Source organism: Eptesicus fuscus, chromosome 10 (assembly GCF_027574615.1).
Source record: "Eptesicus fuscus isolate TK198812 chromosome 10, DD_ASM_mEF_20220401, whole genome shotgun sequence".
Classification (NCBI taxonomy): domain Eukaryota; kingdom Metazoa; phylum Chordata; class Mammalia; order Chiroptera; family Vespertilionidae; genus Eptesicus; species Eptesicus fuscus.
In genome coordinates, this window is record NC_072482.1 from 21,588,468 (window position 1) to 21,660,556 (window position 72,089).

The 72,089-nt window shown below is 42.4% G+C and overlaps 1 protein-coding gene across 2 annotated transcripts; it reads right to left on the reverse strand.

Annotated features, from left to right (window-relative positions):
* Window positions 1–2,251: 2,251 nt before the first annotated feature.
* Window positions 2,252–42,637, reverse strand: GCLC (glutamate-cysteine ligase catalytic subunit). 2 transcript variants are annotated; one of them, XM_008142055.3, is made up of 16 exons: window positions 42,058–42,637; window positions 23,968–24,080; window positions 22,892–23,074; window positions 19,074–19,187; window positions 17,006–17,064; window positions 16,774–16,907; window positions 12,395–12,469; window positions 11,832–11,948; window positions 10,606–10,744; window positions 10,035–10,147; window positions 9,431–9,523; window positions 9,033–9,137; window positions 5,450–5,531; window positions 5,261–5,373; window positions 5,059–5,179; window positions 2,252–3,789 (listed from the first exon to the last, which is right to left on the reverse strand). In XM_008142055.3, exons 1-16 carry the CDS (start codon window positions 42,205–42,207, stop codon window positions 3,578–3,580), a joined length of 1,923 nt encoding a protein of 640 aa, XP_008140277.1. In that variant the 5' UTR covers window positions 42,208–42,637; the 3' UTR covers window positions 2,252–3,577. The 2 variants fall into 2 exon arrangements, with proteins under 2 accessions (XP_008140277.1, XP_027998671.1); XM_028142870.2 differs by having other exon boundaries at window positions 5,261–5,376.
* Between the last annotated feature and the right edge of the window lie 29,452 nt (window positions 42,638–72,089).

The window sequence follows — 72,089 nt, forward strand, 5'->3', positions numbered from 1 at the left end:
ATCGTATTGTAAATATCTGTGTTTTCCGATGGTCTTAGGTTCTACAGCAGCAGTCCTCAACCTGTGGGTCATATCTTGGATATGGTTAGCAGTGGTACATCTACATCACCAAATATTCTCAGCAATAAAAAGGATCAAACTGTTGACACAGCAACAATCTGGATGAATCTCCAATGAGTTATGTCGAGTGAAAAAGGCCCAATAACGATTAGTGGTCAGAGTGTAGGGACGGGGTGGGGAGAGTGCAGGAGAGCAATGGGTATGTTTGTAAAAGAACATGACCCACAGGTTGAGAACTGCTAGCAGGGTCGCCTAAGACCATCGGAAAACACAGATATTTACAATACGATTCATTAACAGTAGCAAAATTAGTTACGAAGTAGCAACAAAAATAATTTTATGGTTGGGGGTCACCACAACATGAGGAACTGTATTAAAGGGTCGCGGCATTAGAAAGGTTGAGAACCACTACTCTAGAGTTTGTATAGTTTCAGGTGCTGATTTTCAAGTCTTTAATTCATATTGGTTTTCATGTCTGGTGTAAGATAGTGGGGTCTAGTTTTCCCAACACCATTTATTGAAGAGGCTGTATATATTCTTGGCTCCTTGGTCGTAAATTAATTGACCATACATGCATGGATTTATTTCTGGGCTCTCTATTCTGTTCCTTTGATCTGTCTATTTTTATGCCAATACCATACTCTGATTATTACAGCTTTGCGATTGGTTTGAAGTATAAAGTGGCTGGCACTTAATGCATCTTCCATACTTAGCTTTGTAGTGTTTCATGTCATAGGACAGTAAGAGTGGAAGGGGCTCCGGGGACTAGCCAGCCTAGTTCAGCTCCACACACTGAGAACTGAACAGGCTGCAGAGTGCATCTGCCAAGGCTGCCCACCAAGGTCTCCTCACTCCTAGTCCAAACCTCATCAGTCCCCTTCTCACTCACACTTTTCTACATATCACTTGGCAGGCATGTTCAGGGAACATGCAAAAGCATAAAGGAGAGGAGAGCAGCTGGCAGAGTTCAGTGGCTTATCTTCAGGGAAAGTCGGGGGTTGACCTAGAACTTGAAAGGCCTGGCCCTGTGGTCCCGCCACAGCAAGGGCTACCAGCGGCTTGAAGGAACGTCCACTTTTTCTCTTGGCACGGTTCCAGGTCCCCAGAAATTTCCCTTCAGCTCCTCAGAGATGTGGCCTAACCTGTACCACACCCTGGATTTCCACGTCACCCGGTTAATTTTGTGTCAGGAGGCAGTTCAGACAGAGGCGGCCACGGCGAGCTCCCTCCATCTGAATGGAAAGGCTCAGGAGCAGCCTCAGGAAGAGCGAAGTGGTAGGGGCAAAGGTATCCTGGGACCCGGAAGACCCTCTTGTTAACCCAGGAGCAATTGATGGGCCGGAGACTAACTTGGGGTAAGAGTGGGTGAAGTTGTCTTCTAAGTGAGGGTCTGAGCCGGGGCTCAGCCAAAGGGAGAAAGCGCTTTTTACTTATCTCAGCGTTAATAGTTACTGTTCCTGAAACGGAGTCCTCGGCCGTGTGCAGGTGGTAAAGCTCATGAAAGGTGCAACTCACTTTGTCTTGGAGACAGAGCACCGTTACCTGGAGATCAGTAAGGAAAAAAAAATCTAGATACAACCGACGGAATGAAAAGCAAGTGTCATTTGAGATATACAAGCTATGTCTGCAACTCGGGTACAGTAAGTCCACGTTACTCAGTGTGGCCCACAGAGCCAGGCTGTGCCTGTTAACGAGACCCCCAAGAGATCTGTATGCAGATTAATTTGACAAACACGACCCTAGGGCTGTTCAGGTAAACACAGCTGAGAAAAGCAGACTGGCCCCAGGACAGGCATGACCACAGGAACGCAGGGTGAGGGTGCTGACGCAGTCACAGGTTGAAAGGAGCGCTCTGCAGGACTTGCAGATTCCCAGCTTAGGTGGGAGTGTGCGTCAGCACAAGTTCCTCGGCGTTCCCGTGACCACTGGCTCAGCTGAGCAGGCGTGTGGAGTAAAAAAATTCACTTCCTGTGGCTCAGGCATCACTTCAGCCAAACATCAAGCCCCTCTGTCCCTTCCCCTCCCCTCCGGGGTTGGCAGCTACAGGGCAGATGAGGCGTCTGTTTTTGTCACTGTGCTTCTTTCTGAAAACCTCTGAGGATGGAAATGAAAACAAGCTCACAGACTATCTGAGGTGGTTAAACAAGCCACGCCACCACCCCTTTAGTTGCAGAACGCACACATTCAACAGTTTTCAGGATTCTCATCCCATTCTTTTATTTCCTCATCCCACAAACATTTAGTTTATCTGCCTTTTTACAACCTGATTTACAAGCAAATGAAAAGCAGGCATTCATTAATCCTCCAAAGAGCATGTATGAAACATAGCACAAACCCTAGTATTTATATCTAAGCAGACTTAGCGGAAGCAGCTTTGTCACAATCTCTTAAAATTCACATTAGTTTGAATATTGGTGCCTGTTACGGTTTGCATAATCTACTGTACATAGTTATTTCTGAAGCAGGTTAAGACTTTAATTGGAAAAAAACCTTCAACAAAATGCTCTAACAACAATTATATGAAACTTATTTACAGTTAAACACTTAGGGGCTCGGTTCACAAAACTTAGTGCATATCATGATTTCCTGAAGAGTTTCACAGAGAAGGGCATAAGCAGCATGTAGAATATCCTCCAGGTAAAACCTAAAGCAAATGGCTTTTATAAGAATGTCTGTCAATATGCTTACTGGAAACTAGAAAGTAACAAAACAACCTTCAGCAACTGCACCTGATTTGCACATTTAAATACACAGCAGCAACCAGAATAGACACAGGAGCGGGTGCCATTTTTGACAATACTCTGTATATTATGCATAGGAGGAAAACAATCACCCCAAATAATCACTACATGTGAACTCAGGGTAAAGGTCTCCTGCCTTCCTACAGAGTTATCTGTAATTCCTGCCTCGTGAAATTAAATAAAAAAGGACAGTACCTTTGATAACAGCCATCAGCTCGATGGGTTTACGTGGTGGTTAGCTATTCAGATTACAAAGGGAACAGATAAGGTGCCAGAGCCCAGGGTTACCCCTGAAGCCCTTGAATGGATCCAACAGTGATTTTAAATACAAATCGAAGGAGATGGCTGAAAGAACATCAACAAGACAAACTGGTTTTAAAGTGAAGTGATCAATTTCTGTAAATCAGGTCCAGGTAAAGTCTTTTAAAAACGAAAGCACAAATATTTACAGTAAACATTTTGAACAATGGAATGCAGATATAGTACAATTACTAGAACATTACATTTACAAAACTGCTCGGGCAGTTGTTACTCCAGAGTGAGAATTAGAAAATGTACAAGCCAGTCCACAACTTTAGATATGTTATTAAAATACATCGTTAATCATAAAAATACTTTACTATGTACATGTTCACTGTAAAAACTCTAGATTTACCCGCTGAAGGAAGCCTCTCACTCCATTTCCGGCCCATTGGCCCAGGACACGGTTCAGTCCTGTTCCCTGGAGCTGTGGCCAGTTCTCTGATGAAACAGCAAGCGTGTCCCTCTGCAGGGGTCTAGTTGGAAGAGTCCGTTTTACTTCCGCTGTCTTTTACTCTCTTAAATGCTGGTCCAAGTAACTCTGGGCATTCACATAATTCATTTGCAATTTGGTTGCACTTTAAAATAAGGCTATAGTTTATTTGATCGGTTATTACACTGTCTTGCTTGTAGTCAGGATGGTTTGCAATAAACTCCCTCATCCATTTGGCGATTGTCATTAGTTCTCCTGAAAAAGGGGAAAAAAAAATTAAGACACTTTAATAGTAGTGCTTTTCAAAATATAAGTTGACATTTGGCCAGGTTGAACAATCCTGAAGAAAAACCAGCTTGACCTTTTGGTGTGGCCAGGTGGCAGGGCCGGGAAAGCATGCTTTCCATAGTGTTTGCAGGACTCCTCCTGGGAAGGAATTCCAGGTTGCAGGCAGCAACTAGACCACACACATCCCCGTGCTGCCTGGCAGATGCTACCCGCACACTGACCGACACCGCCAGCTCGTAAGAAACGAGAGCCGGCACGTGCACTAAGGCACGCGTCCTCCCATTTGGCCAGAGGGTTACGACCACATATGCTGGCCGTGTCATGAGACTGCCTCAGAGGACAGCAGGTCCCGAGTTTGCCAGAGCGACCTCTGGTCGAAGAGGTGGAGAGAAAAAAGAACAGTAAGTGGAGTGAATGGAGAGGGGAAACTGGCAGACATACTATTGGGGGTACATCCTTTGTAAAATTGATGGCTCCCCTAGGCTAACAGAGGAGGGGGCTCCTGGGGGTGCTCACTGTATGCAGCAGGCTGAAGACCCGACGCCCTCGCTGTGTTGCTTATTTACCTTACAGAGTTACTCCGCCTAGAAAGAGCCCGTGATGGTGCACAGTGAACACAGCTGGACTTCAGTGACAACTAGGCAATCTAGACACTGTGTCTATAATGCCATCAACTTAAAGATGCACCAGTTTTATGAATCGGTATTGAAAAACAGAGCACTGCTAATTAAACTGTGACTATCAAAGATTATAAGGTGTATCTGATTGTAGAGATGTCAGAATGTGAAAAGGTGTGTATTAGTAAATGCATCCTTTTATTTTTTTATTATTTTTTAAAATATATATATTTTATTGATTTTTTACAGAGAGGAAGGGAGAGGGATAGAGAGTTAGAAACATAGATGAGAGAGAAACATCGACCAGCTGCTTCCTGCACACCCCCCTACTGGGGATGTGCCCGCAACCAAGGTACATGCCCTTGACCGGAATCGAACCCGGGACCCTTCAGTCCACAGGCTGACGCTCTATCCACTGAGCCAAACCGGTTTCGGCCATCCTTTTAAACAGCGGTCTCCAACCTGCGCTCTGTGGACCACTGGTGGTCCGTGAGATCCGAAAAGATGGTGACTGCTGCTTTAAAAGGCAACTTTAGGAATCTGAGTATTGTAAGACTGAGAGATTGTGCCTACATTGAGAGTTGTTTTTAAAGAAAAAAGAAAGAAAAGGATACCATACCAGATGCTCTCTTCTTAATCAGCTTTAGGTAGTTTAGAATACTACATCTGGTGTCCACATCCACTTCCATGTTTTCCAGGTAGGAGTTGAGAATCGGGATCAGCCCAGGAAACACGCCTTCCTACAAGAAGCAGGATGTGCCATGAGCTCCCTGCCTGTGGGTGTCGGCCGGCCGGCAGGCAGTGGGCGCACAGGACCCTACCTTCCCATTGATGATGGTGTCTATGCTCATCAGGGCGTACTCCTCGTGCTCCTCTGTGGCCAGCTCCATGCTCTGCTGGGCCTTGCCACAGCCGTCCACCACAGCATTGCCACCTGCTGGTGACGGCAGAGCAGCGTTAGTGGCCTGTTGTAGCCTAAGTGACCCCAGAAATCCAAGAGGATATAATACCTTTGCAAATATCTTTCCTGAAGTAGAACATTCCCTGCAGGACAGCATCTCGTTTCTGTGCGACTTTCATGTTTTCATCAACCTAGGGGAGAAAAATAACATGCCTAAGTCAGAACACTCTTGACCAACCAGAGCTGTGCCTTCATCACTTCTGCCATCAGGACTTGCCTCCCTCAAGTCTTCTACTGTCCTTCCCACGGTTTCTGGTCAGAAGAGCAGACTTTTCACTTTTATGTGGGGACTGTGCCATTCAACCACAAGTTGGTATGTGCTTTTTAACAATGGGGGGAAAGAGAAGCTCACCTTTAAAAACAAACAAACAAACAAAAAAAAACCCCCCTATAATCCCGTAGGCTGCCTGCATTTCAAGGCACCTTTGTGACTGACCTTCCAGGAAACCTGTCTCGAGGGCAGGTGGCTGGCTCCCTTTACACAGCACAGGACTCATCCAAGACCCCAGGTGAGGAAAGGCCGGGAACCCAGCCCTGGCTCCCAGTTCAGTGCTCTGCCCCCGCCGCCCCTGGGGATTTGCTGCCTCGCTTTGTTGTCAGATCTGGACCAAGCTTAGCTCTCCAGGGGCAGAGGGGCAGCAACACTGTTTGCCCAGGCCATGTCCACTTATTCACCAGACCAAAACCTCTCCATTTCTCCAGTGACTTTTCAAGACTCACAAAGAGCTTTTAAACCTTCTTAGTAATCCCTTACTTCCTATAATGAAAACTGAGGGGATTCTCAATATATGAAAGACCAAGTTAGGGGTCACATTGAACTAACATGGGCTATACAAAGTCTTTGATTACTTGGCCTCTTCACCATATTCATTTCCTACTGTTGTTTTTTAAAGACACCTATGAGCTGAATAATCTAGATACCTCTAGAAACATATTCAAATAACTGTCTAAAATTCCACCATGGTCACTGCCCTAGCCGGTCTGGTTCAGTGGATAGAGCGTCGGCCTGATAAAGCCTTACCTTACCAAACCACAGTGCCTTTAAATGCTTCTTATGCTTCTGAGAAATGTCGGCTACACTTTATGGTGTAAAAAGAACCATGAGTCTAACATTACCTTAGAAAATCAAACAAAACTGCTTCCTCTATCTCATTTAATACTTTCTATCACATTTGTCATTCTGGCTATCTTTTCAATGATAGCTCTATTTTCCACACTGTCCTTATTTTAGGCATATGCCATTATGTTGCTATTTTATATTACCTGTTTCAGCTTTTTAATAGGAGAGTTTATTCAAATTTGTGTGTGTGTGTGTTTTTTCTTACCATTTTATGCTCTCTGGGCTATCCTGTCTTACACTCCCCTGACCCCACACCTTTTAGCTGCAGGTTAATAGTAAATAGTTAATAGTAGGATTTACTATTAACCTGCAGCTATCTATTACTAGTTTTTCTTTTAAACAAGTAGTTTCAAATGCTAAGCATTAAAGAGTATCTACCATCCCTCTCCTCCACTAGGTAAGACTTCTGGCATACTTCTAGCCCTAATAATCTAACAAGTTTTGTTAGAATTACCTGGAATTTAAAGAATAATGTGACTGGAAGAGAATTCAATGGTTGTGATTTTTAACCCCTCAGGATTCTGAAGACCTTTCTCGATCTCACTATTTAATGTTGTAGATGAGAAGTGATATAAACTGTTTTTTCACCCTTTTGGCAGCTATCCTTTTTCTCTCTCCTATTTAGACAGCTGTTATTTTTGAGATTCAGAAATTCCTAGTGGGTTCTTCTTTAAATATTTATCGCTTGACCTAATGGACTCTTACAGGGAAAACTGTCTTATTTCCTTGATTACTGTATCCTGCATCTCTTTTATATAGACCGGGGTGGGGAGCGTCTGGCTCATGGGCCATATAAGGCACAAGAAACCATTTGGTCTGCCCCTGCCAAGGTAACTATACGCAGGACTCAAAATTCAATAAATTTAGGAGCTTTTTACATAGCAACATAAATGTATATTAAGCAAATATTGTTATAAATATCCAAATGGCCCTTGGCAGAAAAATGGTTCCCCACCCTTGATACAGACCATTCTTTTCTTCTAAATTATACAAACACTGAACTTTCCAGAGCAATTCTCCATGTTTCAGTTTTTCATTTCTTTGCCATCTGCTGGGATGGATCCCACTTTGGCTTCCTAAATCCCTGACTTTGATCTTCAGTATCTGCTCTACTGGGGCATATACTGAGGTGTGGTTTGTTTTTTGTTGTTAATCCTCACCTAAGGATATTTTTCCATTGATTTTTATAGAGTGGAAGGGAGGGGGAGAGACACATACACAGACTGGCTGCCTCCCCAATGTACCCCAACCAGGACTGGGGACTGAGCCTTCAACCGAGGTATATGCCCTTGACCGGAATCAGACCCTGGACCCTCTGTCCGTGGGCAGGCACTATCCACTGAGCCAAACTGGCTAGGGCCATTTTACTGAGTTTTAAAATTGTGGATACTATTGTTCTTTGTTTCTAATAACTGTTCTCCAAATGCTCTGTGGTCCACAGTGCTTGCTTCATGGATGTGAGCCTTCTCCAGAATTTCCTCTCAGGCACTAGTTAGAATTTCTTTAAGAGTTCTTTCCAATTTCTTGAATTAACTGTTTCACTGAGGATAATAAATTTTTTGTAGACTCTTTAAGGCCATTAAAAGTTCTTGGTTTCCTACTGACTTTTAGACATCTATTGTAAATAAGGCTTAGACTGGTAGCTTACATGGACTGTGCCTCAGATGGGTTGTTCTCCCCAACAGGTACACCCAGTGTGCAACGTGGGCCCATGGGATTCCATGGCCCCCTTTGGCCTGGGTGTGAGAGCAGGCAGGGACGAGCTGGCAGCCAGACTGCCTTCAGGGGGTGTGGGGGGACGGGGCAGCTGCAGTGCCCCCTGGGGGAGAGGGAGCAGAGGCCCGGGGTTTCTTCCTCCTTCCACACTTGCTGGGACAGGGCTGCTCTTCTCCTTGCTCTGCTCTAACACCTCACCAGACCCCTCGTTCTACCTGGCAGCGTTTCCCAGCCTCTCTCTCTGGCCCGGGAACCAAAATCTTCTATTTGCTGCCTCACAGCCTGGAACTATTCTGAGGCTCTGCCAGGAAACTGCTTCAAGAAGATTCCTTTTCTGTTTTTTATTGGGCTGGGGCTGATGAACTCTGATTTGTTTTTCTGATGGTCCAAGCCATCACATTCTCCAGGAACAGCTCCAGTTCAGCCCCACTGCAGGGACTGTCCCCTGCACTCCAGCAGCTACCCGTTCTCCTTGCATCCTAGGATTAATACTGTAACCAAAATGAGATCGTGGGGAGGATGAAATCTATTTGTGGGACTCACTCCAACCACCATCTTTCAAATGGGCTGAGTAAGGAACCACTGTTAGCATTTTTTTGGGGGGTGGGGGATGGGGTGGGAAAGTCTCCACCAATGTAGCATCAAAAAGGAAAAGAATAGGATGGAGGGAGAAGCATTTTATTCTAAAGGGTGAACAATTCTAAATGAGATCACATTTAAAATTAATATGATATATAAATGAACAGAACAGTCTACAGCTAATCAAACCCACTGCTACCATTTACCACACTCTTACCTTTGACAGTGGAATGAGAAAATCTAATTTGTATGAAAGGATCACTCTCGTGAGCAGCACCACAAACACCACATACGCCGAGTTCTCGAAGTCTGTTAACTGAACCTAGATAAGCAGGAGCCCAGAAGTTAGCAACCCACCACACAAGCAAGCCATTCCCCAACAAAGCCCTCCTCGGACCACATCATCCCCCAATGCCCCTTCGGGGTCTGGGTCTGCTCACAATCTATTCTCAGAAATCAACCCGCCTCAGCTTTTGGACGTGCTCATTGCGTGCACACACTTGATCTGTATTGTCTTCCAGTTAATTTAGGAGCCTCTGCTCAGAGCGTCAGAGGGTGGTGGGCAGTCAGAAGACAGGGTGCGTGTGAATTCGCTCCTGCTGACCCTCGTCTTACCTCCATGGGCCGGAATTCCACTCTCCATCCAATGTCTGAGTTTGGAGGAGGAGGCTTAAATCTCATTGTCTGCCAATTTGTGGACTGAATGTTCTGTAATAAAAAAGGCAGAGAATAAAACAACTTTCCATAGGCCACAGAAAATACTAAGATGATTTGATAGTTAATGAGGGAAGACTGTTTGCTATCCATACCTAACTCTTCAATTTATAAGTACAAAAAGGTACAATTTAAGATTTTCTTGGAATGTGACCTGCTAGGAAAACAAACAGCAAATGTTTAATAAAAGCTGGGTGATATGCCAGCAGCACTGAAATAACTAACCAGGTTATTCTTATGTAGCATGCTTGAACTTTTCACCATGCTGCAAACAAGAGAAAATATTGAATAAGAAATTTAGAACTGGAGATATAACCTGTAGGAATCATAATAAAAGTACCTTGAACCAATTTAAAATGTGTCTTGGTTTTTTACTGCACTAGATAATGAAAGGCACATGAGGTTTCAAAAGGCACATGAGGCACACTGGCCAATTTTTCACAGACACAGAAAACTACCTCCGTCTTGGTTAGTGAGATAAAAATGCATTTAAAACAGGAACTACCTCAAAATGGTCAGACTCATTGGCATCATCCAGGTGTATTTTCTCTTCAAACAGAGTCAGCGGGTCTCTGATAAAGAGATGAGCAACATGCTGGGCCAGGAGGTGGTCAATGCCTGCAAAGAGAGGTCACCCTGGACTCACTACACAGCTCAAGACTCCACTGTCCTCCAAGTCCCAAAAGAAGACAGGACAGCTCAGGAGGTTGTAGAGCGAGTATCTAGAAGCTCAGGCAATGGCTGGTTTGTTCGGTATTCTCATCTCACCCAGGACCTTATCCTACGGGCCCTGGGGAAGCGCCGGAGTTTCATTCGCTACTTACACAATGCCTGTTGGGGCACTGGTGGGGACCTAGATACAGACCTCCAAAGTAAGTTCCTTTTGCTAAAAGTCAAGAAGATCTCACAAGTATTTGGAACTTGAAACTTTAGGAACAAGCAGCCTCCTAAGAAAAGTTAGAGACTTCACACTAAAAACAGAAACCAGACCAGGAGTCAGCAAAAAAGTTTAAGAGTTTTGAAGAACTGAAGACATACAATCAAATCTAGGGGGCAAAAAAGGCATGGATGCTCACCTTCCTGCAACAGCTGCTCGTAGATTTCTTTATCTATTGTCAAGTCGATGTCATTGTATTTCTCGCCACACTCGGACAGATAACTGTCTATTGAATCATATCGGGATTTACTAATCCTATAGTTACTGTTCTTCAGTGGCTAAAATTTAAAAAATGTGAATGAATGCCATATAAAATCATCTGGAAATAAACATATGCCCCAAATAATTACATTAAAATGCCCTATGTTTTTATATATAATAATTATATTAAAATGTCCAATCTTAACATAAGACTCTGAAAAATAAGTTAACACTGAAAAGTAATATTATGGAAAATTATATTTAAAAAGCAAGGAGACAAATTAAGTAGGCTTTTTGCCTGATGATTTAAATATACCTTAACTTTTTTCTTTTTTAAAGCACATCACCTTCATTCTTATGAAGCTTCAAAAATAAATGCCAAGGTTGACAGCAAAATAATTAATAATAATAAGCCTATACTGTAAAAGAAAACTATCAAAATGATTTCTCCTTTCAAGTTCACTTATTTTTAGAAAGCATGTTCAACAATTTATGAACTGCATGAAGAGCAGAGCAGCAGCAGTGTGCCCTGGTTCAGAACATCAGAATTACTTGGAAGGGCTCCTTTAAAAATACCTATGTCAAGGTTCCAGTCCTGGAAAACTTACTAAAGGTCTGAGATGGGTCTGGGGTCTATTTTTTAAACATCTCCAGAGGTGGTTCTGGTGGATATTCTTGGTTGGAGAAATGCAAGGTCACAGTTCAGCAGGCAAACAAGAGGCACTAACTAACCCTTCATAAGGGGCAAAAAAATCTTTGACAGCAGAGTACACTTTCCACAGCAGAAAGCATCATATTCAAAGCACTCATGTAGCGCCAAAAAGCATTTGGTAAAACAGCCATCAGCAGTGACTGCCAAAAGATTAAAAAACAAAAAAACTACACTCTTAATTTCAGAAGATAAAACAAATACAGATTTCAACTAATGATGAAAATTAAAACCCCAACCAGATCAAATCACATTTCCCACATGTTCACCCCAGAACAAACACTACAAAGCCAAAGACCACAAAGATAGGTTTATAACCCATGAATTTCTTCCCATGTGTGACTAACCTACTCAAGATAAAAACTTGAGGGAAACTTCAAAATCACAAGTAGTTATTACAATAACTCTGTTTGATCTGCTTGATATAAAGACTATTAAGGAAAAATCATTCCCACCTCCAGTCCTCTCTCCTCCCGAGTTCTATCATCTACAGATGCAGAAATCACGCCCCAGCGACAATCAACGTCTGACACATAGCCTCGGTAAAAAGGAGACGCAGCACTCAAAGCCATCTAAAAACAAACAGAAGTCAGCACCTGCAGGTTCAAAATGTCACTTTCATGCTGAAAAAAGCTCCATGCAGTTATCTCTGGTCACGGAGAATCAGTTATGCAACATAGCTCTATAGCACTATCTGTGCCTGTTTCTCATAGTGAAATACCCCAGGAGTGACTGAAATCCCTGGATCTTATACATTTAACTTCCTCTTTCTAATGCGAGGACACGAAGATGGCTAACATTCAAACTTAACACTTTAGCACATAAATGTCTTACTAGCAACAGTAACGGTCTACAGCTTAGACTTAGTCCACTGGTTCTTAATCTACCTATTATCTGGGTTAGTTCATTTCTGAATGAAGTCTTCAATGGACTTAACTAGCACACTCAGCAAATTTCGCACATGCGGTCTTTATTCTATGCAAAGAAGTATTTAAAATAAGGTATGACTTCTACTTACGACAATTGGGCAGATAGTGGCCAACTGATCATACAGGTATCTAGCCTCAGAAATGCTGCAGGCTTGGAACGTTACCTGTTTAAGAATTGCAAGTTATTAACAACAAAGAATCATTAACATCCTCCCCAAGGAGTGAAGTCTGAGAAGAAGACTGAAGAAGGGAGGGGCCTGGTACGTAATGGTCATTCCACTGATGAAATATTTAATACAGGAGTTTGTTTAAAAGCTTGTCCTAGATGAATTTTGCTAGAAAATGGTATTTAATCATGTTCAAAACTAATATAAATGAATTAGTAAAAGTCGATAAAGAAAAATAAGACACTAGATAAATGATAGAGTTCATTAAGGCATTTCCTTTTCTACTGGTTTCTTTCAAGAGCTTCCCATTCGCTTCAGTTGGCTGAGAGGTTATACACATTTTGGTGAAAAGGGGACTTGGAGTTACTAAGGATGGGTTTCAGAGTGCACTGGTGGCAGCATGAGGAACATCTTGGCAGGGAAGTTCAAATGCTGCAACAGCCTAAGAAAAAATTGAGCACACCATAACAAGGCACCTGGCTCTGGTGGCCAGGGGGTAGAGAGAGTGAGGGTGTGACTTAGGACTTGGCTTGGGTGCTCCCAGGACAGAAAGGAAGAAGAGGCAAAGGCTTACGGAGCCAAGAAACAGACAGACAAAGACGCCCTGTAAGTGGCTGGGTCCAGAGCTGGTTCCTAGAAGAAACACCTGGGCTGGAGAAATATTTGGGGAGTAGGCTCAGACGACGACCTGAAGATGGTTAGATCACCCAGAGAGTCTGCACATGATGGGTACGTAGGATATTTAAGAGTTAGGCAGAGAAAAAGATCACATAATGATTAGCACAAATCCTCCACAAATCACAAAAAAGAAACTAAAAAAAATCTTCCACCTTTTTTGAGGCAGAACACTAGGAGCAGTGGATGGGAGCAAGGGATATAAAATGTGGTTGTGCTGGCACATCTGTATTAACTGCAAATTGGGTTACTGGTCCTGATCTTCCTACAATTCCTATGCTAAGGCTATGTTTTCATTAAAATGTAATAATTCACCAGCCATTACAGATTAAATCAACCCGAAGAAGAGCTGAGTCATAGACATCAACGAATAAGAGTATCAAAGGTTAAAACAGATAAAGATTGAGTAGGGCTGGCAACTAGGTCACTGATAACCAGAAGGGTAGTTTTCGGAAAGAGGCGGAAACTCAGAAATTAGTCTGTGCTGGGTAAGGGTTAAATGAGAAGTGAGGAGATGGAGGAGGGTGCATAAAGTATTTACATGCTTATCTGCTGTGACCCCACCACAGAAACCTCCAGGACAGCAGGGATCTCTATGCCAAGTGTGAAGAACAGTGTCTGACACCCACTTAGTACTTAATAGATATTTATTACATTTACATAGCATCTTGAAGGAATGAGGGTGCTATAGAGGAGAACACAGGGGCAAAGATAAGTTTTAATAAATTGGTGAGATACTTGAAAAACTGTGACCCCACAGGCCAAACTCACATGGATTGAGATTACAAGCACCTAAATGTTCCCCAAGTGTTTTGACTGCTGAATTCTTTTGAATAGACTTCTCTAGTTTACTTAGGTCCTATTTCAGCACTTCTGGAAATTTTAGTGTGTGACTGTGACTTTTGTTTTTAAAAAGATAGTACAGTGAGCATTTTGTTTCCACAGGCAGATCCTGGAAAAGCCAACCCTAGACGAGTGTGCTTAAGAAAATTAGCACCTGCCGAAACCGGTTTGGCTCAGTAGATAGAGCATCGGCCTGCGGACTCAAGGGTCCCAGGTTCAATTCCGGTCAAGGGCATGTACCTTGGTTGCGGGCACATTCCCAGTAGGGGGTGTGCAAGAGGCAGCTGATCGATGTTTCTCTCTCATCGATGTTTCTAACTCTCTATCCCTCTCTCTTCCTCTCTGTAAAAAATCAATAAAATATATTAAAAAAAAAAAAAAGAAAATTAGCACCTGGAATTCAACAGCTGCGTTACAACAGCACAGTGACTTGTTCTAAACCTACTTACTGTCTTCCTCACTCTAGAGCTGATACCACTGTTACCAAACCAAATGCAACCTCACTGCAGATAAAGGCTTTACTGGAGGAAGAAAAAAAGTTCTAATACCTTTAAAAGGTGTAAATATATGAACAGTTGGCTTCTGGTATCCATTTAAAGTATATAAAGAAGAGAAGCAATGTTACCAGGAAACTGATGAGAGGGGAAAAATGAAGTATGAAAAACAGACATTACAAACCTAAGTATTTAATCTGAAATTTATCTAGGCCCCGCCAGTCTTGCTCAGTGGTTGAGCTTTGACCTATGACCCAGGAGGTCATGGTTAGATTCCCATTCAGGACACATGCCTGGGTTGTGAGCTGGATCCCCCACAGGGGCGTGCAGGAGACAGCCGATTGTTGATTCTCTCTCATCGTTGATGTTTCTATCTCTCTCTCTTCCCTCTTCCTTCCTCTCTGAAATCAATACAAGTATGGTATATTTAAAATTTATCTAGAAAGCAGTTGAAAGCCACATGATTTTCTGGGGTGTGGGGAGACCTCTTACCACACACAGGAACTTACTGACATGAACTCATTAAATGATTACTGAAAAGCTCCCAAGAGTCAGAATTTGAATATGGTTAAATGATTCATCTTGTAAATTTTCCATTAATCTTCAATTACTTTTTAAACATTTTTTTTTTCTGCTTTACCGTATAAGCAGTTGCTAGTGTTCCACTAAAGAGATTCACAGCAGGAAGTTCTGTGTTGATTTGTGAAAGCTGCTTCTGCCACACACTTCACATCTGTGCCCATTTTTTCAGTATTGAAACTGGGGTGTTGGACGTGCCATTGAGAAAAAGAATCCTAAACCCATGACAAAGCTTAAATTGGATGGAAAACTATATCTACCAGCAATAAAAATGTTGCTGGTAGATACCACGAGACCGCATTTATTTGTACAATTCAGCATTTCAAGGGAAAGAAGAGCCCTTTGGAACAGAACAACTGCGATGTCCCTGGCAAAACACCCTGGTTTAATATTAAACCAAAAAAAGGCAGGCGGTTCTCCCACAGCGCCGATCGTTTTAAAGCCGTGCACTGTGAGTTCTAGAGCTTAATGGTTCTCTTTGGAAATGTTTGTAATTAAGATAGGGAGGCAGATATGCAGTTAACATTCAAAAGGTCTAAGCCACATATTTTATACTACCTCTGGAAGTCGGGGAAAACTATACCCTTGGCCATGGTTACTGAAACACATTGAGCATGGAAAACTCAGACCCTGGCAGCCGCTTTTGATTCCACATAGCTGTGAAAATAAACGCATTAGAGACATGTGCAGGAAGCCGTGTGCCTGTGCTGCAGCTGTGTGAGATGATGGGGAGGCTGGTTTCCCGGCCCCTGTGTGTCACGAGTGCTCAGGCCGGAGGTTCAGGGGCCCTTACGTGGGGACAATGCCTGATGCCGCTCCAAAAACACTGTTCCTAATCAGCCAAAATAATGAGACCTAGATAAAATCTCCTTAAAAAATAACAAGAGGCTCCTTTTTCTTTGATTTTTTTCAAATTTTCAACTCCTAAGAGGATTTTAAATAAATTAAAGATTAAAATAAATACTTCTGTTCATAAAAACAATGAAATAAATATTAGCTTGGAGTCAGACCTTGAAGGGGGCTTAATATAAACCCTTCTTTAAACTGCTGAGAAAACAGGCCAAAAAAAGTGAAGGAAGTTACCCAAATATCAGAGTAGCCAAACCCTGCACACAGGCCCTGAGCTGCCTGAGGAGGCCCGGACTCTGCCCCCAGGCCCTAAGGGAGCCTGGGCACAGTCCCTGCCGGGCACCGTGATCTGATTAGGTCAGAAAGGCTGTTCTACCTCCTGTGTAACTGAGCCAGGGGCAGGGCAAACTCGGCTGCTTTGTTTTTATGCTGCGAGGTGGCCTTGCACGAATATAAAAATTTAAAGTCCAAACAGTCCTTCCCTTGGCTACAAAAATCACTGGAATGCATCCATTAGACTTCACTTTCAGAAACAAGAGATTTAAGCCGTTTATAACCTCAAAGCTACCCTGTCGCTAGATGGCAGCAGAAATCAGGCATATAGAAAGAACAGAGACAATGACCTGGGAACAGTTCACATTTTATGTTAATTAACAGCTACACATCTTTGTAGTGGAAAGGTAGATTCTGTCAAGAGGTAGTTTCCAGTGAATTTACTAAAATAACTTCACTGGTTTTCAGAAAAGCATACTAGCTACCATTTCAACCTGATTAAATATGATCTTTAAAACGGAAACCCAAACCTATAAAGGAGTAAAGAGAAGTAGGTGAGGGCACTCGCCTCTGCCTATGAGCTAGTACCTGAAGACAGCAATTGCCCATCCCAAATCCCATGGCGTCCATGTAGATGTGATCGGGCTTTGAAGCCTTCGCCGCCTCGTCATCCTCAGGAAATGTTTCTATAAACGGAGACGGTGTGTTCTTATCTTTAAATACTGTATTAAAAAAAAAAAAAAAAAGGAATGGGTGGGAGCCTAGGATTAAACAACAACGCAACAGGAACCTCTCCCACCCACCACCCCTGTGGACTCACTTGGCGTGTTGATGACCACTTTTTCTCCTCTCCTATGCCGGATATTTCTGGTTAGGGTGCTGAAACAGACAACCAAACGCTGTAAATCAGTCCCATCGGTACCAAAGACCCATTATGTAAAAGGAAATTTGATCATATACAAGTAAATGAATGAAATCCTGTACCTTCAAACTAATTCTGGCCCTAACCAGTTTAGCTCAGTGGATAGAGCATCGGCCTATGGACTCAAGAGTCCCAAGTTCGATTCCGGTCAAGGGCAAGTACCTTGGTTGCTGGCACATACCCAGTAGGGAGTGTGCAGAAGGCAGCTGATCGATGTTTCTCTCCCATCGATGTTTCTAACTCTCTATCCCTCTCCCTTCCTCTCTAAAAAATCAATAAAATATATATATTTTTTAAAAAACAAACTAATTCTGAGGCCACTCTATAGATAATTTATATGGATCAAGATACTCTGAGGGATCCTCTGAAAAAGGGCTTTACATTAATACCACTTCCCTGGGTGCTTACTCAAGACTGCCGTCTCTCCCCTGCTTCCCCAGCTCCTCCTAACTCTCCAGATCACGTGTTTGGATTCTGCATGGTCTGGTCTCACCCTGCACTTCTAACACTTCCATGTTAACCAAGACTTTAACCAAACTTTAGTGCTTGCTCTCCCAGGCATCTCTGGAGCCCCAAGACCTCATTACTGCTGCCCCCAACCTGCAGCTTTAATACTTATCCTCTAGACCTGTGATGTTTAATCTAGAAGCTACTAAGCAAATGTAGCTACTGAGCACCTGAAATGTAGCTCGTCCTGATAAAAATATGCTGTGAGGAGAAAATACACACCAGATTTTGACAACTTAGTACAAAAAAATTTCATATTAATACTTTAAAAATAGAGATTAAAGGTGAAATAATATTTTAGGTATATAGGGTTAAATAAAATATATTATAAAGCCAAGTCTACGTTTTTAACTTTTCTAGTGGCTAACAGAAAATTTAACATCCTGTTGGAGAGTGCTGCTGTAGACTCGGTAGTGCCACCGCCTCACAAGCCTGCATGGATCCTTTGTCAGAAGCACCTGCTCTCTCCCAGGAGGACCCCTGCACTTTCTTTTTTTAATCTCACCAGAGGATATGTTTACATTGGCTTTTGTAGAGAAAGGGAAAGAAAACAATCAGTTGTCCCTTATATGCGCCCCCATCGAGGATTAAACCCACAATCTAGGTATGTATGTGCCCTGAATAGGAATCTAACCTGCAACCTTTTGGTGTGCAGGATGATGCTCTAACCAACGGAGTAACTGGCCAGGGCAGTGCTACCTTTTTTTTTTTTAAGTGTCATAATCTATCTTTTCTTGCAGCTGAATATCTCTTTTCCCCTTCGCACATTCTTAACATTTGAAGTTGGGAACTATGTCTATAAATTGTTGTCTCCCCCCAAAAAAACTTTGCAGACCTCTTTAAAATAAATACTGAGAAATCCCAACATCCCTAACTCTAGGTCAGATGCCCAGGTTCAGGATGAAGGGTGAGACTCAAGGTACAAAGGTATTAGACTGGTGTGGGCCCTGAAGCAATTTAAACCCAAGAATTAAACAGGAATAGACCTAGAAGATAACAGAACAAAAGGTGGAGAATGCCTATTATATGCAGATGTACATAATTTACCTTATTATCAGGGTACACAGAATGGAGAGAACAGATCACAGACACTGGTGGTAACTTAGAGGGGAAAAGGTAGAAATAACTAAGGGAAAGCTTCCCAAAATAGCTGTTTACAGAACTAGGATGGAAAAGAAGCTGCTCACTAAAGGAGAAGACAGTGGCTACGTTAATGACTTTAAGATGAGTTGGAAATGGGCAAGTCAAGCCTGGCCCCAGAAGCAATAATCAAGCAGCCTTGGACACACAATAGGTGTGGGGGGTGTGGGGGGGTGGGTGGGTGTGTGTGTGTGTGGTGTCTTCTCTGGTTAATTACAGAGGGAGCCAGGATTCAGTAAATGCTTGAAAAGGATTCCCAGGCAGGCATAGTATCCTCTGAGTGAAAGGCACCTGTATTTAAACACGAAGCCATACTCACCTGAAGCGGGGGTGCTTGTTTATTGCTTCATCAGGAAAGAAGAGGGACCTGGAAGCTCCTCCTTCGACTGGGGTGGGTTTGCACTCCGGCAGCGTGAACCCAGGACAGCCTAATCTACAACAAATTGAGTTAATTATGCCTCGTCATCACTGCACCTGTGAAGATACCTAGCATCTATCATTCCCTTTTTCCGAGGGTCAAGCACACAAATGGTTTGTAAATATTATGCTCCATCACAACCACGCCTTTGCTTTTCTTATTCACCAAGATCTTCTTTTGTGATTCCAGCCCTTTACTAACCTCATCAGAGAGCTTCGTTCACTCATCGCCCACAGAACACCCTCTAGAGCAGCGGTCGCCAACTGGTGCTCCGTGGACCACTGGTGGTCCGTGAGGTCCGAAAGGTTGGCGACTGCTGCTGCAGAGAAGGCCCACTTGCATCCTACCCATCTCTTCATTTAATAGCATCAACCCACAGCACAGGTACGTCAGGGGCTATAGGTGCCCCTATCCAGCTGCTGAGGCTTCTTTTACTAGCTCTAAACTCTCAGCTTATCTTTTGACCCCTGTACTGGCCCTACCCCCAACCCCCTGGTAAGCTTTGCCTGAATCTGAAAGGGGTCTCCTGTTTTTTGCCTCTGCAGGTCACCTCACAAATCCCTCAAGATCAGATTAAGTAGTGTCTCCACTGGTGTCCCCATCCACCCCTGAGATCTCTCTCTGAGGTCTGAAACCCAACCCTATTATCTACTTGACCTAAAGAAGAGTTTTAGTTCTGACACAGAAAAGGGAAGCTCTGTGTGCATCCCTGAGTGGAAAGCTCCAATTCCACCTCACTTGCCATCACACCACCTGTTCTTCGAGTTAAGAATTTTAAGGTCATTGGTAACTGTGCTGTGAGGGAGGACAAAGACAAGTTGGTGAAAGCAACACAAGGGAGCCTCTTGTCAGGCTATAGATCAGTGGTAGGAAACTTGGTTGAGAGCCAAGACTAGCCCCCACGCCTCACTTCCCCCTGTGAACAATTGAATTTGCTGATCTTATCTAGAAAATAGTCCCAGGGTTGCTGGAACTCCTGCGGCACATGCCATGTGCGTTAGGGAGAGTCCTTTAGGGGAGCAACAAGTTTACATGGGGCATTCTCCGCCAGGGTGTTGATCTGGCGGTCAGAGCTCAGATCCTCAGACTCCTGCACAGCTTTGCTTTGCTTCTGGACCAGCACCCCCACAGAACCTCCTGCCAAGACGGCCACGTTAAGACCTGCACCATCCACTCTCAGCATGTGGTCACTAGCCACAGGTGGCCTGAGAGCTGGACTGCGGCCAGTGTGACTGGGGAACTGAATTCTTCATTCCCTGAAATTTGATTGAACTCAAATTGTCATATGACCATTGTTTCGGACTATAATCCCACACTATAAAATTTTTGCCTCTTTACAGAGAGAAAAAGCATACTGTTTACACTTAAGAAACCAAGCACTATTTTTACTGTTGATCCCAAAATAAAACTTTCCTTATCATTTACTATAGAAGTAAGGTGAAGCTTCTACAACTAAATAGTATTCTTGTTTTATTTTTAAGTCTAAAACATACGATAGGCTTTTTAGAATAAAACTTATTTCATTGTTTCAACTCTCCCTCATAATGACTTAAGAAGCTAAATCTTAAAAACAAAGGGGGGCAGGGGTGCCAATGGTTCCATATAGAGCCATTAACAGGAAGAAAAGACCCATTAGATTTAATTTTTAAAAGTCCTTTTCAGCCCACTGCCACACTACTAAGAGAAAACAATTTGGGTTTGTATTACAAACCTTTTTTTCTTTTTAATTTTCTAAGTGAAAGGTAGAATCCTCTAATGTTAAGGGGGAAAAAGGAAAATTTAATATACTGAATTTTCCAGTTCACTGAAACTTGTCAAATAACACCTGTAGCCTACTTATTATTCTAAATTTCATAATAATTACTTAACCAACAGCCTTGCCAATTCTTCTCTCCACCCCGTTTGCTGATTTTGCAGTCTCTTCATCTATCCACTTTCTCCATCTCCACCACCTACCCTCTGCAGGCTGCCCTCATCTCCCCACTGAGCCCCCTGCTGGTCTCCTAGCAAGCCCTCCACCCGTCCTACAACCACACTGACACTACAGCCCAAGTGCGGGGCTATTGAACTAAAACGTGATGCAATCCGCCCACCCCAACCTTCCCAAGGCCTCCCACTGCTTTTAGGATAGCAACTGAAATTCTTAGTTAACACAACTGGCCCACCAACTACCTGCCCGGCGTCACCTTACCCCACACTTCCATTTCATTCTCAGCATCCTCGTCACACTGGCCAGCCTTCTTCCAGCTCTGACGGCTCGGTGCTCCCCTGGCTCATCCTAGGGCTTGTGCCCATGCTGTGCCCCCTCCCTGGTACAGCCTTCCCTCTCCCCTCCTATTAGGCTCCTACTAGAACTTCGGATGTTGCTACCATCCTCCTCCCTGGGCGGCGCCTTCCTCCACCGCACAGAGGCCATGAGACAACCATGTCACTCTCTCTGTGAGCCACACCCCCTCACTACTTTCCCTCATGGTTGCATCCTCACTGTGTGGGTCTGTGTGGAGCAGGCGCTCAGGTATCCTGTGAATAGCAGTCATGATTTCCTTACCCCCTTCAAACAGTGGGCAAGGAACATGCCAGTTCTCTTCCAAGCACACCTGCCCACCCTCCCCAGCTGGGGTTTTTATTTCTGGCAGGGAGAGGGGAGTGGCCTGCACAAATGAACAAAGGAATCACAGAAAATAAGAGATGTTTTTCTAAATGTTTGTTGAGTTGCTTAAACAGGTTTCAACTATTTAGATGTGACCATGGGAATGTTAAAAAATAGAATTCTCATTCAAGTGTCCTTCTGAGACCAATGGTATGACTCTAAATGACTGAGTTCATTACAGACATTTATCAAACTGTTCCAGGACATAGATACTAACCCCCCAAAGCTCTTTTGAACTTTGAGGAGGTGAGCATACTTGGTCACACTCTGACGGATATCTAGCATAGATCAGATTGACGATTTGGTAGAACTGTATTCTTACGTACAGGTCCTACCTATCATTGTAAGCTAAGAACATAATCTCACTATTTCTATTTACTTAATATTTATGAACTTTTAGCCATTACTAGATTCGGTATAAATGAAGCTAAAAACTGCTTTACAATTCCCAATTAGACAAATCTAAATTTTTCTTTTCCACATAATATCCAAATATATGGAAAGGAAAATTTTCCACGTATTTTTATTTCTGGCAGTGAGAGGGGAAATATGACCTAAAGTCCCCTCCGCCCCTTGGTTCAATGCCAATAGTGCCCTGGGGGCACTGATGGTGGCCCTCCTGCAGGTGACCTCTGATAGGCCACCAATGTCACCCTCTACTGGTAGGCAAACACATGTGAGGGTGCAAGGAGCACTTGATCAGGGGACTCACTATTCCTCACAAGGTCAGAGCTGCATGGCACAGGATGTGCTGCTCCCTCCACCCTGCCTGGGGGAGGCTGCCACACTGCTACCCAGCCACAGTGGTCCTCCTGGTCTTTCCCACCAAGCCCAGACACAGCCCTCACCACAGTGCTCCAGGCCACCACCATCCACTGGAGCTGGTGTGCACCGTCTGCCTATAGCTCTAACAAGAGGCTGCCTAAGGCAGTGCTGGGAAGAAGGACCGGCCTGTGGTCTGTAAAGTATGAGAACTGTAGAGTCAAATGCTTGGTCATGATTTGCTCTTTAAAACCTCGAGCTCCGAGCTCCGAACTGTCCCCTGGGGCATGTTCACGTAGAAACTAACCTGGGAAATGAAGTTATTGTGCAAACAGCCTGATTTTCTTTTAATAAAGAAGTTGCCTCCTTCCGGCGCTGTCTCATGTTGTCTTCGACTGTGTTGAACTCGGACATGGTTCCTCCATAGGGCTGTCCGGGCGTCCCTTCAATCATGTAACTCCCATACTCTGGTCTCCAAAGTGTAGGGTGGCTACAGAGGAGGAAAAAAATTTGCTTCATCTTCTTTGCTGCAGTCTACTCAATTCTTAGAAGTTCTTTTAAAGCACTGCCTCAAAAATGTTAGAAACTATTAGGTATAAATGAAGCTAAAAACTGCTTTATAATTCCCAAAGGCCATTAATTTTCCATAGCTCTTCAACTCTATAAATAGGGTTAAAAGTCCTAGGCCCAAAATATTTATAAATAACTGAAAACACGCACAGGGCACTCTCTGTCCAGACAAGCTAGTCCCTGTGCAGGAAAGAAGATGAGGCCCTAGGGCTCTTGCAGTTCTGGGCTGAGGTGAGGAGAAAAATAAACCGCCGAGTACAGGCCCCCTTCCCCTCTTTGTCTAGTTAAATAAATATTTAGAAAACATCCCACCAGCCAAACAAAACCAATCTGCAAGTTTAATCTGGCACCATAGTCCGTGGTCTCAGTAACACTATGGCAATTTTTAAAAATAGTAAACAAGCTATATATTGCCTTTACTGTTCTCCCATCCAAGTACTAACCAGGCCCGACCCTGCTTAGCTTCTGAGATCAGACGAGATCGGGCGCATTCAGGGTGGTATGGCCGTAGAGAGCCTTTACTGTTCTAAGTGCTTTAATATATTAATGGATTTTGAAATGTCAACACTCTACAAGGTAGATATCATTATCCCTACCTTATAGGTGAGGAAACAGGCACAGAGGAGTTAAGTGACTTGCCTAAGGTTACCCAACTGTTAGGTACAGGAACCAGGATTTGCACCCAAGCAGCTGGGAATCAGAGCCCGGGCTCTAAACTGTGTTAAAAGTGCTATGCTATCCTGTGTCCTTTACATCCGAGAAAAGAGTCTATTCTAGTAGTTTGACAGTTTCAGAAACACTAAAACAGCTTACTTTGGGTTTGTCTTTTCCCCCTTTTCTTGTAGAGTCTCAACGACTTCTTCTCCAGACAGGACCAACTGGACTCTCTTATTTTCATGATCAAAAGACACCAACATGTATTCCACCTATTGAAATTAAGGAGAGAAAGATGAACATTCTTCCAGGTTGGTGCTCAGTGTGACCTTTAAGAGAAGAAGGCGGGGATACAGGGAGGTTGGAAAGGATCGACAATAACTTTAGACTCACATTTCCTAACACGATAGCATAAAATAAACATTTGTTTGCCTAATATGAAAACGTGGAGAAAATGGTTAACAGTGGCACTGAGGACCACTCTTATACCTCAATTCCTTCTTTCCCCTCTTATTCTTAATATCCTAAGAAAAGTCGAGATGCCCATTTTGGAAAATTGTACTTCAAGAGGGGAGTATTTTAAGCTAAGATTCTATATATTACATTGGCAAGAAGTTGCATTTTAAAATTTATTTCCTCAACTGGCTTACTATAAAGTGGGTTATCTGGGCATTTTGATCCAAGGTAGGTGATCCTTACTTCCTGGCAGGCTATTTAATAATCCCACTTAAGTCCCACTACTGTAGAGTTCAATCATCAACACACCAATACAGAGCAGTTATTTTAGGAGTTTCAGTCAGTCAGTGCAAGCATGTCAAACGCTCGGCATGCCTCGTTTATTTGGCCCATGTTAGCCTTTGAGTTTGACCTGTTTGATTTAGTGTTTTTCAATAAAAATGTAAGACAACTTCCCAACTCTGAAACCAGATCAAATTGACAATGCAAGGTGATCTAGCGCAGTGGTCGGCAAACTGCGGCTCTTTGGCCCCTTGAGTGTGGCTCTTCCACAAAATACCCCGTGTGGGCGTGCACGTACAGTGCTATTGAAACTTTGTGGCCCATGCGCAGAAGTCTGTTTTCGGCTCTCAAAAGAAATTTCAATTGTACTGTTGACATTTGGCTCTGTTGACTAATGAGTTTGCCGACCACTGATCTAGGGCATTTATAACCATACCTGGGGGAATTCTGATAAAAATCAGAGTTCAATACCAAAGTAAGACTTTTCTGGACAGAGTACACATAAAACCTGCTTTTGGTTTCCCTCAAATCAGATACTTTAAATCATGATTATTGATATGAACTGAAATAAAACACATATTACCCATATATAAGCGAAGGTATGGAAATGGATCTTCCAGGCAAACACTTGAGAGTACCTTTTGCACAAGACAGAGAAGATGAGGCAAACTGATGCCCCACAAGGCAGACCAATACACAGATGTATTTTGTTTGGCTTATCATAGTATTAAAATAAAAAAAAAAAAAAAAAAAAAAAAAGGCAAGCAACAATACATCTACCACCTTGACAGCTGCATGTCAATTCAGATTCCCAGCCTTAGAATTACACACCCAGAGCCCAGCACTATGTCAGGGTCCTGCAGGGCTGGGGCTGGGCTGCTCCCCTTTGGGGGTGCTCTGTGGTCCGCAGGGGCCTATTCCCTTTTTTATGTGTACCTGTCCCATCTTGGAAGGCATTTGAGCCAGCCTTCCTTAGCACAGAAATGGTACCCCTTCAAGAAATGGTTTTGCCCTTCAGCTAAGAAATAGAATTAACGTGGGGGGAGGGGGGTGGCGGGGGTGTGTGTGATAGTAACCATAGGAAACAGCCTGATAAGTTTAAGCAACAAAATAATGAACTTTCAATTAACTTTTGTTAACTGTTGCTATGGACTGAGTGTTTTTGTCCCCCCAAATTCATATGTAATAGTATTTAATTTCCAATGTAATAGTATTTGAGTGAGGCCTCTGGTGGGTAATTAGGTCAGGAGAGTAGAGTCCTCATGGTGGGATTAGTGCCCTTAGTAGACAAGTGATCTCTCTCTTCAATGTAGGAGGACACAGCAAGAAGGCGGGCATTTGTGAGCCAGGATGGGGCCCTTACCTGGAACTAAATCTGCCAACACCTGTGACCCTGGACTTCCCAACCTCCTGAACTGTGAGAAATAAATGTCTGTATTTGTTACAACAGCCTGAATGGACAAGGTAGTTACTTTATCAATGAGTCCATTCATGCTTCTCCATTAGAATTTTTTAGTTCAAAAAGTAGGTAAGACTACTTGATTTAGGTACACGAGCCAGAAGTGTGAGATTGTACCTGTACAATCACTCCATGTGAAATGCCTGAAACATGGGCGGCAGAATCTGGAACTGCTCCCAAGTTTAAGTACAGGCTTTCAGATAGCATCTACAGACCCATGACTTCTGAATAACTAAAACATGATGGAACAGGAACCTTTAAGTCTCAGGATGAATATATAAAGTATCATAGGTATGAGAAACAAATTTACCTCTAAATGATCATAATGAGAAAAGGTATGCCATGAACTTTCATTTATGGATTCTGATCTTCAAACCCATCAAGCAAAGTTGGCATTTTCCCCCTTTTCCAGATAGGCTAAGGCTCAGAGATACCGAGTAAGTTGCCCAAGGCCATAGTATCAGAGCAGGGATTTGAACCCAGCTCTGACTGGCCTCAAGGCCCAGCACACCTTACTGCTAGGACTATAGAGGATGCCAGTCTTGGTTAGAAATAAGCTTTTTAAAAAATTGTTGTAAGCTACATGAGGCAGGGGAAAGGTTATAAAACTGGCTGAAAATCTCTCAAATTGATTATGCCTCAATTTTATGAGGTGGGCCTGACAATGTATCATAGTAGCTGAGATATAACGGTATGGTTACAGATTTAAATAGATGGGTAGGCCCATCTCTTAGGCTCCAGACGGAGCGCACATGTGCTCTATCCAGCATTCCTAACTCTCCCAGTTAGAAGGCATCTTCTCCTTCAGTACTTCTCCTTCTATCCCTGGTTTCAACATATCTGCCTGGCAGCATATGTTTTCAGAGTTATCTTCTGAAAGATGAAGAGAAACTTCCTAGCTTACTGGGTTCCCATCGTTTACCATCACAATGAACAAGAACTTTTGTACCAATTGCATAACCTAAATTGCAATTACTTTTTTTAGTTTCCTAGTTTTTAAATAGTTGAAATCCTTCGTTTTCAAAAATCACTCTTAGCCCACAATTTAGAGCATGGGAGGGCAAAAAGAGCAAAGCACTCAAACTCAGTTTGAGCTTTACATACCAGCCAAATGGATGATACTTAAAATGCTAACAAACCCAATTCTCAACTAAAAAATATTCAGCCTCGATCTCATTAAGCAAATGAAACAGAAAAACATCAGAGCACTTATCAAATGAGAAAGAAAAACAAACTTACTTCTGGAAAAAAAACCCAAATTCAGTTAGAAGCCTGAAGAATGCCCTCAAGATTTTTCAAACTCAAACTTAAGGCGTTCTGAAGTAACTGTCCCTCCAGTCACCTTGACCGTTCTGTGCCCGGGCCCAAAATGGGTCTTTATCCTCTTGGCTTTTTGTTCTTATTTAATCCTGCCCCCACCAACTTCAATACATTTGTATTTCTTTCCAATTCTAGTTCATACAAACACTCAATTAACTCAATCTTTTAAGAGTCAAACTAGAGCTGAAACGGATTTTGATTCAGTAACCTTGCTGTTGAGAGGTGACAAAAAGTGATACACTAAGACAATACTTTCCCAATATAAAATACCTAAAACCACAGTGATTTATTTTATTCCTTCTGGAGTCTGTCCCTATCCTAAATCTTTCTGAAGACAAAGGATGAGAGGAAAAGATAAAATCAAAGAGAAAATAACAAAATAGGATATACAGGCCCTTCCGTACACAACAGATCCCAATGATTAAACTGAACCAGCTTCCTGACTTCGAATAGCATGTAGGCGGTACACCCAGAGTTATAGCAACATCTATGTGCACTGCACACACACAACTCCAAAAGTGTATGCCCAAAGAACATAAAATGGACTGCAGAGTGACTAATCCAAATCTGTGTAATTAACACATCGTTTGGAAAAAGCAAAAATAGCCACTGTACTATTCTCAGTACACAGATCATAGTGCCCTAGATGTAACTTAGGGACACTGCTATTTGGTGCCCATCAGTTGTCTTTTTTAGTGGAGGGAGAATAAGCCCCATAAAAATAACCTACCACTCTTTGTAAGAAACTCATCTTTTAAAAATGCACACTACTCTTTCTACAAATAAAAATCTTTTGAATTTCATTCTTAAATGGCTAAATGTTATCCTACTAGAATAACAGTCACTAATATCTCTGAGCTGTTTAATCAAAGGCACATTCAAAGACTATTATATAGTTTACTGTTACATAGCATTGCTAGGAATGATGTGTACACAATAACCCTCTAGTTATTTAATGCAGGTTTGCACAAGCACAAGATGCTTTATTCATCTGAAATTAGGCCAATAAATATAATCTTAATTGAGGGTGATGTAAGTACTCAGTACAATGCTGATCATATAACAGACTGTGAAATATTTGTGGCATTAAAGTTCAAGATAACAGTAAATATTAACTATCAATATTAAACTTTTTAGTATTTTTGTTGTCTTTAAATGGTATTTACCAAGTTTAAAATAAAAGTTTTCCTTTTTAATACTACAACAAAAACATTCTGATACTCTACCATTAAGGTACGGGATACAGGGAACTTAGAATGTCCAAGGAAAGGCTAGATATTTTATAAAATACATATTTTTAAATTTCTACTCTCTGGAGGTGAAAACTGTGCTTAATTAGGCAAACAATCTACTTCTTTAAGACTCAGAAGCAGTTACAGGCACGTCCCTATTTAGGGAGGTTATACTTTGAGAAAATTCCTTTGTCTCAAGCCACCCTACTGAAATTCAAAACTCAGGGTTGGGGGCCAGCTCCTCTACTCACTGTTGGCTCTCTCCCCGGGCCCAAGCCAGTCCTGACTCCTACAACTACCTGCTGCTTCTCAGAGGCCCAGGTTTCTCCTTACACTAACTCCAAAAAGAAACCCAGAGCCCTTTGAGGGTTAAGGCTCTAGTGAGAGTTGATGACCAAATCAGTGCCCAAACAGCATCTTGCTGCCCCCTCTGCCACCCCCGACTCCCTTAACCTCCCAGCTGCTTGGTCCTTTCATCCACTCAGGAAAGTCCTGTGCTGGGAATACTGTGAGGAGCCAGGCAGGTGTGGTTCCTGTTCTCGAGCTTACACTGTGGCTGGAGCCACAACCAACACTACAGAGCTAACGACCTGAGTGAGTGCTGGAGATGGGCACATCTAACAGGAGAATATGCTCCCGTCCGGGAGATCAGAGGCTTCTGGGAGGAAGGGGACTGCCCCAAAGGAGAGGGTCTGCTGATGCTTCAATGTAAACACAACCTCCCACGGGATTTCCCTGACCACCATTCTGACTGCAGCAGAACCACCTGTCTGGCTGGTCAGAGATGCAGATAAACTGGCCCCATACCACAGAGATCATGCCACAATAGTCCTTCTCTAGATTATAAACTGTTTAAAGCTAGTAACCATAATTTCTGTCCAGAAGGTTATTTCCTCATGTGGCAAAATATCAATGACTAATATTTTTGAGCACTCTCAACCATCTAGTTGGATGGCACCCTTTTCCATATCTAGCACGATACCCAAACTTGGAAGACCCAAAAAGGCACTAGCCATAGTTGACACTTAAAAAAAAATCACCTATACTTAAATAGGGAAGACCTGAATGACAGGACCAAAAGAGCAGCTGAGCTTAAAATAGTGGTCAAAATTCAGTAAGAAATTCTAATATAGATGTAATAAAGTTTGATATGGCTCAGAATTCGGTTTAAGGCAAACTCCCGGATTAGATACGTCTAAAGATGTTATTACTAAATATCAAAACCACTGTTTTATGTGGTAATATTTGAGCATTTGGGGGAAACAAGTATGAAGCAGAAATTGCAATGTGCTTCTGTATAGTTGTGTACATGATGTTTTAAACTGGTAGCTGTTGATATGTCAAATTAAACTGTGCTACGTCCCCCAAAGAAATGTTTTAGCAGCGTAGTCTAAAGGTATATAAATTTTCATAATATGATGTATTTTGACTTCCGCTTTCCCCCTCAATGTGAAATATCATCTCATACCGCAGAATTACACAGGTGAACTCTAAGGAAGTTTACACTTCTGAAACCAAAATTAACGTGGCCTCACTCTGACCTTATCTTTGTGGGCAGCCTACAGAGCAGAACAGCAATGAATTTCCTATACGATTAGGTAAAGTAACTTCCTTAAATTATTTTCTTGGTCCACAATGAGTAAACAAGTTCTTCACGTGCCAAGATTAGTGACATGAAGCTTAAGTGACAAACTTTAGGACTTTAAAAGAGAGAAAGAAACTGGGAGCTGCTGGGAAAATTGTGGTGGATCTCATAAGAGGGGCAATGACACCTTTCACTAAAGGGAAGAAAAAAGTCATGCTGTCCATTACTAGGCACATGTGGCTAGTTAGAGTTAAAATTAATTAAAATTCAGTTCCCTAGTCCCACTAGCCAACAATGGCTAGTGCAAACATTTCTATTACTGCAAAAAAGGTGTATTGGACAGCACTGGACTACACCCGAGAGAGAGCAGAACCCTGAAACTGTACCTGGACATACGAATTCATCACTCGGGAAATCTCCGAATGTAGATCTGCTGTTTCCTGGCCTACAGAGAGAATGAGACTTTCATTTCTGGACCTAAGAATTTACATTAGCTGACCTTTTTTTTTTTTTTTTTTTTTAACCATACCACTACACTTCAGCATATGAAATTTTCATTTTCTTATGGTTAAGGCACTCTTGTTATTTCTGAACCAAATCTAACAGGACCCAACCAGTCTTCTCACACAAATGAACCTCAGAAAAAGTAGCACATCAAATAAAGTTATCAATGGTGATGTTTGCCACAACTGCCAAGTTAAGGCAGAAAGTCTGCAACTGAGAAACCTGAACCTAAACCAGAAGACTGCTCCTCCTAAAGAAACAATATTTTTCCCGACCGGTTTGGCTCAGTGGATAGAGCGTCGGCCTGCGGACTCAAGGGTCCCAGGTTAGATTCCGGTCAAGGGCATGTACCTTGGTTGCAGGCACATCCCCGGTAAGGAGTGTGCAGGAGGCAACTGATGGATGTTTCTCTCTCATTGATGTTTCTAACTCTATCCCTCTCCCTTCCTCTCTGTAAAAAAATCAATAAAATATTTTTTTTAAAAAAAGAAACAATATTTTAAATATAAGTAGTTTTTATTTACCTCAAAACACCTGTACTATACTTGAGTATAGAGCTTCTGAACTCTAAGGACAAGTGAATTCCTTGGCTCATTTCCAAGAACATACTCCCCTACCAGAGTCCCAGTTACAACGTGGTTGACAACAAAGAGGGTATTCTGGTCCCCAGATAGAGGCTGCTTTGGATCAACTGCTCTGGAGTGCTCAGCGGGAGGTGGGGTAAGAGGAGTGTGAGGGAGTGAGGCCGCATCAAGAATCTATAGGGGGTAAGGTCCATCAAGAACCTCTATGGTGGCTCCTACCAGGTACAGAAAGCTTAGGACATTAGCGGAGGCAGGACTGTTGCTACAGAACACACATCCTCCACAGGGGACACTAGCTCAGGGCCTGATACACTACTAGAGATGAGCAAGCCAGAAAGCAAGCACGTTCCCTTGTGACATATGTTTATAAATTAGATTGGCTTAAATTCAGGGACTGCCTATGAGAAAATCAGAGTTTTAGTTCTTAGGAACTGGTGGTAGACTAACCCAGACAAAGAAGAAGGGGGGGGGGAGGGGGGGAGAGAGAATGCTTTCTAAAGAGACCCAGAGCAAATGCTACCACAGAGGAATTCTAACTCGAAAGTAACTGCTGTGCTCAGAGGGGGCCCACCTCTGCCCCGGCCCCCACCTCCCTCCGTGACAGAGATTCAATACCTCCACGTTTAATGCTCTTCCACCATCACAAGAATCTGAGCAGTTCCTCTTTCATGATCACATCTCCTAAGGGCAGCAGTGGGGCTCTCCTTCAGGAATTACTCCTGGATGGTAGGGCAGAAGCCACCAATAGACCTGCTTCAGATGGGATTTGGAAGATGGAGACTCTTGGTAACATAAACTCCTTCACTGCCATATTTGAGATTCGAGTGAAAGGAGCAAACTCTCAAAGAGGTAAGTCAAAGCTCCTGACTGGGGCTCTGATTCTGGCCCGCTACCTGCTGTCCTGGGATGAGGCTGGCACAGTCTGCCTAACTACCAGGTGAGGTCAGCCTGATCTTCAGGTAAAGGGCCCGTCCACAGCTGCCTGGTCATAGGGCTCTGCTGCCAGCACATTAGCTGGGACGCTGTGGCCACATTACCAAACCTGTTAACATTTGTCCTGCAGCCCGAGAAATTGACAGATCATCTTCAATATGATAGTTTTGAAGGAATACTGGCAATCACTAAAAGGGAATCATTGGCAGCCATCTGGTAACGAAAACTTCTTAAACCTGCGTCTATGGCTGTAAGACAATTATATTTTCACTCAGAAACAAAATCCTCCTTTCTTTGTTGACACCACCCCTTCCTCTGTTCTTTCTTCTTTTCCTTTCACCTCCAATCTCACCTCAAGTTGCAGCCTATAAACAGTCACAGAGCTCTTTTCCTTCAAGGTATCTGGGAGGTGGTCCCTAAGGGAGCAACTAGAGGAGTGCAGGCTTTGGAGTCGGTTTGAATCTTGGTAACTTCCGAGTTTCAGTTTTTCTCTTTTGTAAAATGGGGAGAATAGCTACCTCATAGAGCCACTGAGGGGAGAGCCACTGGGGCGACTTACATGAAACAATGCATATAAAGTGCCTACAAGAGTAGTACGTACAAATTCCTTTATTTGTCTTATAGATGAGGAAACTGTGGTCCAAAAAAATTTAAGTTCCATATCTAATATCACACAACCATTTGAGAAGAATTGGACTCCTATCTTCAAATTAAAGTCCATTCAGAAAATAGATGCAAACATTCAAAATGATACCTGGCCGTAGGATGATAACAGTGATATCAAGTGTTGAACATTACAGCATAAGAGCGAAGAAAATCTGATTTTAAAAATCTGGCTACATCTTAGTTGCTGGAGATATAACCACGAGGGTAGCCAGCCTTTGGACAAAGTTGAGAGCCAAAGTAATAAAGCTGAAAGAACAGGAAAACTGAAAGAGTTCCACTTCTGATCAAGATGGTGTAATAGCAACCAATTTTACCCTCCCATCTAAACAATGGAAGAGAAAGAGTGTGAGAGAGGGAGGGAGGGGGAAGGGAAAGGAGAGAATGGGAGAGTGATAATATATATAATAAGAATAGTTTTTCTTTTTTTAAACATATTTTTATTGATTTCAGAGAGGGAGAGGGAGAGAAAGATAGAAACATCAATGATGAAAAGAATCACTGATCAGCTGCCTCCCCTAGGGAACAAGCCCACAACCTGGACATGTGCCCTTGACCAGAATCGAACCCGGGACCCCTCAGTCCTCAGGTTCACGCTCTATCCACTGAGCCAAACCGGCTAGGGCTATAAGAATAGTTTATCAAGACACTGGACATCAGATAACCAAGGGCAGAGATCCCCGAGATATGGGGTGAAAGGGCACAAATTAAGTGAGCCCTACAATAGCCCCAACTTACTGATCAAAAAGAGGCTCTACATTATGGGCAGGGAGGTGAACCACACACAGCCTGGAGGACTCCCTGAATTGAAGAGATGGAGCTGAAGGTCTGAGGAAACCAAGTCAATTAGAGGTCACAAGACCAACTACCAAAAAGAAAAGAGCTGCTCATAAAACCCTGGGTCCCCCTTAAAGATTCACTAGTGAATTAACCCACACATGTGAGGCAAGAATTCAAAGCTGAGGCAGGGAGTGTTCCCACAAGTCATAATGGAATAACTCCTAATTTAGGATCACTGGGGAAAGTATTCATGAAGGTCTTGTCTCAGTAGAAGGGAATTATCGTAAACTGAGACTTCTCCAGATCTGCCTAATAAATTGTAAAAGCAGCCCTAAAGGGTTTGGCTAATTGGATAGAGTGTCAGCCTGCGGATGGAAGGGTCCCAGGTTCGTTTGCACTCAAGGGCATTTACCTGGATTGCAGGCTCCTCCCCAGCCCTGGTCCTGGTTGGGGCTCATGCAGGAAGCAACCAACCAATGTGTCTCTCTCACATCGATATTTCTCTCTCTTTCCCTCTCTCTTCCACCCTCTCTAAAAATCAATGGAAAAATATCCTCAGTGAGGATTAAAATAATAAATAAATAAATAAATAAATAAATAAATAAATAAATAAATAAAACATTGCAAAAGCAACACCTGAACAAACTATCTCCAAATAACTATATTCCAGGAATGAAGAATACTTACGAATTCTTTTAGGAGTAAATAAATACCAAATACCCAACAAGGTAAAATTCATAATGTCTAGCATCTAATCAAAGATTATCAGACATGTAAAGAAGCAGGAAAACATATTCAAAATGAAGAGAAAAAAAATCCACTGAACCGGATCTTAAATGACAAAGATGAGAGTTAACCAATACATTAAAACAGTGATTAGAACTATATTGCACATGTTCAAAAGTAAGTTTAGCCCTAGCTGGTTTGGCTCAGTGAATAGAGCATCGGCCTGCAGAATGAAGGGTCCCAGGTTCGATTCTGGTTAAGGGCATGTACTGTGTTTCGGGCTCAATCCCCAGAAGGGGGCATGCAGGAGGAAGCCGATCAATGATTCTCTTTCATCATTGATGTTTCAATCTCTCTTTCCCTCTCCCTTCCTCTCTGAAATCAATAAAAATATTTAATATATTTTATTGATTTTTTACAGAGAGGAAGTGAGAAGGATAGAGAGTTAGAAACATTGATGAGAGAAACATCAATCAGCTGCCTCCTGCACACCTCCTACTGGGGATGTGCCCGCAACCAAGGTACATGCCCTTGACTGGAATCGAATCTGGGACCCTTCAGTCAGCAGGCTGATGCTATATCCACTGAGCCAAACCGGTTAGGGCAATAAAAAAATATATTTTTTTAAAAGTAAGTTTAGTAAGGTTGGAGGATACAAGATAAACATACAAAATTTTATTTCTATATTCATGATATGCAAAAAGTATGTTTACAGTTGTTCGTATGGAAATACATTAATAAATAATAATACAAGAATAAACTCTTTCACTTACCACAACTGTAAGCCTACTTTTGTCCCACTCTATATTAGCAATGAACTAGAAATCAAAACTTTAGCCCTAGCGGGTTTGGCTCAGTGGATAAAGCATCAACCTGCGGACTGAAGGGTCCTGGGATCGATTCCGGTCAAGGGCACATGCCCGGGTTGCGGGCTCAATCCCCAGTAGGGGGCATGCAAGAGGCAGCCAATCAATGATTCTCTCTCATCATTGATGTTTCTTTCTTTCTTTCTCTCTCTCTCTCTCTCTCTCTCTTAATAAAGAAATATTTTTAAAAAAACTTTAAAGGTAATATTACTTACAATAGAATAAAAGAATACAAAACAGTGATAAATCTAACAAAGATGTAAACTTGTACACTGAAAACTACAAAACATTGATGAAAGAAATTAAAGAAACCATAAATAATTAAGTGATGTATTTGTTCATGGATTAGAAGACTCATTATTGTGAAGATGTCAATTTCCCCCCAAATTGACCTATAGATTCAATTCAATCCCAGTCCAAATCCCAGAAGGGTTTGTATTGTTTGATTTTGGTAGAAATTGCCAAACTGGTTCTAAAATTTATGTGTAAATTCAAAGGACCCAGAAGAGTCAAGACAAGTTCAAAAAGAACAAAGTTGTAGAGCTAATATTATCTTATCACATGACTTATTATAAAATTATAGCAATAAGAAGTGTGGTTCTGCCATAAGGATAAACAGACCAATGAAACAGTACAAAAAAAATCCAGAAATAAACTGCACATACGTTGACAACTGATATTAGTTAATGGTGCAAAGGCTGTGCATGCTTTCGACAGTGGAGAAAAGGCAGTCTTTTCAACAAATGGTGCTGGGGTAATATGCAAAAAAAACAACCAAACCAAAAATCCATACCTTGTACCATATACAAAAATTAACTCAAAATGGATCATAGACCTAACTGTAAAAACATAAGATTATAAAACTTATGGGGAAAAAAAATAGTAGAAAATCTTTGTAACCTGTGATTAAAGCAAGATACCACACCAAAAGCATAATCTATAAAGGAACGAATTGGACTTCATCAATATGAACAATTTCTGTTCTTCAAAAGACAGTTAAGAGAATGAAAATAGACTACGAGAACATAGATACAAAAGCACGTTTGGTTGTTTCTTTGAAAAGCTAAAACACATCATTCCTAGAAAATAATAAAGACTTAAGCATAAGTCCATACAAAAACTTCTGTTTATGTTCATGAATGTTTTGTGTTATTGTAATAGCTAAAATTTGGAAATAATCCAAATAGTGAATAAGCAAATTATAGTATATCCATACAATGGAATACTACTCAACGGTTAAGACAAATGAACTACTAACACATGCAACAACATAAATGAATCTCAAAATACATATACAGAGCTTAAAAGTGAGACCAAAAAAGTACAAGATTTTTGGTCTGTATGATTTCCTAGATATAAAACTCTAGGAAATCAGAACTAAGCTACAGTAATATAAAGAAGATCCCTTGGGGAAGGGAAAAATTGCAAAGAGGCACAAATACATTTTGGAGGTGATGAATATGTTCGGTATTTGGATTGTAGTGATGGTTGCACAGGTGTATACATATATCAAAATTTATCAAACGGTGCACTTTATACATATGAAGTTTACTATATGTCAATTATATCTAAAGCTGTTACAATATTGAAAAATGAACTTGGTTAGCCCTGGCCAGTTTTTCTCAGTGGTTAGAGCCTCAGCCCACAGATTGAAGGGTCATGGGTTCGATTCCCAGTCAAGGGCACCTACCTCAGCTGCAGGCTCAATCCCCAGCCTTGTTGGGGTATGAACAGGAGGCAACCAATCAATGTGTCTCTCTCACATCAATGTTTCTCTCTCTCTCTCTCTTTGCCCTCCTCCTTCCCCTACATTCTCATTCTCTCTCTCTCTCTTCTCTCTCTCTCTCTCTCTCACACACTCACACACACACACACACATCAATGGAAAAAATATCCTCAGGTGAGGATTAAAAAACACACAACTTGGCTAAACCATAAACAGAGAATATTAATTAGCAAGCTCATTAGGATATGGTCCATCCAATAACACCAGCAACATCAGTAAATGCCCCATATTTAGTTTAAGTTTAACAATACATTCAGATGACTTGAGTATCTAAAAATGTTCAGAAACACAAATTCTGATGTTAAAAGTTCAATTAATATTCTGATATCTTTTCTCGAGATATGGGATCTTAAACTTTACCTAAATTTACACCTTGAAATGAAGCTACACATAGAATACTAGCAAGTACATTTGCTAATACCACTTCTAGACATTACTATCAGTAGTATTAGAAGTCATATTCTAGGCATTCCTCTTCACAGAGATATTCGACAGTGATATGGTGGGGATATAGTAACTGGTCCAGAAGCACAGAAACGTTTTTCTAGAGGAGCCAGCTGTACAGAAGTATTAAATCTTTTTCTTCCATTCTATTTTCCTCATGCCTTTAAACTACAGTGAAACCTCTACTTATCCAGAGCCATACATCGACCTCTACAAACTGATCAGACCTATTTACTGCATTTACAACACCTAAGTGCACATAACCGTCACATGCCAATGCTATTTCTCACCTTCATTACATTGTTCTTTTGCCTAGAATGCCTTCCTTCTCCTCATCTAATTACGAGCCAGACATTCTTAGGGCAGCTTCACACACACACACACACACACACACACACACACACACGCACACACACACTCACACCCCTGCAAAGGAACATAGGATCTTCTGGAGGGTGATGGAAGTGTAATATATTACAAGTGTTTGTGTTTTATATTTTTAATTTTGACTGTGTTGGCAAATATCTGGTTACATATACTTGTTTAAAAGTCATTGTATGTAAATTACAACTCAATGAAATGGATTTAAAAAGCAAGCCCATGCAAAAGTAACACAAAATGAACAGCAAAAAAATAAGATTTACCCCAGAAGCAGTAGTCAAGCTCATATTTAAGCTTTAAATTCTCAGCCTCGATCCCTAATATAAACATAAGGATCAGTTATCTAGTTTCCTAACCTTCAAAAATTAACCTCTTGGTATAAAAGGTAATTTTGGAGATAAAAAAAAAAAAAATCACCAGAAGGCTCCAACCATGTTTCACTCTTTTTTCCTTCATTTCATCACTATGCTATTAGTCACAAGTTAATGATATTAAACTAATATCCACAGTGACAGCTGAGAAAGAGTAAGATGCAACAACTTTATTTAATGTGCCACAAACCTAAAATCTTCACAATGACTTACTTTTTAAATGCAATTTGGAAATATCACCAAAAGTTACTAAGCTAATGGAATATAACTATATCTAAGCAGGTAAATTTCATTTCATTAGTTTAAAAACCCACATACATGGAATGCCTCATTCCCCAATGACCACTCTAATTTAAATGAGATATACTGGATATTAAAATTTTTTAAGGAAACATTTTAAGTTACCATTTATGAGTCTTTAATTAAAAGGCTAGGCTCTCATTTGTAAATTATTTCATCAACATTATCTCATTTAACCTTAATAACCCTACCAGGAAGGTATTATTGTCCCCATTTTACAGATGACGAATATGAGGTTAAGCGAGATTAAGTAATTGCTACACAAAACCTTCCATTAGACTAAAATGACTATGTTTTTGTCTATTCCTGATTTATAGCTGAGGATTATGTTACTTTTGTTATAGGATTATAATCTTATTACCTGACAAGCAATGCTTTTTCTAAATAGTCACTTAAGCACTCTTACACAATCACACCTACACAGGCAAACTTGTAGTTCAAAATCAACAGATGATATACCAACCCTTAAATCCCACCACCTGTTTTATTAGTTTTATACATGTGAGTCAAATATTAAAGACATACCATATATTTTCCTCTCAAAGCTCACATGGACTTTTCTAGTTAGAGGACAGTTTACCTTCTTGCCTTTGAGAGCCACACAACATTGGATTAAAACATTTAAGAAAAATTATGTTTGCTTTTAAATGTTGTGTTCTGACACCTCTGCAACCTGTCGAGTTTGAACTCTGTAAATGGAGATTTGATGAAATCTCATACATTGTAAATAATCCAAAACCGGTATAATGTGTTTAAGAAATGGACCTGGAGTCAGACAGATTTCAGTTCTGATAATGCCTCTGCCTCTAAATAGCGGCTAAGGGCTGGCAGGTAGCTAACACTAGAGTGATTATCAGGGAAAACTCAAAAGTTGTATCTACTGCCACATTTGCACCATAGACTTCATAGGTTTGTCTTTTAATGTGCAGACTCAAGTTATAAACAAAATCTGTACCTGAAAAGTTGTGTGTGAGCTGTGAAGAGAGAAGTGCACACTTTTTTGCATACATACAATGTTTAGCAGCAATAGAGCACCCAGGGATATCCCTCTTCTCCCCTTCACCCCCACCCCATCCTGAGGCAAATGAACCTATGAGTTCCTGGCACCTAGGAGTTAGAACTTCTATTTCCAACAGAGACAGCATAATAAATGGTGGCAAGGGTCAGCACCTGTCACACTAAAGGTAAAAATATATATATATATATATATATATATATATATATATATATATGCATGCATCTGTAAGCTGATCTTGGAATCTACCTATCTACAAGGTTCCCACTTCTTTAGTTCCAATAAGCCAGCATACACACCCCTTTATTATACAACCCATTTTTACCATGGCAATTGGTGACAGCCTTCTCTTTACTCGGCAATCTAAAGATTATCTCCGAGTTTCAAAGACTAACATTCTAGTTTGAAAGATGTACATTATTTTAAAATTTATTCAAACTGTAAAAGCTGGCAAGGAAAGAATGTCCAACTCCCTCACTTGCCAAATGAGGAAGCTGAGGCTCAGAATCCCACAGGCAGGCAGTTTGGCAGGCCTTGGAATACACTAGTGAAACTCCAGATCCAGGGTCCTTTCTGATTAAATACTAGCAGAGACAAACAGTGTCCTAGTAACCAGGGCTGAGCATTTCTCCTGCCACCGTTTCAAGGCACTTCTTTCTTCTTCTTTAATCCAAGTCCATGATCTGGTAAGGACACCACCAAAACTTCCCGTGAAGAGCAATATTTTGGTTTCACGTTAACACTGTCCAACATATCGCCTCCCAAACACCATTTTCTGTCTGCCAAGGCCACTCTTCATCTCAGGGGCCATACTACCCACCACGCCCTTCTCTACTCTTATCGGCCCAGCCAGTTTCTCAATTATTGCCCGAGGCGTCTGTATAAAAACAAACTTGCTTGCTGTGTGCCCCTGCCTGAAGACTTCTATTCAGCAAATGTGGTTGTGAATTCCTACTACGGGTGAGGATTAGAGCTAACACTGGAGTAATTACTCCACTGCTCTGTTTTAAAGCCTCATCTCATCCAGTAAGCCTTCCACAATAAATCTGGCTTTCAAACTCCTTTAACTGAAACCACGGTGAGAAATAACCTAAATGTGACCCAATACACACTACCTCAAATAATAACTCAAAAGTTTGACATATTCTTTACTATGCATGAAAAATCAATATTCTTCATAGTATTCCATTTTTATAAAAGTCCTGGAGAGAAAAAAATTCAAGGGGCAGAGTAGATAGAGCATAAAATACACACAATACACAAATGAACGTATAAAATTCCAGATGCTGTAAAGAAACAATTAACTTTTGACTAAAATTGAAGAATTATCACCAAACATATACTGTACCCCTTTTGTGACGAAAAAAACGTACAACATAGTAGAAATGTGAATTACTGGTCATTATACTTTTCTAACTTAAAACAGCACTACTCCTTCAAATGCAAGAAGAATTATGTTCCCATCTTAGAAACAGGAAAGCTAACTTTTTCCGGGAGAGAGTCTGCATTGGTGAAGCAGCACCTTGACACTTAGGCCAAGAGTGACAGCAAAGTCTAGAAGATGAGTCACTTACACCTGACCACGCCATAGAAGGCGAATGATAAAAACACAAAAAATATAAATAAATGGGTTCTTCGAGGAGTCATTTAATTATCTTAACTGTATATACCTGTGCTTTTTTAAAACGGGAAGGAGAGCACAAAATGCTTTGGCAGAAAGGAGTAACTCTAACCGGAGGCAATGCTTTCCAGATCATTCCAATTAAACAAAGGTTCAACATACTGAGAACCCAGAGGCATTTTCACCTCCAGGCAGAACATATGCTGAAGCACTGATTTGTAAAGTTTAAGATGCTGGATTTAGGCCATGGAAAGGTACTAACAAATCCCAATTGTGTGTGTGTGTGTGTGTGTGTGTGTGTGTGTGTGTGAGAGAGAGAGAGAGAGAGAGAGGGGGGGGAGGGGGGGGAGGAAAAGGGGGGACTGATGAGGAGTTGGAGGTTTAAAAGATAACTGGAAAGAGGGGGTTTGGGGCAGAAGGAACATCCTTTAGACCCGATTCCTAGTAACGACGGGCCTGCCTGCCTTCCTTCCTTCCTAGGATAACTTTCCTTTCACGTTAATAGAAGTGCATTTTGAGATGAGATCGCGAAAGGCGGCCGGCAGAGAAGTATCAGAGACTGAAAACTCCCCGAAGCACCAAATGTTACGCTTTTTCAGGGTGGAACCCGCCCAGTGCCCAATCCACATTTGCTTAAAGGAGGAGGAAACCCACGTGAGTGAAGCAATGAATGAATGAACGGGTGAGCACAGTCCGGCCGGAAGGCTCAGAGCAGGGCCCCACGCCCCAGACCATCCTGGACGCCCAGTGGGAGGGCAGGGACGGCGACCCGGGGCAGGGAGGCGCCCGGGGACCCCGGGGCGCAGTGCAGGGCGCAGACAGCCATGGGGTCCTGGGGCCGGGGCCGGGGCCAGGGTCGCAGGTAGGGCCTCGCGGAACAAAGGCGGCGCAGAGTGACCTGACAGGGCGGTCCAGGGAGGACGGGGGTCGCGGGCGCTCACCTCATCGCCCCACTTGAGCACGTCCTTGTGTCGGTCCTTGACGGCGTGGTAGATGTGCAGAAACTGGAGGATCCCGTGCCGCCGCACGTGGTCGGCGTGGCGCTTGGTCTCCTCCCAGCTCAGCGGCGAGCCTTGGGACAGCAGCCCCATGGCCGCCCCCTCCTCCTGCTCTTGGGCGCTGACGGCGGCCGCAAGCTCCCGGCGCGGGGTGCGAGCCGGACACTCAGCTGCCCGCAGGAGGCAGCAGCGGCGCCGGCTGCTCCGCCCCGGGGGGGCGCCCTCGGGCCGCAGTCGGCTGAGGGAGGGTCCGGTCCGTTCCGGCTCCCCCACACGCGGTACTCACCGCCCGGTGACCGGCCCAGAGGTCCGGCGCACCTCGCGGGCTGAGAGACAGAGGACGTGAGGGCAGGCTGGGCGGCTCTCGGCCCGGCAGCCTCGCCCCTCGCCCGCTCCAGCGCCCGCTCCCGCTCCGAGGCGGCGGGGCCGCAGCGGCTCCCGCTTCTCTTTGCCTGTGCCCTGCACGGGCTCCTTCCTACTTGTGACCAAAACCTGCGCCGCCGCGGAGCATGCCCAGTGCTCCCATCCGCGCGCCCGCCCTTCCTGGGAGCGATCCGTCGCTCCGGATCTTATAAACTACGGGAGGGGGCGGGGGCGGTGAAAGGGGCGTGGCCGGAGGACGGGGCGGGTCAGAGGAGGGGCGTGGCCCAGCGCCGGAAGAGACCAAAGTGGGCTGCAGGGAGGGGGCGTGCGCGGGCGTGGTTAGGGCGGAGTCAGAGGGAAGGCGCTCACCGCGGGCGGGCAGTGTGGTCGGCCTGGCTGTAAGCAAAAGCGAAATGTAGAAAAGTCAGTTTTTCTCTTACCCAAAGATATCGACTCTGGTTTGGGGAATAAAGTTGAGTATTTGAATTAATGAAGGACTCACCGGATTATTTTTTAGGTGAGAGGGGCTTCCCCCTTATAAAAGCAGAGTGAGAACAGCAGGGTATGGCAAGAAAAATATTAACTTGGGAGGCAGATGAAACACATGTTCAGTTTTAGTGTCCGCCATTTACTACCTGTGAGACCTTGCGCAAGTTCTTTTCATACCTGTACAAAATTATATTAACTCTGTCTTTTTTGCCTGTTGTAAGAATGTGCACAATGCACAGGTGCATAGAGTTAATGGTCAATAAGTGGTCGGGTTATTAAGAAGAATCAATTTGTCTACAAGTTTTTAGACACGTGTGTATATTACAAGTATGTGTGTATTCTCTAATTATTTGATGACATACATTCTCTGGATGACACAGACACCATTTATTACAACAAAAGGTGATAGATCCTCCCTTCCCCCAACTGATGGATGGAATGTGATGTAAACTGCACCTGCGGCCTGGACATTCCTGAGCACCTAACCAGACACCTTATATGGACTGTACATTGAACCACCAATCAGCACCTGCCAAAACCCTAAGTCCCTAAGTGCCTAATCATGTGCCTTATATGAAACCACCAATTAGCGCGTGCCGAGTACCCTAAGCCCCATCCCTCCCCATTCCTCCCCTCAAAAGGCGTATTCACTCCTGCACGTGTGCTCTCTTCCTTTGCAAGGCAGCCCGGCAGGGTCCTTCTCTAATAAAGCCTGTAGTCCTGGTTTTCCGCCCTCTGTCTCATCTTTCAAAAGGGACTTTGTCAATATCCCTAGCTGGGTCATTTGAAGGAATCACCTCCAAAAATATATACCTGGTCCTAGCCCAAGAGTCATCCAGTAAGTGATTACAATAATGTTCATGTGAGTTTACGCCTAGGGGTAGAAGATATAAGAAACAGCTGGGGTTGGCCCTACCTGGCAAGAAAGGGAAGCTATGAGGCACCTCACCACAAAGTAGTTGTTCAATAAATGTGTTGACAGAGCAATGACATGACAGGTCAGGGAAAAAGTGACAGCAACTAGATCATACATGTACTGAGGCCAGAACGTGTGTACTTACTGTGCCCACTTCCCTCACACTACAAAGTTAACATTTAGTAAGCACTTATTAGCTGCTAAGTGGATATATGATAGGAGTCTCTTCTCTCATATCCTTCATATTGGATGTGCCTTGGGGACATGGATACCCAAGGTCTGGCTGTAATTTCCACAGTAGGTTATGTGTATGTATGGGTGGGGGGGTGGAGTGTGGCAGTGTTTGAAGCTCAGGGGATGGTGTTTCAATCCCGGAGGTATAGCCTGGATAAAAACCAAGTCTCATTCTAATTTACCCCCAGCTGACTCAAACATCCCCACCTACTGCGCTACTCTTCCCCGTACCCTCCCCACCAATCTCTCCAGACCTGTGTGGTCCTGGCTTTCTGTTGTGTCTTTCTGCTTAGAATTCTCCACCTGACACATTCCTGTTCTTGGAGTTGCAGTTACTCCTCCCTGTATTTTGGTTACATTTGAACAGGCCTCGATTTCTACATTATAATAGAATCGTTTTAAAAATATCTCCACATTAAATAGTGACTTCCTCTGGGATAATTTATGCCTTTGTATCTTTAATTCTAGAAAAGTGCTTTGCATAAATGTTTGCTTCCTGTGGAAGGCAGGTAAGTGTGGGGGCTAGGGTGGGAGACAGGGTTGGTCATTGTTTTGAATACAGGTGAGGAGGCATCCAAAGGATCATTTTGTTTTTCTCACAATCTCACCCCATATTTGCATAGATCTGCATTGTTCAACACAACCATCCACCATCTGTGGCTACAGTATTTGAAATATGGCTAAGTTGACTGAGAAACCGAATTTTAGTTTTATTTAAGCCCACTTAAATATAAATTTCAAAATTGATATTTCATGTGGTTGCTGGAAAACTTTTAAGTAAATCTGGAAGAGGTGGGGAATGTAAATCCACTTTTTCATCTGTTCATTTTATGAAACACAGATCAAGAATTTCCAATGAAAATTTAGTGGCCTGGGAGGTGTGATGTGGGTATAATACACACACCCAATTCAAAAACTTAGTACCCCAAAAATGCAAATATCTTATTAATAACTTTACATTAAATATATTGCTATAGTAGTATTTTGGATATGTCAAGATAAAATAATTTAAATTAATTCACTTGTTTCTTTTTAGTGTTTAAAGGTAGCTAATGGAACATTTTAGATTACATATGTGGCTTGCATTCCACTTAATTAAGGCAGCACAGGTGTAGACTTTTACACTTTGCAAAGCACACACTTTCCTCTATCTACACCTGCTTCATTTCCTCACAATATGGTGAAGCTGGTCTCTTGGGAAAGCGTCAGTTTCGTTTTAAAAAGGAAACAGTGAAGGGGGTGTGTGGTCAGGAAGAGCCATAGTTCTTTCTAGTCTAGCTAATGCTCATGATACTGAATGTAGTGAGAGTTAATACTATCATTTGAGTCAGTCTCAGATTCCGGTTGATTCTCACAGGAGGGCCCCCAAACTCCAAACTAGCACCCCAAGAGGGAGCTCCTGGGCTCTGGACAATCCCCAGTTGGGTGCAGCGTGGCGGCACCACCTGCCAGTTATTCACAATTTAAACCATGGTCTCTACAGTGCCTTTGCCAACTACTGTTACAGGGGGTAAAGAAATCCACCACAGATCAACGGAAGTCATATTCCACAACAGTCATTTCCCTTTGTTGGACAGCGTTTTGCATTTTTAGGTTTACTTCTGGAATTCATTCTGCAGATTGCAACCAGGACCAGGGAGTGGGTTTTCAGCAGACAGCCCCGCAAAGCAAACAAGTTGGACGTGCTGCGAGTTTGACATGCTTAGGGCTTCAACGAGCCTTAAGGAGAAAAGAAGGAGCTCGTATATTGCAGAATCAGCTCTTCTCCAGGGAGATTCCTGGTGATTTCTTCGCGGTGGGGGGGGGGGTGTTACAAGATTCCTACGGCCGGAACCAACCCCGAGAGCGGCGGTTCAGACAGCGCATCCCGGGCTCCTAGCACCCAGGGCGGCCGCCGGGAAAACCCGGAGGGCGGAGCAGGGCGCTGGGTCCTCCCGCAGCCGCGCGGCCGAGCTGAGCATGCTCGGAGAGCGGCTCGGTCGCGGGAGGAAGCGCGGGCGCTGCACGCCGCGCGGTTGTTGTGATACAGCCCCAGCCACGTGACGGCCCGGGCCCGCCTCCGGGCGCGTGGCGCCGCCTCCGCGTGACTCAGCACTTTGTGCGGGCTCCGGGCTAGAGGTCAATTCCAGGAAGGCTGCTTGGGGGCAAAGTCTGGGTTGGCCAATCCTGACCCCCTGGCTCGCTCTGCTGCAGCAGCCATTTCTGACTCGTCGGTTTTCGGGACCCCGGGCAAGGAGGGAAAAAATGGTCATTTCCCAGTCGTCACGCCGTTCCCGTTACCCTGAGTCAGCGGTTCGCGGAGAGCTTGGAGCTGGCGGAGCAGAGATTAAATGAGGCTAGCAGAGGGGGGTGTGCCTAGCGGTCTCTCTGAAGGAGGAACTTGTCACCCGCCCCAGACCATACTGCTCTCTTTGGCCTGCGCATACCCTGGGCTCTCCGGTGGTCTCAATAACTTGCTCTTTTTCGAGCACCTGCTTTATGCCAAGCACTGTGATCTGGAGTCCAAAGAACAGTCCTCGTTGCCGCGTTTTATACACATGAGACAACTGAGATCCAGTACAGTAATCCTCGGGTATCCGCACTTATGTGGGAGATACATTCCAAGCCCCAACCCCCACCCATCCCCTGCCCCTACCCCCACTCCGAGGATGCCTGAAGGCACAGATAGTACAGAACCCTATATATGGTGTTTTTTTCCTATGCATACATACAGTAAAGTTTACTCTTGTGCTTTGGGCCATTATTAAGTAAAGTTTACTTGAAAACTAAGTACTCGAGATAGTTGAACTGATAACCGAAATGGCTACTAAATGACTAGGGCAGGTCGGGAATACAGGGTGAATACTCCAGACCAGAGGATGAGTCACATCCGGAGGGGGCGGAGGGAGGGTTCATCATGCTGCTCGGAATGGCGCACACATTTTAAAACATGAATTTTTTTCTGCAGTTTTCCATTTAATATTTTCAGGCTGCGTTTGGCACTGGTAACTGAAACCAGAAAGGAAAATCAAAACCCTGGATAAGGGCGTATTACTGTAATCCTATATAATAAAAGGCTAATATGTAACTAGACCTAATGGTGGGACAACCGGTCACTATGACATGCGCTGACCACCAGGGACGTGTGCGGAACATGGCGGGCGTCGGCAGGACAGTGGAGCAAGAGAGCAGGGGCACCAGACCAAGGCAGGGTGCCAGTTGCTATCATCAGGGTGAGCCTCTGGTGGTTACTGAAAATTCTTTGCTCCTGCATGCTGTGGTTCCATCCAGCACTTGCATCTGCTGCCAGCACTGGCCCCGCTCACGCCTGCCACCAGCGCTGGAGCCACCGCTCACACCCACTGCTGGCACCCCGTGCTTGCCCCGATCGCTCGCTGCTGGCCCCAATTGCCCCTGAGGGATTCTCCACCTCCCCCTGCTCCTGAGGGGTGATTGGGGCAGCAGCTGCTGCTCACACCCGCTGCTTGCGCCAGCCCCAATCGATCCTCTCTTTCAGCGGATGTGAGCGGGGCTGGCGCCATCAGCGTGTGGCAGTGGCGGCAGGAATGGGGCTTCAGGCAGTCAGTGGACCAGGGACTGTGGCAGGAAGGGCCGGGCAGGGGCTTGGAGGATGGGCTGAGACCAGCCCCTATGCCTACCGCAGCCTCACCGCCCACAGTTCCTTCCAAGGTTCATGAATTCGTGCACTGGGCCCCTAGTTGTAAATAACAGGTAGTGGCTACACAGGGATTTGAATTCCAGTGTGATTTCAGAGCCTTTGCCGTTTCTGCTACACCTCACAGCCTTGTGAAGGGGAGGGCCTCTTTCCGGGACTCTTCCCAGGTATTGATACCACCTCCACACAGCCCCTCTTCTCTGACACACCTGTTCCCCAAAAGACCTCTGGTATGCCAGTGAAGCACTTAAGACTTCCTTTTTATTTGAATCAATTGGTAGGAACAAATGCAGTTACTTCTTAACTTCAGTGTACATGGTACAAAATGCAAAAGATGTAGAAAGGATTTCTCCCTGCACTTGCATTATACTTGGAATTTGATTTGCTTATACTGAACAAGGACCCCAGGACTGTATGATAGAAGAGCAGTAGCCAGAAGACATTGGGGTGTTCACCTTAGCTCAGAGGGTAACCTGCTGGGTCAATTTAAGCCAAGTTGTGTTTATCCTCAGGAACCCCACCCTCTTCATTCTTCAAATGAGAGTTTATAAAGAAATGATTACTCCCTTCCAAACTAAGTATTCTCTGATGTCAGTACTACTAAATTAGCAAATCTTTTTGTATTGTATAGTATTCCATATGCTTCTGAGATGCACCACTGTCATTTTAAGTAAAAACAAACAGCCCTACCTGGATTGGCTCTGAGGAACGAGTGTTGGTCTGCTCTTCGGACGTAAGGGTCTTGGCTTGATTCCTGTCAAGGACATATTCCTGGGTTGCGGGCTTGATCCCCAGTAAGGGGTGGGGGAGGAGCAGGAGGCAGCCAATCAATGATTCTCTCTCATCATTGATGATTCTCTCTCATCATTGATGATTCTCTCTCATCATTGATGATTCTCTCTCATCATTGATGATTCTCTCTCATCATTGATGTTTCTCTCTCTCTCTCTCTGCCTCTCCCTCTCCCTTCCTCTCTGAAATCAATAAAAATATATATTTTAAAAAACAAATGTAACCTCTTTTAATTTTGTTTTTAAAGCCAACTTTTAGCTTATATGGATTTTTAAAAAATATAGATATGCTCAATTTCATGTGGAAGCACAAAAGGTCTGCTTAGTCAAGTGAAGGCCTTTATTAAGACGGGGAAGCTTGAGTGAATAAAGGAAATGGTCAGAAGTCAACAGGATGTGAGGTTAAAGATGTGGGTACGAGAATCTCTCTCTGAAAGATGTTCGTATGAGAAAGGGTGCCTTTACAGCAAGTGCCTCAGGAGACATAACTTAATGGGATCCACAATACCTGTGAAACGGTGAGCTTTTTTTCGTAGCAGTATCATTGTTTCCCTGTCAGATCCTATGGGGGGAAGTATGGATGCTAACAGTGTGTTGGGATGGGAAAGGTGATAGCTGAGTCCAGTAGAATCAATCTCCTCATGGGAGTATGGCTACAGAAACACAACATTTTATAATGGACATCTCCAAACAAGCACAAAAACGGAGAGAATATAGTGTAATGTACCTGATGAGTAATAGGAATCACCACATGGCTAATCCTGTTTCTGGTATTCACTCTCTTTCATTAGTTTAAAGCAGTGGTCAGCAAACTCATTAGTCAACAGAGCCAAATATCAACAGTACAATGACTGAAATTTCTTTTGAGAGCCAAATTTTTTAAACTTAAACTTCTTCTAACGCCACTTCAAAATAGACTCTCCCAGGCCGTGGTATTTTGTGAAAGAGCCACACTCAAGGGGCCAAAGAGCCGCATGTGGCTCGCGAGCCACAGTTTGCCAACCATGGGTTTAAAGCAAATCTCACTGGATTATGATTTCAGGTAGTTAGCTTGAAATGAGGGCAGAATAAAGAAAGAGGGACATAAAAGATGTTTTGAGCAATTGGTATGAGGGGTGGCCCAGGAAGATGGAAAGGAATGAGCAACAAGCTAATCCCTTATTGAAAATCAATTTCCTTCATCCTGAAATTGGAGGCTGTTTGTTATTCAATTCCTTTATTATGAATTTTTAGCTATTGTTGTTATAAATTATGGGGCATTGTATTTATAAACAAAACAAAAAAGCCATGTTTGTTACACATAAACTATTTCACAATGGCTGGCCTGGATAATTGTTATGATCAAAGTAGGCCCATTCTCAAAAGGTGAGTAAGGTTTTTAAGACAGTAATTACTCTTTTAAAGATTCCTAATCTTACTCACCCACCCTTCTCCTCCTATTTCACTCACCTTGCTTCACAAAAAAAATATTTAAATTTCATTGTAGGTTAGAGAACACCAAATAATTCATCTTTGGCACAGAGCAACCCATCATTTGTGGATGATGAAATGTGAAAAAGTGCTAACCATAACTACATCTTTGCAAAAAGATAATTTTACTGGATATCAAGAAATTTTGCTTCAATAAGACCTAAAAAGAAGAGAGGAAAGGAAGAGGAAGCGGAAGAAGGAGAAGGAGATAATTGTACTTCCTGAAGGTATTATATTTTCCACACACAATACCCCCTGCCACTTATTTTAGTACTGAGACTAAAATGTAGTAGGTACCTTTGAGGGGAAAATCAGCTCATCTAGAAACAACTTGTCCTACAATGGCCAGGACAACCCCACACAAAAACATCATCCATCTCAAAATGTCAACAGTGCCAACATTGAGACACCTTGGTCATATGCATCAGGATTAATTCTAAATATTACATGGGCGCCTTTCCTTTAGTATTTGCAAGAGTTTCAAAGGTCATCAAAATGGTTAGTTGAGAAGAACTGAATATATATGATGGTTAGTATCACTTTATGTGTAGTTATCATAAGCAGAAATATATACAGCCATCTCCTATACTACTAGTCTCTAGTGCGCTGATGGAGACCATGACAGGAGGGGTGAGGGCCCCTTCTTTATCCTGTTTCATTTTTCCTCGTGGCCCCTTGCTGGTCCAGCCATGGTCTGTTTAGTGTCTTATTTTCTGTCCATGTGAGACTAGCTACATACTTGTACCAATGCTGATTAAACTGCACATTTCTTAATCCCCCTGTCTACATTTCTTAAAAATTCAGGTTTAACGAATGAAAACTCATTAGATCTCTTAGAAGCTCTGTTACTATTGAACAGGAAATGTGGGTCCTGGAAAAAACCGCAGCTTGAGTGTTAGAACTGAGTTGGAATCCCAGCTTTGCCTCCTTCTAGCTCTGTAACCCCGGGCAAGCTACTGTGCTTCGGTTTTATCATCTGTATAATGGGAGTGGGAGGAGAGTGACACCACACTGAGTGGTTGCAAAGACTGAAAGTAACATGTGGTACATATTGGGGGCTCATTAAATGGTTCTACTCTTGCATCAGTCAAGGCAAGAGAGGACTTTCAGGAGGAGCAGTAAACTCGGAAAACATCTCCCAGCACGGATGTTTCTATTGCTGCAATGGTAAGAAGTTTTAGACTTTCCTGGAAAAGACACTCACCTGTTAGTCAAAAGCCCAGCTCCTGTAAAAGCCAGGGTTATAAGCTCTCTGCTGGCCACTAATAGCTGCCTCTCTGTGGCATTTTAAGTTTTGAGGTTTGGTGACTATTGCCTGTTGTTTTTTTCTGCAAGTGTCATTCAGGCAAACCTTCACGGGATCCTCCATCTTCTTCCTCCCCAAGAAGCAACCTGGACAAAGAAGAGAACAACTTGCTAGTCAGCAGCTGCCTGCATGGCCTCAGGCAGGGGTGTTGCAGAACCCTGCTTCAAGGTGGGCACACAGCAAGGTGGGCCAGTAAAGTCACCGAAGAGGAGTTGCCATGAAGCATCACGGGGTGTGGGCATCTCTGCTCTGACACAGTCCAACCATCAGCCTTCAGAGGAGTGTTCAGCCAGGGTGATGGGCACCAGCTAAGTGGGTTGCTCTGTCCTTGATCTAGGGAAGGGGGGGAACTAAGAAATCATTTAACATCTATTATGATCATGAAGGTTCACATTTATTCCTTTCCACAAACCAAATAATGCAGAGCTTCCCAAAGAGTGTGCCCAGATACTAACATGCCCTGAGGAGCAATGGAGTGCCAAGATGCCCATTCCCTCAGCCCTTGCGATGGCAGAGCAGGACCGGATTTGGGTGATTAGAGCCCCTGTTCTGGTTATATCTCACTGTGGGCAGCAACATCCTTTGAGGTATAAATATTCTCATTTTTAAGGAGTGCAATGTTATAAACAAGGTTGGGAAAGACTACTGTGAGTTATTAACCCATTTTACAGAGGAGGAAGCTGAGGCTCACAGATGAGGAAGCATACTCAAAGGCCACACTTATAAACAGCAAGTACACAGCAGAACTAGGATTTGTTTCAAGCCTGTTTGCCTTCCAAGTCCAAGTTCATTCCTCTTCCCTCACATTGCAAAAACAAAACAAAACCATAGAAACAGAAATACCTACATTTTGATTAAGACTTCCTGGCCTAAGACTGTTTTGACAGAGAAAGGGGGAATTAAGGGATGAGGGAACGAATATTACTCAGAAACCTGCACTACATCTGTGCTTTATATCAACGGTTTGATTTAGTTTTCTTAACAGTTTTAATTTCTTATGTATAAACTTACAGTAAATAGCTTTCATGTGTTTTACAAATTTAATGCACCTTTTCATAATTTTCTCTCTAACCTCACTCCTTCTAAGAACTGGACTCATATTTGTGTACGACAGTGTAGCTTTCAAATATTTGATCCCTTTTTATTCCTATAACACACCTGTGTAGGGGGGTAATTTTGCGGGGGAGCACACTGAGGCTGAGAGGTTACTTGTCTTGCCCCAAAGTCCTGCTGCTAGTCCAACCTCGAGCTGGGATTGGCACCTGACATTATTGCTCCAAGCTGCCAGCACTTGGCAGTGGACATTGATTAGTGAGTGTTTAATCACAAACCCAGTTCTTCAAGAGTTGAAGTTTAGCAGATAGTTTTTTCCCTGCCCCCCTTTTAAAATGCTCTCAGTCAACTGCTTTTTTTCAGAACCAATACCAAAAGAAGGCTAGTCCAGAAAATTACTTTCTTCTTTGGATAGAGGAGCTGTTGGCTTGGGGCAGGTGGTGAGGTCAGCATCCCTCCTCTCAGGGTGATGGCTTGGCTGCCCAGATTCAACCCCACTCGTCCTCACAAAGTCTTTCCTGACATCATCTGCCTGCAGGTCTTAATATGTAGGTTGCCTTAATATTTTATGTATATATTTGATAGCCAACTTTAATATATATGCTTCATTTAATATGCTCTGTTTTCACAACTGGATAGTGTAATCTTGTAGCATTTTAATACAATTTCATTTTAGAGATGAGAAAACTGAGCTGGAGAAGAGTTGAATGATAGAACCTGCACTTAAACTCGGGACTTTTGACTACAAATTCAGGACCCTCCTTGCCCCATGAGCGATGGTGTAATTTCATCCAGTAGAAACTTTCAAAATAAGATAGTCATCTTTACTGGGTGCAGAGGACTATACAAAAGAAACTCTTCTCTCTATACCCTTTGATTTCCTTGCTTATAATTTTTGGATTTTAGAATAACACCTATGTCATGTGCTGGGAGAAGAAGGTATGGAGAAAGAAAAAGGCAGATCAAGGTGAAATCACCAATCAGGCAAAGAACAGGCTTGAGAGGTGAGAGTGCTTACTAGGAGACCTAGTGCAGGTAGAAGTCCCTTAAGAAATTATTTCTTTTTAAAGGGAAACCCTCATTGAGCATGATCATTAAAGTAAATCCATGGATGTAAAACAGGCCACTCTTTCGTATCATTTAGTAAGATCATTCCCTAAAAAGAAAAGAAGATTCTCTGTCCAGAGATGTCTCTCAAGTGCACAGCAAAGCTGCTTTTCCAGGGAAACCAAATACAACTTTGTGAGCGATCATGAACCATTTTCACAGACTGTTCACACAACCCCCAGTAAGGTCAGGGCACGGTCCTGTAGTTACTGGCAAGTGTCATGGCGAAACTCAGTAGGTTTCTGAGTCATGATGAGATTGCAATAGCAATGGCAAAAGCCAAAACCTTGAACATGAGAATGCGTCCTTGAAGGCAAGGTTATTATTGAAGTTAGGATTGGGCACTATCTCTTTGTTTTCACTGTGCAAAACAAATAACTAAGAAATCTTTTACAGATGTCTTTTAATATTTAATAGCATGGATTAAATATGTCCATAAACTAGCTGTGAAATTAGTACCAGTGTTGATCTGGGCTACAAAAACTTTGGAAGTGTGGACAATATATAAATATCCATGATTATATAACTAAGGCAATTCTCTGCCAGGCGCATTACACTAGTGCTTGGTTATTTAACAGATATTTACTAGGTACCCACTCTGTGCGGGTCTGGTTCTTGGTACTGGGATACTGGGTGGATGGGAAGGGCAACATTTCTGCTCCATTGGAGCTTTCCTTCTAGAGCAGTGGTTCTCAACCTTCCTAATGCCGCGACCCTTTAATACAGTTCCCCATGTTGTGGTGACCCCCAACCATAAAATTATTTTCGTTGCTACTTCATAACTGTAATGTTGCTACTGTTATGAATTGTAATGTGATCTAACTCACTAACCCATGCAGTCGCTAGTGTCTTTCAGGCCGAGAAAGGTGCCAGCTCTAGGAAATTTCCTTCTCCTCCAGCTGGGGATAAACTCTGTTGAAATGGAGAGATAACTTTTTCCTCCTTTTCCTTCAGGTAGGGCATATAGCTTTCTAAATTCCTTCAAAATGAGATCATCATGAGAGGTTATTGAGAAACATGTTTTAGCCCAGGTGGCATGGCTCAGTGGTTGAGTGAAGACCTATGAACCAGGAGGTCCCGGTTCGATTCCTGGTCAGGGCACATGCCTGGGTTGTGGGCTCAATCCCCAGTGTGGGGTGTGCAGGAGGCAGCTGATCAATGGTTTTCACTCATTACTGATGTCTCTCTCTCTCTCTCTCTCTCTCTCTCTCTCTCTCTCTCACTCCCTCTCCAATTCTTCTTTGAAATCAATTTTTTACAAAGTATATAAAAAATGAAAATAAAAACAGATGATTCTTTAAAGGAAAACCACATGTTTTAGTTACCTTTGACAGTCCCTAGTTTCTGTTATGAATCTATAGATCCTTAGAAACATAATATTTAAACAATTTCTAAAGCCAGAAGGGTTTATGATGGATTTATGGTAGGATTTATTCAGAAAGCCAAAATGTGTCAAAATGTCAAACAATACTTGATTTGATATTTTAAGGCTGTTGATTAAGTTGACTTGTGTTGTAATATGATTAAGATTTTTATTCCCTCTCCCCCAATTTACTTGGGATGAAAACAATGCTGAATGGCATGCCTTTGCTAATATTACACTACAATATTCTGTAGGCAGACCATATTGCTGTCAAGTTCCTAGCACAGGCTGGTGGTAGGCATTCAGAAGGTAAAACAAGAGAGAGCAGTCCAAATAGTTCTGTTTTTCAGAAATTTGGTACATTTGAAGTCAAATTTGTAATAAATAAGGAATTTACCTCGCAGTAATTATATTACACCCATGCTGCTTATAAATCCTGTCTTCTTCCCTTCAGAATAAAACAACATAAATTCTACTTAAAGATGGAATCCTCAACAAAATTTTCTCTCCTTTACCCGTTTTTGTGAAAAGGAGAATCAGGGCCATCACATTTAAACTAAAGGAATATGCTTAGAGGTTTCCAAGTTTTAGTTTTCAAGTTATGTCTCGTTCATACAGTTTTAGGGCTGTTTTATAGTTAGATGATTATATAGTTTATTTAAAAGGCAAAAGAAATGCCAACGTAAGCCTGAAAATATTTACTTCAACATTTACGGTGTGTTAACAGTTCGTTGAGGTAACATGTTGTTGCATGATTAATGAAGGCTGGGTTGCTTTCAACTGTACTTAGAAAGAACACTTTGAAATAAGCAAAAACAATGGCTATTATGTTTTGTTTTCTCTGAGGCTTGTAGTTTAGTAATCGCATTACTGTTGCATTCCAGAGTCCCAGAGGAAGGGCATAAAAACTGGTGTGGAATGTGAGAATTTACCAGAAAGAGGCAGAGAGAAAGAAGCATGGGGGCAGGTAGGGGGAGATAAAAGGAGAAAGGGAGAAAAGGGAAAGGAAAGAAAGACAATAGCGATGGCATGGGTTAGTGTGTTAGATTCCATGCTTACTAGTTCATTCACTAACTCATTCATTCTTTCAAATATTAGTGTGCTAGTGATATGACTTTGGGTCAATAAATTAACCTCTTAGCTTGGGTTCTGGGGACAGCAGGGAAAATGAAGATAAAAACATAAGAAAAAACAAACTGGAAATGATAATAATTCTAGCCCTGTCTCACAGTCATTGTGAGGGTTAAACAACATAACAATATATAAAAGTGCTTTCTGAAAATTCTCTACAGAAGAAAATTCTCTCTAGATATTATTAATAAAAGGCACAGGTTCATTTATCGTCTTATTTCTAAAACCATATCTGAGGTATTTCAAGGGCCTGCAAGTGGGACTCAGGCCCTGTAGCACAGAGAGTAAGAATAAACATCCTTGTCTTGTGAGAAAGCTTGCGGAGTGTCCAGTACTCAAGTTGGAGGAGCAGAATAATATCTCTTTGATTAGCGCTTATGGTAAAATTTTAAAAAGCTATATTTTTGCATATTTAAGATACGCTATCTTATTGTTCGGAAAGAAATTGGGTAGATGATTCATTCTTCAAGGAAAAGATTAAGGGGGCTGATTCATCTAATTCAAGGCCAAGATCCAATCATTACAGAGACAGTTCCTTTGGTTGAGGCCAGAGTGTGTGTCTGTCATTGTGTTCGAACTCTTAAACGCATCCTCTCTTTCAGTTCTCACAACAACCAGATGAGGTGGGCAATACTATCTCCATTTAGCCGTTGAGAAAAAGCAACCTTTGGAGGAGGTCAGCATGTTTTTTTAAAGTTATATCTATTAAATGGCAGAATCCCAATTCAAATGCAAGTGTCTACCACCTTGCTTCTCTGGGCATCCCTCCACCATCTGCTTTTCCCCAGCTCCAGAGGGGAACAAGGCACTGAGCCCAGGGCTCTCCTGCAAAGTCAGCTACTGACATTGGGGACATCGGGGTCAGGGACCTTTCTTTCCCCACCTTTTCCCTATTTCCTGTAGCATTTCCAAAGAGTGGGATAAATAATAGCCAAATAAATAATAGCTCCTTCTCTTGGATGTGCTCCTCACCTCTCCTGGCATCATCATGGAGGGCAGCTCTGAGCCTAGGAGATGACATTGGTCATCTCCTGTTGCTCAGCCATGTTCTCCTGGCTGCAGTAGTCAGTGAGTACTCTGCAGGGGTTATAGCACAGTTTGACCATTGGTCTGTGCTAGACCTTCCTTCCTTCATTTTAATTTCCTTTCATTCCCACTCTGATCCCAGCCCCACTCACACCAATGGCAACCATTCTAATTCACTTTTTTGTGTGAATGTTTTTATTATATAAATACTACTGTGTGCATGCTTTTGAAAATATCCTTTGTGGAAATTTTCAAACATAAAAAAGTAGAATATTTTAATGCACTGTGTATCATCCATGTGTAATAATTGTAAATTTATGTCTAATCTTGTTTTATCTATAGCCCAACCTACTTTAACAATCCTTCCCCTGAAGTTATTTGGAAGCAAATCACAGACATCACATTATTTCTTCTATAAATATTTCAGTATGAATGTTTTAAATATAAGACTTTTTGAAGGAAACAAAACTTTAAGGCTATTATCTTTCTTTGAAAGTAGTGAAATTGCCCTGACGAGTGTTCTCAGTGGTTAGACCATCACCTTCCCCCCCCCCCACCCTACCTCCCTCTACCTCCACCGAAGGGTTGTGGGTTGGATTCCCAGTGAGGGGCATATGCCTGGGTTGCAGGTTGGATGCTGCCCTGATTGGGGTGCATGCAGGGGGCAACCAATTGAAGTGTCTCTCTCACATTGATGACATTTCTCTGTCTCCCTCCCTCCCTCCCTTCCTTCTTCCCTTCCACTCTCTCTAAAAACCAATGGAAAAAATATCTTCAGGTGAGGATTAACAACAACAAAAAAGTAGTGAAAATTCATTGATTCTTTCTTAATAAGTAGTGTTCCTATTTCTCCACTATTTCTGCAAAATATTAGAAGAGATTGAAATTATTAAAATCTATAAATTTGGAAAAGGAGCCCTGTAGGGCTGGATTAAGACCTCTGAGTGTTCCAGTATATGAATGTACTGCAATTGTTTATCCATTCCCCTGTTAATAAGCATTTGGATTGGTTCTCTTTGGGTTATTACCAGTAAGTATGCTATAAGCATTCATGCATAAGTCTTTTCCTTTTCCTCTAATGAGTGGAATGACTAGATCATATGGTAGTGTATGTGTAATTTTTTAAGAAACTCCCAAACTATTTTTTCAGAGTTGTTGAACCACTTCACATTCCAGGAAGCAGTGACAAGAGTTCCAGTTCCTCTACACCCTTGGCAACTTAGTTTGGTTGGGGTATGATGGTATTCCATTATGGTTTAATTTGCATTTCCCTAATGACTAATTGTGTTGAACATCTTCTCATGTGTTTATTTGCCATCTATATATCTTCTTTGGTAAAGTATCTGCTCAAGAAAAGTCATATTTTGGGCCATAAGACAAGTCTCAATAAATTTAAGAGCAGCCTGACCTGCATTGAGGTTTGACCTGGGAACCAGGAGGTCGAGTTTCAATTCCCGGTCATGCCTCTGTTGCAGCTCGATCCCTAGTGGGGAGAGAGGGGGCACGGCTGATCGTTCGTTTGTTCTCTCTCATCATTGGTGTTTCTGTCTCTCTCTCCCTCTCCTTTCCTCTCTGAAATCAATAAAAATATATTTTAAAAAGATTTTAAAGGATTTGGTCATACAAAGTATATTTTTAGACCACATGGAATTAAATTAGAAATCAATGCTGGGATGATATCTGGAAAATCCCCAAATATTTGGATCCAGTGTTGCTGTTAAGAAACCTGATCCAACTGATTCTTGTACTTTTGTAGAAACCTCTTATAATTTTCTCCTTCTCTTGGATGTACTGTAATTTCCCAATACAGTATCTGAGTTCTTAATCTCTCTTATTTGGTACACAATTCTTTCCATCTAAGTTCTTTCATCTTTCTTTAATTCAGGAATTACTTTGATTATTTCCTTAAATATTTCCCCTTTCTGCCGAAACCGGTTTGGCTCAGGGTATAGAGCATCGGTCTGCGGACTGAAAGGTCCCAGGTTCGATTCTGGTCAAGGGCATGTACATTGGTTGTGGGCACATCCCCGGTAGGGGGTGTGCAGGAGGCAACTGGTCGATGTTTCTCTCTCATCGATGTTTCTAGCTCTCTATCCCTCTCCCTTTCTCTCTGTAAAAAAATCAATAAAATATATTTTAAAAAAATATTTCCCCCTTCTTTTATTTTTCTCTCCTTTTGGGTTCCTATTTTTGATATGTTAGCATAGCTACTGTTATCCCCTATGCCACTTAACTTTTTGTTTCTATTATTTATCTCTCTAACCTTTTTTTCTGCCTTCCAGGAGATTGTCTCAGTCTGCTCTTTTAGTTCTGAATGTCTTCTTTGGCTATATTCAGCATGTTATTTATCCCACCTACTTTATTTCAAATGTGTGTGTGTGTGTGTTTTATACTTAATCTTCCATTCGTCTCTTTTCTTCCTGCTTCATATTACCAGTACCTTTCAACATCATAAGTTGTGTTTATTTTCAATTCTAATATGTTCCAGTATTTCAGCTGGATAACTAGAGTGGTTCTGATTTCAAGTACTTTAGGTTGTGAGCTAATGTTCCCTGAGAGTTATCAGGTGCCAGGATGAGACACCAAGGTTCCTTGTGATTGTAAGAAAAGGTTAGAAGATGAGCCCCAGGGCAGAGTCCCAGACACCAGAACTACAGGCAACCACCCATCTGTTGCCCCTCCACCAGACATTCCTCTAATGAGGGCTCTCTTCTTTTAAAGTTTTAAAAGAAGACAGTTATTTCATTGTGACCCACCATCCCTTATGCGGGCTTGGCGACGAGGGTGGGAGGAATGAGTGCTCAGGGTAACATTATGTGGGCTCTTGTTGCTACCTTCTGACTCATAGGCCGGCAATGAGTCAAAGGAAATCTGAAAGAGGCAGAGCAGAACCTGAGAACACTCTGCTTACTTGTCATTCCATCTCTGCAGGCCTCTCCACTCAAGGTTTACAGTGACCTTCAGTCTCTTCAGGAATTTCTGTTTTTAAGATAAATGCATCCTTCCCTCTTCTAGTTTCCGCAGAGCTGATTCCCTGTGGCCGAAGCTTGGTAAATATCTTTGCACCTCTCAGGGGAGCAGTGGTGGATAGGTTACTGAGAGCCTTTGAGTTATGCTGTGAGGAAATTAACTTCGCAGCAGAGTGCAATAAAAGGAGGAAGGAAACATTAGTGCTTGTCCAGGTAAGCAGTAATGAAGATCTGAACTAAAGTTGAAGAGAGGATATTGTCTTTCTATAGAAATGATTTGTTAGTTTAGTCAGTGCAACCTTGAAGAAGCTGCTGTTTTCTTTTTTATTTTTTTTTCTAAATATGTTTACTCCTAGCTTTTCTTTTTTTTCTTTTTTCTTTTTTAGTGAATTGCAAAGTAAGCATTGGCAGACAGTGGAGATGTGAAAAAGGAAGCTAAATGAGGCCAGATTGGAGAGCAAATTGCTATTATTTAAAACGTGTGGACCACCCCGAATTTGCCAAGTTCTGTTTAAGAAAATGCAGAAACATGATCCCTTCCACTGAACAGCTAACATGTTCAGGAAATATACCCACATTGTTACGTGTGTTTTATTCCATATACCACTGATATATACACTTGTTTAGTTTGAGGCATTTCCTCTTCTTAGTTTTCTTTCCCTCAATTTTTTTGAGAGTGGTTCCCTTTCTCTATTTATAAAGTGAGACCGTGAACAAATGTTATGTTGTATATTCATAATTTAGTTGGTAAGTAAAACACTATCTTCACCCTGTGATTCTTCATAGAGCAGGCTAGATAGAGCGTTTTGACCCTCTTGCAACTGGCCCGTGTGTCGATGGTAACTGACTGACTAGGGTCTATTTTCATTTTAGACTAAAATTTTAAAAAAATAGTTTGAACTGTAACATGCAAGATTTATGTTAACTATAAACATATGAAAAATGTTCAGTCTTAAGTAAGACAATTTTTCTTGCCTATCAAGCTGCCAAAAATTACATGTAAAAAGATTTTGGCAGTAAGAATGCTCATAAAATGCTGATGGAAACATAAATTCTGCTGGCCATGAAGGACAGTTACAGATGCGGTTATAGCGCCTCAGTGGAGCAGGTGAGCCCACCCCAGCACATCCCATCTACCAGTGGTTCTGAAACTTCAGTGAGCATCAGAATCACCCAGGGAACTTGTTAAAACACAGCCTGCTGGGCCCCACTCTCAGATTTCAGATCCAGTAAGTCTGGGGGCAGTGCCTGAGAATTTGCATTTCTAACAAGTTCCCAGGTAACATTGATAGTCCAGAACCAACTTTAAGGACCCACTCCCATATATCCATGGTTCTTAAAAAGGATACCATCACCAAAAACAACCAGTGTTCAGCTCTACTCCCAATAATTCTAATTGGTTAGGAATGGGGTCTAGATATCTGTGTTTTATTAAACTCTTCAGGAGATTCTACGCTGCTCTTAAGGTTTAAACCACTGCCACATGCTCATTCTCCATCCATCGTCCAGAGGAACTCAGGTAGATCCACTTCCATTCAAGCCTTCAACATTAATGTGTTATCAAGATATTTTTAAAAAATATTTTTATTGATTTCAGAGAGGAAGGGAGAAGGAAAGAGAGATAGAAACATCAATGATGAGAGAAATCATTGATTGGCTGCCTCCTGCATGTTCCCCACTGGGGATCAAGCCTGCAATCCAGGCATGTGCCCTTGACTGGAATCGAACCCAGGACCCTTCAGTCTGCAGGCCAATGCTCTTTGCACTGAGCCAAACCAGCTAGGGCAAGATATTTTTAATTTGGTATGCCCATTGGTGTTGGTCACCACTAGAATATGTCTTCTTTCCTCCTAATTGTTCTCGATTTCTCTCTTCTGACGCAACCTCTCCTCCCTTTTCTTCTTCCCCATCCCGTTCTCATCTTCCCATTGCTTCCTTTAGAGCTCTTCACCAAGTGGTTATCAACAATCTTGTCTATACTTTCAGCCTTTCTACCCTTTCCTCCCTTCCTCTCTTTGCTCGGCTTGTTTCTGAAGACAGTGCTTCCATGCAGACCATTCGAATGTAGGGTGCAATTTCCCACATTCCCTGGGTGTGGAATCCTCTTCCCATCTCCCTGAAGTTTCCAGACATTTCCTCTTCAACCTTTATGTAAAGTTCCTGTGCCCTGGAGGTTAATGCTACCTGGCTATGCTTCCTCTTTCCCCTTATATTATTGTTGTCCACCAACCTCCTCATCTCTTCTAGTCACTAAAGTTTGGGCACCTGGCTCCCAGATATTCATGTTTAACGCTGAACAAGTTTCAGATGCCTTCAGAATAGATTATGTGCCTTTCTAGAGAAATCGGTTTCCTAGCAAAGCATGATTGTCAACATGATTCTGCAACATGAATCGAGAATGTTAAAAATATTTGTGCCCTTTGACATTTTGATGGTCAGAGGGAACACAGGATGGGAAGGCAGGGACCCATAACAACCCCTTCCATCTTTTCACTCCTTCATTAAGCAATGTGTGGGAAGGTAAATGTCTTTCAATGTTTCCATTAGGCACAGAGCAATGCACAGTGATCATGAAATTCAATTTTCTCTAGAGTATAGTTCCCACAGGAGCAGGTTTAGAGATATTGGGAGGAGTTTGACATTCTTATCTGGGAGAACACTTTGGACCTGTGTGTGTGTGTGTGTGTGTGTGTGTGTGTGTGTGTGTGTGTGTCATTGCTCATAGTGTGCTCATAGTGTTTTGTTTTCATACTTTTTATGCATGCAGAAGGTTTGGGCACAGCTTGGCTGGCATTTATGGGAAATGAAAGTAGCATGAAGGGTATGTTTAAGCCAGCTAATCATTATTTTTTATAGAGACAGCCCTCTTCTGGCCCACTGTACAGAAATTGGGTGCACAGAGCAATAGGAGACAGGATGGTAGAAAGAACAAAACTAGAAGTCAGAAAACGCAGAGTGAGAGGTTTTTTTTTATTTGTTTGTTTGTTTTTTTACTTACTAGCCTCATGATTTGGGGCAATTGACTTAGTTTGTATAAGGCTCAGTTTCCTTACTTGTAAAATGGGGATCAGAGTGTCCATTTTACTTTCCTCTCAGGGTCACTGTGAGGATGGAACCATTTGGTGTGTGTGAAAGTGCTTTGACAATAGTGAGGTGCCAGAGAATAAAAACAAGGTGTTCTTGTGGGATGGGGTGTGGAGCTTCTCTGAGTTGCAAAGGGAACAGTGAGCTAAATTGACTTAAGAAATCTGGGAGGTTGACATGTTAGTAATGATACATTGTAAATTTTAAAAACGGTTGGGATAAATTATAGTTTTGGGAGTTATAAAATGATTGAGTGAAAATGAATAAAAATATCAGAAGTTTACTGAATTAAAAAGTACTTCAGATTTTGAGAAAATATGCCACATAAACATCAAATATTTTACATCCAAATAAAAACACTTCGCCCTTTTTCATAGGCTCTTTTCTTGTATAATAATGATTCCCTGCTTTTTAAAATACTAAAAAGTTGGATGTAGGAATGGTTTAAGTATTCTACCAAGAATAATCTTTCATATTTTACATTAAAAAAACAAAAACCACAACACACATGACAATGTTAATTGTCCAGAGTATCCCAATTTCTGGACATCTCATTGCTCACGTGGGTCTCACAATCTCTCAAGTTTATGGTCCCGCTAGCCCTTCAAACCAAAAATTCTCAATCATCATCTCTTTTTTTTTGACAAGGGATATGAATGTTCTTCCTAAGGAACATATCTCATAAGACACTATAAACATTTGCTAAATAAATAAGTAAATAAAGAAAGAATAAATGATCAGTGTGTCAGATGTGGCAGGGAATTTGAAAAAGCTCAGGGCTAGAATAAAGTCACACAAATGTAATAGCACATGCTAAGATTATGGGCGATTGAGGAAGTGGAAATAGCAAATCTGTCTTCTGCAAAGGGTGTTTTCCCTCCCAGAAAGACATCACTGTTGGTTTCCCCATCTCCCAAGTTCCCATCAAAAGGATCAAATAAATATATGAATGGGGAAAATCCAAGTTAGCATTGTCCACATACCAGAAATATCAAGAAAATTCAGCAGAAGTCCTCCGAGGGAGAAAGGCAATGAGGTGGGCAGTGGGGCCATCAGCAGCACAGTATTTGGCCTCAATCCTCTTTTTCGTGCCTTCTTTAAGTCTTCTCCAATATACAGGTTCCATCCAGAGACCACATTCTCATGGTCCTCTGCATCTCATCCCTCATTGTCCTAGGAAGGTTGTAATTGCTGTTTCTTCTGCTGCTATCTCCACTGTAGTCCACAAAGAGAGGAAGCGAGGAGAGGAGGGGCTGGGATGACAATTAAGGACAGTCCAAGAGTTGTGGGTACGAGCTGGAAGGCTGTGACTGGGGTTTGAATGCCAGCCTGTGCTTCTCAGGAGAACTGGTAAGGGTTGCCCCCTTACTTGGTTGGGGAAAGCTGAGCAGGATTAGAGGGAAAGAACTGATGTGACCCGGGTGGTTATGGGAAGGAGGGTAAAGAAGCCAGAAGGTTAAGGATGGAGCTCACTTCTCATTAGCATCGAAGGGAAACCTGGGGATACAGGAACCTGGAAGGGAGTGTGACACAGAAAAGATGGAGGGACAATCAGAACACAGTAAAATAGATTACCACTGTGTTCTGAGTCTATTCTTTCCTACACTCACTGAGAATTCTCTCTTCCCTTACAAGTTTCTTCCACACCATAGAGAACCAACACAAAAGAGAAAAGAAGCGTCGGATCAGAGTTCATCTCTGAAAGCCACCATCTCTGACCTTGAGTGTCTTTGGTCCACTGATTTCTACAAAGGCCCATGATGATTTTGACCAGAGAAGAATGATTTTCTGGCTCATTGTCGAGTACATAAACATACTTCTTTCTACACCATTTGGGAGAGTATGTTTTCTTTTTCTTTGGAGGGAGTCCATTCTCAATGTTTTTTTCCTTAGGAACTATTTCTTGGAATTAAACCCAATAGTAAAAAAATCACCAGAAACCAATGAATAGTTCAACAAAGTTAGATTTTTTTATTCTCTCCCTTTTCTCCTCCCTCCTGGGTGATTGTACTAAACCAACTGATATCAAAGTTGCATATATGATGAATAAGGATCATTTACAAGCATTCTGTTATTTGATCACCCACAGGTGATACAAAGAAGAATTGCCACTGTGACAGAAGATTCTGATTGGGGTCAGAATCAGAATAACTCTACATGGAATGCGTTCTGTGAAGGTCAGGTTTCCGCCTTCCCCAAGTTCCATTTCCTTTAGTTTTTCCAGTAGAGGGCTGGTAAGTATCAGCTTATAATGAATTTTCCTTGCAAGTAAATATCTGTCTGATATGTAGAACCTTGAAATAAAATGCACTAGATTGTTTTTTTAATTTTCTTCTATTATATTTATAAATAACACAGAAGTTCAATATCTAGAAGCCAATAAAATTAAACAGAAATATACCTCAGGGTATTATTGTGCATTCTAATTTTATGTAATTTTTTTTTCTTTTCTGTTCTTAGAATGTCATAAAATTCAAGATCTAAGAGAATCCAGCACTTATATACTTTCTTGCTGTTTGATGTTAGTAGATTTAGGTAACAAAACTTTCATTCCTTCAAATAAAATCACCATACTATTGCAGATACAGAAATACCCCCAGAATACCCTTTCTTTCTTGGGCTTTAGTACTACCGCTAAAAAAGAAGCAGCAAAATACTTCTATTTTGAATACATAGTATATGTACAACTCATTATGTTTATTACTCTTTTAAACTTAAATTAGGAGGAAGTTCCTGGAGTAAATATTTCTAGATTAAGCAAAATATAGTTGTGATAGATTGTAAGATAGCCACAAATTATTTCATCCCTGTATGAATTTATGGTCTCTCCAGCAAGAGGTAAATCCTATTTCTCAAACCCAGTAATTCTGGGGTTGGCCAACAGGAAATTAACGTGTATTACTTGAATAGTACTTGTGCATTAGGGCTTGCTATCTTGCTGCACTTGGAACCCTGAGACAACCATGAGTGAGCTTGAGCTATCCTGCTGGAGGAAGGGAGACACATGGTCATGTCCATGTCATGCCAGCTAGCATATGCCAATCACCAGAGATAAGACGGAGGCTATCGTAGACCTACAATTCCAGCTGAACCGCTGACTATCTGTAGATGTAGCAGAACAGACTCAGATTCTTCCCAACCCACCGAACTGTGGAACATAATAAAATGTTTGTTGTTTAAGTCACTATATTTTGGGGTGCTGTTATGCAGTAAAAGCTAACTTATATAACAGTATTTTTAATCTCTTAAAACTCCTACCTAATAATAGACAAATATGCAAATTGACCACACCTTCGCTATGTCCAAGCCACGCCCATCAGCTAAGCCACGCCCACCAGCCAACCCACGCCCACCAGCCAATCAGGATGGGTATGCAAATTACCCCAACCAAGATGGTGGTTAATTTGCATATCAAGACAGCATAGAAAGAAGCCAAGAGCGGAGAAGCAAGCAAGCCTAGGGGAGGAGAAGGGAGGAGCGGAGGCGGGGCCGGGGGAGAAGGAAGGAGAGCAGGCGGGGCTGGCAGAGAAGGGAGAAAAGCAGGTGGGCTGGCAGAGAAGGTGGGGTGGGGGAGAAGGGAGGAGCACAGGCAGGGCTGGCGGAGAAGAAAGAAAAGCAGGTGGGCTGGCGGGGAAGGCGGGGTGGGGGAGAAGGGAGGAGAGCAGGCGGGGTGGGGATAGAGTGCAGCAGGAAACCCTATTGCAGGATTCTTCCTGCAACGGGAACGCTAGTTAAAATATAATTTAATCTGATGCAACTACAGGATGAGTTCCAAAAGTAAAAATAAAGTCTTACAATGTAACATTTCTTAAGTCTGCCTGTCAAATCTATTGAAATTTTTACCTGAGGAATTAAATTAAATAATTGGTAGAGATCTTTAAAAAAAAACAACAACACACACTTAATTGAGGTATGATTAAAAAAAAAAAGCTGTGTATAACATTGCAATAACTGTGTGTGAGGCCAGGTGGGTACTGGAAATATTGGGGGGAACAATTTGTACAGTATATGATTGTCTAACCACTGTGCTACACACTGAAACTAATACAGAATAATATTGAATGTAAACTGCAATTGAAAATAAAAAATGAAACAAAACAAAAACCTGAAGGCTGGATACTTCTGTCTTTCCCCAGGACCCATACTGCTTTTTTCCTCCCCACATTCCTCAACTCCATCTATGGTCCCAGCTGCAGTGAGTGGTGCTGCTATAGATCTGGTTACCCAGGAGAGAAACCCAGCAATCATCCGTGACCTCCCCCTCTCCTCTATCACAGTCCTCAGTTAATTAACCTATCCTGTCCGTTCTACCCGCTCCCTCTCCATAATTCTTAAGTAAATCCAGTCCTTTTTAGCTTTCTCTCTCTCCATTTCAGGGAAGGCTGGTTCCCAAATCACCAAGGCCCTGACTCTTGAAACTGAAATGCCAAACAGTTGACTCCATTGTTATTTTCATTTTGCCAAACATGACCTGCCCTGAAGCTATAAAGAAAAATGCCCTGGATGACTTCATCTGAAAGGGCCAGAGGGTATGGAACTGTGAGGGGATCCATGGGAACCTCTTTTATTTAAAAACTAGAGGCCCGATGCATGAAATTCATGCAAGAGTAGGCCTTCCTTCCCCTGGCTGCTGGCACTGTGGCACCGGCTTCCCTCACAGTCCTGGCTTCGTCCAGAAGGTCATCCGGAAGGACGTCTGGTCTAATTAGCATATTATGCTTTTATTATTATAGATATTGTCCAGCTGCATCTAGTGTAATTTCTACAACTTAATCATTTCTCCATTTATTTTCCAAAGCTCCACATCTACTCTGTAGTTGATAACAATTATGTAAACAGCACAGATTGCTTTTTCCTCTCAGCAATTTTAGCTTTGAATTGCCTATGTTGAAACTCAAATGTTTGTTTTCTAATTTCTCACACATGCTTGAAAGATATTTTTCCAGTCTGTTGGAATTTTTCATCCCCACATTTGGTTGGCATTTTTCAACCCCACGCTGTCTAGAGTATACAGCAAAATTATAACTTTGTAAAATAAAAGATCATATTTTCAACTGTGGTAGGCAGTTATATAGACATAAGCAGAGTGAAGACAATGGGCCAGGTACAGAAGGTCATCAGGGTGGAGAGCCCTGAGTGACTAGCAAAGGACAAAATGTAGGGTAGGACCTCACCCCCAGGGAACCCTTCCTCCCCTAGCATATGGCTGGTCTGGGCTTTGGACCCCATGACCTTTCCTCCCTAGAGATAACATCTAGGCCTCAGTTGTATTTCAGCTCCCGACCCAGAAGAGCAACGAAACCAGCCACTGCTGACCTCAGGACCAGCTGCCCTGAATAATGACCCCCTGCCCTGGTGCCAGGCCCATCAATCAATGAAGAACACAATCCTGAAGGACACCCTTGCAAAACTGCTGAACATTTTATTGAGATCTTCCTTTGGAACTCCCCTAAAATCTCCGCCCTTAAAACCCTTAAGACAGAGGACCCAGGGCTCTCTCCCTCTGGGGAGCATGTCCTGCCTTTCCCTTCCCTTTCTCCACTCACTGCCCCTCGTTACCATGCCTTCCTCACTCTCAAGCGCCAAGGGCCCTTCCTTTTATCTTTGAACAACTTGTTTCCTAAGCCCATTTCTTCTATAAATTACTTTTTCTACCTCTGTGATTTACCAAATAAATGTTCTCTTACAGTTTGGGTCTAAATTCTTTCCTAGCCAGAACTCAACTATGGAGGTTGCTTAACCCAGGTCTGGTCTAACCCCCACTGGTCAGGCACCTGGTGCCATTCCCGCTGCCTACAACACCACTATATGGTGATTCCTCCTTGCTTACAGTTTTTGTTTGTTTGTTTTTTAACTCTGAAAAGTGCTTATTTTTACTATCTCCCCCCCACCACACACACTTTTTTTTTTTCTCAAAAAGGTAATTAAAGTCAAGAGGACCACTTTGAAAATCTCCATGTGCAGATATCACAAATATTTGGGGAATGAGAAAAAAGATGGGTTATGAGAATATCTTCTCCAAAGATTCTTCATATTTTCCTATGTTTTAAATACTTATTAGGCACTATGTGGCAGCCAATAGGTCTATAGAAGTTGGTGGTACCATTTGAAAGCTGTATTGAGAAGGCTAAAAAGGCCTAATTCCAATGTAACCCTGATATTTGGAGGCTAGTGATCTGAACCCATGCTAGCAAGCTCAGTGTAACCTACAATTAAGTCACTGCCTCCTTCCCAGATACTGGCCTTGTAGAACCGGTTACAGAGGCCATGGGGCTGTGGATAGTGCACTGCCTCGGAGGGAGGGTTATTGATGCTGGCGCCAGGCCAGACCATTAGATATGGCCTGGAGATCCCCAACACCTGGGGGCCTTCTTGCAAGGCCCGAAAAAAGGACCGGAAGCATAATCCATATTTGCCGGACAAGGACCACAGGGAGATATAAGGGAGGGCCCCATGCATGATCCTTCACTCAGATTTGGAAGGCTGTTCCCTGAGTCTGCTGGTGTATTAAACAGTGTCCCTCCTCTTCTTTGAAGCGTCCCTGGTTTTCTTTGGTCTTCTGCAACAGTATGAGGAATAGAATTAAGTTATAGACTGTATGGGTGTGTTTGTACTTGGTGGGTGAATGGGACACTTGTGTGCCCCATCTGACATCAGCAACAAGATGCAATGCCTTGCCTCAGTTGCACTGTGTGTCTCTTGCTGATCTGTTACTTCTCTGTTCTTGCAGTGAGGGATGTCTTCAGGAACTCGCTGAGACATTGTGGCAGATACATAAACTGAAAGTGCAAGAGAAAACCCTCCTGGGGCAATCTTTGACCAATGAGAGATGAGAGCCAGGCTATAAAGTGAATAAATATACTTTAATTATTTGACTTCCTTCAGCCTCAGTCTCCTGCTCTGTGAAGTACAGAGAAAAAATTCCTACCTAGTAATAAATACCCTTTAGCATAGTGAGGATTAGTTGAGATAAAGTATGTACAGGTATGGGTGTGGGGTGGGGTGGGGCAGTGGTAAGATATGTACACATATAATACCTCAATAAAAAAAAAAAGTATGTACAGGTCTATCAAATAGTAGATGCTCAATAAATGCTCACCTTCTCTCTGTTCCTACATTTATAACTTTGTGATAAGTGTTATTATTTGGTTAGTGTTTTTACTATTAGACTTTTAGAATAATTTAAAGAAAATAATCTTTTCAACTTAAAACTCCTGAAAAATTGGAATTACTAACAATAACCAATAACCAATAACTATAACCAAGTCGTATAGTTGAAAGAGTTTCCTGTGTGTAATCAGAAAAACCTGGATTCTAGTTCTGGTCCCAGTGATACTATCTGTATCACTTTGGACAATTTGTGGTGACTCACACACAACACTGGATGAGGAAATTGGCTTGTTTTTACTCCTAAGCAACTGTCGGCTGGAAGGGGGCCGTAAGAGGGGGGAAGAATGTTTAATAGTAACACAGTCAACAGGGAATGTATTTCCAGCTCTCACTTCAAGTAGGAACTGATTCTTAACAACTAAAATAGGTTTAAAACCACACACACACATAGTCACGCATGAAAAATGATGATCTGCAGAAAGGACACCATGCCTTCAGATCCCACAGATGCCACCGCGACAGAGCTCAGCAGTCCACAGCCAGAATTCTGCAGCAATAATGGACAAAACCTTTCATGGTAATCAGCTCAGTCTTAACAGAATTTCTGTAAAGCATCTAAGAGGCAATGCTGACTGCCTGGAATCACTCCTGAGGTCGCCAAAGCAAACAGCAGATATCTTCTTGATTGAGTGGCATAAAACATATTGTGAGTCATATAGAGAAACCAGACTGATCATTTTAGTCTCTTTGCTCCACTAAGGATTTGAAGGAAGACAAGCTAGACATGATATCAAACATGCTCTATGTTCTTTAGAATTTTGGACATGTTTGTGGAGTGTGAATTATATATGTCTCGTTATAAGATATCATTTTGGTTGAGACTCTGATAGACTTCTCCTAAATATTCTCAATGCAGAAAATGCTAAATTTGCTCATACCCCCTAGTCTCAACAGAGCAACATATGGCTTTGATTATCTGATACATTTCTGTGCTCAATTCCGAATCTTCGGGAGTCGAAAGGTGCTTTTCCACGAAGGAAGCAATTCCATCCTCCCACAGGATGTAGGGGTTACTGTCTCGGCTTGCCAGAGGTTGCTTAATGACTGGAACTCTCAGCCAAGAGGCTTACTGTGTTCTTTTTGGAGGCTCGGATGAGACCCACTAAACCTGATTCCTGCAGCTTTGTCTTTGACTATGATTTCCAGAGCCAGGAGGTTACTTAGCCCCCAAACTTCTCTTTCTCTCCTCAGGGAAGTGTGCCAACTCTCTCTCCTTGACTCTTAAAGTTTGTTAATAAACGTGAAATAGGGATTTTAGGGGGGATATAGGCTGGCTTAGGGAATTTTTAGAATTGGGGTCCATGGAAAAACACAGGGCTACAGATTGGGAGAAGGTACATCTCAATAACACAAGGAAGCCAGGGGCAGGGAGCAGCAACAGTTGCATTTCCATAAGACAAGGGAGCTGGAAGTAGCCAAAAGGTCTATATTTACAAAATAAAGGAGAAGGAAGAAAGCCAGAAAAAAGAGAACAATGAAGGAGGAGGGTATCATATGCCCCATGTAGTGTTTGACCTTTGAGCTCAGGAGTTACTATAGTAAACAGTCTAAGGGAATAGTGACCAATCAGAGGGGATATCAAGGCACCAGGATCTGCAGCCTTTATAAGCCATAGGGAAAAGGAACTCAGTGGGACCCTTTCCCCCGCCCCACATGGGAGTCCATTCTGTGGGACTCTTTCCCTCACCCCATGTGGGAGTCTGTACTTGTTCTTCAATAAATTTCCACCTTTGCTATACTACTCTCTGTCTGTGGATTCATTCTTTGACTCTGGCAGACAAAGAATCTGGGTTCCAGTCCAAAAATTCTGTTTCAAATGTATTTTGACTCTGTAGTACTTCTCATTTT

Excerpts from the sequence above, each read along its gene's own strand:
- GCLC (XM_028142870.2), bottom strand. The coding sequence starts at position 42,207 with ATGGGGCTGCTGTCCCAAGGCTCGCCGCTGAGCTGGGAGGAGACCAAG. Across the intron at positions 9,524-10,034 it reads ATGAGTCTGACCATTTTGAG|AACATTCAGTCCACAAATTG; the intron begins GTAGTTCCTGTT and ends TTTTTATTACAG. Across the intron at positions 5,377-5,449 it reads CAGGAAAGATATTTGCAAAG|CAGGTGGCAATGCTGTGGTG; the intron begins GTATTATATCCT and ends TGCCGTCACCAG.